The sequence below is a fragment of the Castanea sativa genome, chromosome 6, assembly GCF_040712315.1.
Source record: "Castanea sativa cultivar Marrone di Chiusa Pesio chromosome 6, ASM4071231v1".
Taxonomy (NCBI): Eukaryota; Viridiplantae; Streptophyta; class Magnoliopsida; order Fagales; family Fagaceae; genus Castanea; species Castanea sativa.
In genome coordinates this window covers 50,922,733-50,983,095 of record NC_134018.1, presented here as the reverse complement: position 1 = coordinate 50,983,095, position 60,363 = coordinate 50,922,733, and the positions used below count along the sequence as shown (strand labels likewise).

At 36.2% G+C, this 60,363-nt stretch overlaps 8 protein-coding genes across 10 annotated transcripts; 1 reads left to right on the top strand and 7 right to left on the bottom strand.

Annotated features, from left to right (window-relative positions):
• Positions 1-6,764: 6,764 nt before the first annotated feature.
• Positions 6,765-7,698, bottom strand: LOC142638997 (dehydration-responsive element-binding protein 1B-like). The gene has a single exon (XM_075813081.1). It carries the CDS (start codon positions 7,610-7,612, stop codon positions 6,929-6,931), a length of 684 nt encoding a protein of 227 aa, XP_075669196.1. The 5' UTR covers positions 7,613-7,698; the 3' UTR covers positions 6,765-6,928.
• Positions 7,699-18,161: 10,463 nt separating this feature from the next.
• LOC142638228 (GDP-mannose transporter GONST3) lies at positions 18,162-22,987 on the bottom strand. Of its 3 annotated transcripts, none has more exons than XM_075812247.1 (2): positions 22,825-22,987; positions 18,162-19,785 (listed from the first exon to the last, which is right to left on the bottom strand). In XM_075812247.1, the coding sequence occupies exon 2, from the start codon at positions 19,783-19,785 to the stop codon at positions 18,646-18,648; it is 1,140 nt and encodes a 379-aa protein (XP_075668362.1). In that variant the 5' UTR covers positions 22,825-22,987; the 3' UTR covers positions 18,162-18,645. The 3 variants fall into 3 exon arrangements, with proteins under 3 accessions (XP_075668362.1, XP_075668363.1, XP_075668364.1); XM_075812248.1 differs by lacking the exon at positions 22,825-22,987 and adding an exon at positions 22,537-22,723; XM_075812249.1 differs by lacking the exon at positions 22,825-22,987 and adding an exon at positions 21,115-21,188.
• An 8,039-nt stretch (positions 22,988-31,026) lies between these two features.
• LOC142641241 (dehydration-responsive element-binding protein 1A-like) lies at positions 31,027-31,878 on the bottom strand. Its single transcript, XM_075815641.1, has one exon. It carries the CDS (start codon positions 31,813-31,815, stop codon positions 31,168-31,170), a length of 648 nt encoding a protein of 215 aa, XP_075671756.1. The 5' UTR covers positions 31,816-31,878; the 3' UTR covers positions 31,027-31,167.
• Positions 31,879-35,379: 3,501 nt separating this feature from the next.
• LOC142641125 (dehydration-responsive element-binding protein 1D-like) lies at positions 35,380-36,570 on the bottom strand. The gene has a single exon (XM_075815517.1). It carries the CDS (start codon positions 36,457-36,459, stop codon positions 35,833-35,835), a length of 627 nt encoding a protein of 208 aa, XP_075671632.1. The 5' UTR covers positions 36,460-36,570; the 3' UTR covers positions 35,380-35,832.
• A 2,548-nt stretch (positions 36,571-39,118) lies between these two features.
• Positions 39,119-40,299, bottom strand: LOC142641136 (dehydration-responsive element-binding protein 1D-like). The gene has a single exon (XM_075815528.1). The coding sequence runs from the start codon at positions 40,199-40,201 to the stop codon at positions 39,575-39,577; it is 627 nt and encodes a 208-aa protein (XP_075671643.1). The 5' UTR covers positions 40,202-40,299; the 3' UTR covers positions 39,119-39,574.
• Positions 40,300-44,137: 3,838 nt separating this feature from the next.
• Positions 44,138-45,492, bottom strand: LOC142641011 (dehydration-responsive element-binding protein 1B-like). Its single transcript, XM_075815363.1, has one exon. It carries the CDS (start codon positions 45,393-45,395, stop codon positions 44,697-44,699), a length of 699 nt encoding a protein of 232 aa, XP_075671478.1. The 5' UTR covers positions 45,396-45,492; the 3' UTR covers positions 44,138-44,696.
• A 3,010-nt stretch (positions 45,493-48,502) lies between these two features.
• Positions 48,503-49,084, top strand: LOC142640143 (uncharacterized). Its single transcript, XM_075814235.1, has one exon. The coding sequence runs from the start codon at positions 48,503-48,505 to the stop codon at positions 49,082-49,084; it is 582 nt and encodes a 193-aa protein (XP_075670350.1).
• Positions 49,085-50,463: 1,379 nt separating this feature from the next.
• Positions 50,464-55,954, bottom strand: LOC142638688 (BTB/POZ domain-containing protein At5g03250-like). The gene is made up of 4 exons (XM_075812745.1): positions 55,754-55,954; positions 53,842-53,911; positions 51,863-53,080; positions 50,464-51,213 (listed from the first exon to the last, which is right to left on the bottom strand). The coding sequence occupies exons 1-4, from the start codon at positions 55,810-55,812 to the stop codon at positions 50,686-50,688; spliced, it is 1,875 nt and encodes a 624-aa protein (XP_075668860.1). The 5' UTR covers positions 55,813-55,954; the 3' UTR covers positions 50,464-50,685.
• Between the last annotated feature and the right edge of the window lie 4,409 nt (positions 55,955-60,363).

Below are 60,363 nucleotides of genomic sequence, written 5' to 3'. Positions count from 1 at the left end.
TCTTAACCCAACCAATTTGAATATTTGGGTTAAATGGGAAAAGACCCATTAGGTTATTTAATTATATGGGTTTTAATGGATAAACCCGCTAATACCCACTAAAACCCATCTAAAATTTAAATAAACAACATAAAATCTAAATTTCTAAAAAAATGACCGAAATACCTCCAAAATTTAAAAAAATTACCAATAATACCCATAAAACTTAAAAATGACCAAAATACCCCCAAAACTTAAAAAAAAAAGACCAAAATACTCTTAAAACCTAAAAATTACCAAAGTACCCCCCTAAACCTAAAAATGACTGAAATACCCCTAAAACTTATAAAATGACCAAAATACCCCCTGAAACCTTAAAATTACCAAAATACCCCCTAAACTTAAAAAATGAACAAAATACTCTCAAAACCTATAAAGTGACCAAAATACCCTTGAAATCTAAAAATGACCAAAATGCACCATAAACCTAAAAAATGATTGAAATACCACTAAAACTTAAAAATTACCAAAATACACCATAAACCTAAAAAATGACTGAAATACCCCCCAAAACCTAAAAATTACCAAAATACCCCCTAAACTTAAAAAATGACCAAAATACCTCTACAATTGAAAAATTACCAATTTGATTGAAATACCCCTGAAACCTAAAAATGTCCGAAATACCCCCAAAACCTTAAAAAAATGAACAAAATATACCCAAAACCTAAAAATTACCGAAATACCCTACAAACCTAAAAAATGACCAAAATACCCTGAAACCTAAAAAGTTATTGAAATACCCCCTAAATCTAAAAGATGATTGAAATATCTCCGAAATATATAAAATGGTCAATATATCCCTGAAACCTTAAAATTACCAAAATACCCCATAAACCTAAAAAATGACCAAAATACCTCCAAAACCTAAAAAAGACCAAAAAACCCCCCTAAACCTAAAAAATGACCAAAATATCCCTAAACATGTAAGATGACTGAAATACACTTGAAACATCTAAAATTACCAAAATAGAGGTTTGGGGGTATTCTGGATTTTTTCGAGTATATTTTCAACAATTAAAGGTTCTAAGAGAATTTTTGTCATTTTATAGTTTTCGAGGGGATTTCGGTAATTTTTTAGGTTTCAGGGTTATTTTAGTCATTTTCTAGATTCTAAGGGTATTTCAGTTATTTTTTAGGTTATGAGGGCATTTTTGTCGTCTTTTAGGTTTTAGGGGTATTTTAGTAATTTTTAGATTTTTGGATTATTTCAGTAATTTCAATCATTTTTTAGGTTTTAGGGTATTTTGGTCATTTTTTAGGTTTAGGGGGTATTTTAGTAATTTTATAGGTTTCGAGGGGTATTTCGATCATTTTTTATGTTATCGGATAATTTGGTAATTTTTTTAAGTTTCGAGGGTATTTTGGTAATTTTAAGGTTTCGAGGGTATTTCGGTTATTTTTAGATTTAGGGGGGTATTTTGGTCATTTTTAGGTTTTGGGGGTATTTTGCTAATTTTTTAGGTTTTGGGATATTTTGGACATTTGAGAGGTTTTGGGGGTATCTTGGTAGTTTTTTAGGTTTTGGGGGTATTTTGTTAATTTTAGTGGTTTTTGAACATATTTGGTGATTTTAGAGGTATTAGGGGTATTTTGGTCATTTTAGAGGTTTTATGGGTATTTTGCTAATTTTAGAGATTCTGGGGATATTTTGGTCATTTTAGTAGTTTTTGAGCATATTGAGTAATTTTAGAGATATCAGGGGTATTTTGATTATTTTAGAGGTTTCATGGGTATTTTGCTCATTTTAGAGATTTTGGCGATATTTTGCTCATTTCATATATTTTGGGGATAATTTTGGAAGTGTTGGGGTATTTGGATCATTTTAGGTATTTAAGGGTATGTTGGTAATTTTGAATGTCAAGAGAGTATTCAAGTAGTTTTAGAGGTATTTGGGTCATATTAAGTTAAATGGGTTACTAATTAATTAAATGGGTTTGGTTGGCAATGGATACTTAATTTATTTATAAACGGGTCATAAATAGATAAATAAATAATTACACATCCAACCCATTTATGACCCAACCCGCTTATTTGACACCCCTACCTCTTATCAAGGTATATCTATTACGGTAGATTATGGATTTTAAACCTTTTAATTAGGTAAAATTGAAACGTTAAACCTGAAAAGACAATGTATTGTTTTACCATTGATTCTATAGCATTGAGAGTAGCTTTTATGATTAAGATTATGCAACGATGTTCTAGAATCCTTGAATAGAAGGGCTATATCCTAAAAATGAAAAGGCTTAATGGTGACTTTGAGACCTTTTGTTGCTAGGCACAGAAAGATCATATCAGCACCAATTGTTCCTATTTGATTCTGAAATATTTCAATATTTTTTTTTCTTATATGCGGCACTGTATGTTGCAGCCTGCTGATGGTTAAATTTTTATTTTTCAGGCAACATATGATAGGCTGGCCAACAATCTCAATTAACTTTATTTTTGTGCACCTAATACCAGCCTTGATACCATAGTAATGTGTCATTATTTTTAATGTCTTTTTTTTTTTTTTTATAAAATCTTTATTAGTTAGGAAAAATGATGTTGAATGAAGCAGCAGAGATTACAATCTCCATGAAATGAAGCAAGCGGCTGATGTAGCTTGTTTTTCCTCTATAGAATCTTTAGAATTTATTATTAGTTAGGAAGGAAGATGTTTAATCAAACAACTGGTTATGATTGTTTAATGGAATTAATATTAATGAAATTAAAAGTTTGAGATGAAGGTGACCCAAAATGCCCAACTCCATCCCACTTTATGGTGAAGTGGTTTTCAGTTTTCCTCACCACGAAAGTGTGGAGCACCATCATGTTATAAGCAATGGCTTTTTGTCTCCCTCACTAAATAAAGAAAGTCACGTATGTTTAGTTGATGTTATGAATGCTGGTTTGGTGTTTGTTTCAGTTTGTCTATTAAAATGAAATATTTTGATACCGAATTATTTCATCATACAGTTTTAGGATTACCATTAAATATATATATAAATATATATATATATATATATATATATATATATATATATATATATATATATATATCATAATGACTATTAAGCCAAATGAAATAAATTGTTGATAATTTTAAAAACAATAAATTGTTGAATTTGATATAGTGCTTTACAAAATAAAATGATAATAAAGTGATTAGATTGGTTAGTTAGAAAAAAAAAAGATATTCAAATTTGGGGGTTTTATTAGAAAAAAAAAAAAAATATGTTAGCTATTTACAAATAAGGAAGCTTCCAAGGAGCTCCACTAACCCATATGCCAGCATTGCCTTTTCTAATATTACTCGTGTTGGCTGCATGTGCTGCCATAGTAGTGAGAAAATTAATATAGATTTTGTGGGTGAAACTGTGAATTTTGGCTCACTCAATTTGATTATATTAAAAAAGAAGTCTAAGAATACAAAAAAATATCACAATATTTTCACAATATCTTCATTTTTAGAATCCGAATATATATATTTTTTAATTTTTATTTGAGAGAAATGCTACATTCATAACATTTTTAGAACAAATTCTAAATGACAAGTTATTATTGGTTTTAAACTGATAACATTGATATTTTTATTCTCAAAACATTTATTTTCAGTTGTGGTTGGTCACAGTCTTATATTTTATTATTTTATTTTGACTTGTAAGAAATTGATACTTCAATATTTGTAAAAATATTGTGAAATTTGTTGTGTTAGTATAACAATATATATGCCAACTTACATAAATATTTAAAGGAAAAAAAACACAAACCGATTACTGGGAAAAAAAAAAAACTTTAGGCAAGGTAGAAATTAATGTTAAAATGTTGTGGACTTAGCATTTTTTTATTTGATCTATAAGAAATTGAGATTTCAACAATTGTGAAAATATTGTGATAATAATAAGTGTTGTAACATTTTCTTGAAACATTTATTTTCAGTTGTAGTTAGTCACAGTCTCATATTTTATTATTTTATTTTGACTTGTAAGAAATTGACACGTCAATAATTATGTATATATTGTGAAATTTGTTGTGTCAATATAACAATATATATGCCAGCTTACATAAATATTTCAAAGAAAAAAAAAACACAAACCAATTACTATATAAAAAAAAACTTCCAGTTGAATAAACCAAAAGTACAGTAGCTCCAGTGCTATCCATCAATAATAGCTTACCTATGAATTGATGTGAAATTAATGTTAAAACGTTGTGGATTTAACAATTTTTTATTTGATATATAAGAAACTGAGATCTTAACAATTGTGAAAATATTGCGATAACAATAAGTGTTGTAACATTTTCTCAAAACATTTATTTTCAATTGGGGTTGGTCACAGTCTCATTTTATTATTTTTTTATTTGGACTTGTAAGAAATTGAAACCTCAATAATTGTAAAAATATTGTGAAATTTGTTGTGTCAGTATAACAATATATACGCCAATTTATTTAAATATTTAAAAGAAAAAAAAAACACAAACCGATTATTGGGAAAAAAAAATTTAGGCACGGTAGAAATTAATGTTAAAATATTGTGGACTTAGCTTTTTTTATTTTTTTATTTGATCTATAAGAAACTAAGATCTCAACAATTGTGAAAATATTGTGATAACAACAAATGTTGTAAATTTTTTTAAAACATTTATTTTCAGTTGTAGTTTGCTACAGTCTCATATTTTATTTCGACTTGTAAGAAATTTGCATGTAATAATTGTGAAAATATTGTGAAAAATGTTGTGTCAGTATAAAAATATAAATATCAGCTTACATCAATATTTAAAAGAAAAAAAAAACACAAACCGATTATTGAAAAAAAAAAAAGTGACTAACTAAACCAAAGCACTATTCTAGCTACAATGCTACAGTGTATTGTAATAACAATAAGTGTTGTAACATTTTTTTTTAAATACTTATTTTCAGTTGTGAAATTTATTGTGTATCATCTCATTATTGAGTGTCCATTTGGCAATAAAAGGTCTATTTGATAAGAGATTTTTAGTAACATTATTTAAGTGTTGTGAAAATATGTGTAGGTGAAAAAATATTGTAAAAATAAGTGTACTGTTATTTAAACAACGAAAACTATTGTTTAAACAACAACACAAAACAAGCCTAGAGCTTTTTGCTAAATATAAGATAAAAAAAAAATTATAATTTCTATATTAAATATGTGACAACAAACTTACACTTATTTTATTTTTTAAATTGAGACAATAAGAAAAAGTAAATAAGCAAACATGAAAAAGTTTCGAATGGGAACTGATTTTTATTTTATTATTTTATTTTGACTTGTAAGGTTGACAAGTCAATAATTGTGAAAACTAAACCAAAGCACTGTTGTAGCTACAGTGCTACAGTATATTGTGATAACGATAAGTATTGTAACATTTTTTTAAAACATTTATTTTCAGTTGTGGTTGACTACAGTCTCATATTTCATTATTTTATTTCGACTTATAAGAAATTGACACGTCAATAATTGTGAAAATATTGTGAAATTAGTTGTGTCAGTATAACAATATAAATGTCTGCTTACATCAATATTTAAAAGAAAAAAAACACAAACCGATTACTGAAAAAAAAAAAAAAAAAAACTTTAGGCACTGTAGCTACAATTCCAGTTGAATAAACGGGAAAAAAAAAGACTCGCTAAATCAAAGCGCTGTTGTAGCTATAGTGCTGCACAGTGCAAAAACACTAGATGTACAATGCCAAGATACTGTAGCAGCATAGCCACTTTTTATACAGTTAATAGACATTATGCCTTTTTATTTGAATTTGATTCAACTTTTTGAAATTGTATTTTTTTGTAAAAGTTGTGGTTTTAAAAAGTACAAGATGAAATAAAAAGTTAACCGTTTTGTAAAAGCTATCAACTTGTCACAAAGTCCAAAATAATGGTGCAAAAGATGATAAAATACGTACCAATTCATAGCGTATTTATGATTGAGTTTTATTGTCTTTAAGACATACATTAATAACTCATTTAAAAAAAAATTATGAAAAAAAAGTAAAATTAGATTTAAAAATAAAATCAAATAATGCTATAACAATATTTTCATAATAAATTTTAGATAACAAAGCTATGAATGATAAATAAGAAGTAGCGTAATTCAAATGAGAACCAAGAACAATTTGTTACCTAATTTGTCCATATAAAAATATTATGGACATATCATTATTCTATGGTGAAACTAACAAACCTTATCAAAAAAAAATCTATTCCACCAATAAGCAAGTTTCATGTTTTATCTTATTGAGTACTTTGAGAGTATACTTCTTTTTCACGGGTTGGATTCCAATTATTATGGCCCACCTCGGAGTAAGAGTGCACTCCCCAATAATTTTCTTTTTGTCCCGTCCCAATTCCCATCAGCTTCTTTCTGTGTCTTCTTTTACGGACTTCTTCCCTAGCCATATGGCCGAATGCTTCCGTGAACAACCCGCCACTGCCCTGATTCTTTTCTCTCTTTCTAGTTTCAAAAACCCACACTCACGTGAAGAAAGGACGAGAGTTTCAGATGGAAGCACTTGAGCTCTGTCCACTACGTCTCCACGTCTTCTTCTTCTTCTTCTGCAGAACATTTTATTTTATGGCAATGTGTTCACACTTTTATCTCAAATGGGAGATTTCCTTTATTTTTTTTTTCTTTTATCTTTTTATAATCAACTTCTTATTTTCACTCGTCAAACACAAAACCCAATTACTTTATTAGATTATTAGCAATGGACTACTACATCCAGTTCAACTAAAGTTTGATATAGCTAAAACCCAGAACGGATTATAATTATGTTGGTGCAAACAAATGTTACAACAAATGGTTTTGTCCAATATGACATCGCCATCTCCAACTTTCCCTCACATCACACTGCAGCATTAAGCTATAATATTACTAATAACAATCAAACTGAATAACTCCACAATGAAACCTCACTGTCAGTTTCCATGTTATCTCCACCATAACAATGAGGTGGTGGAGGCAACAACATCCCCTCTGCCATATTTGTCAACAACCCAGGCATGCCGAAACCCGCCTCCTCATCCATAAAAAACGCATCTTCGGGCTCTATCTCTGCCTCCGCAGCCACTGCCACTGTATCTGCATTTTCTGAACTCTGCGCCAAGTCATCCCAAGAAACACCGACCAACTCTGCCGGCCGAAATGCCTCAGCCGCCTCCAATGCCGTCTGCTGAATATCCTTCGCCGCTTTTGATGCTGGAACCGGAAGCCTCCACAACGAGTCGGCGAAATTGAGACATGCGTAACGGCCGCGGAGTGCAATTGTCGCCACATCATGTGCACGCGCTGCCATTTCTGCAGTGGGAAAAGTCCCAAGCCAGATCCTTGACTTCTTATTCGGCTCACGCACTTCACTAACCCATTTATGTGGGTCCTTACTCCTCACTCCACGGTACACTGGGTGCCTTGTCTCCTTAAACTTCTTTCTCCCATCTCGTTTTTTAGGATTCCTCGAAGCCAACATAACATCCCCGTCCGATGAGTTCACTGTGCCAGCCTTGTCACTCTCTAACCCGTCGGACCCCACTAGATATTGCGGGTCTGAGAAATGTCTTAAAACATCCATGTATGTCTTAAAACTCTCTGTTTCTCACTACTTAATAGTTTTTTATTTAATGTCTTGCAGTAAGAGTAAGAACTAAGACGAGTAAGAGTTGGACATATATATAGAAAGAAGTTGGAGTGTGAGAAGTTGCCACTCTTTAGTGTGATAAGTAGCCAGGCTGTGTAGTGAACTAGTGATGTTCCCCACTATTACAACAACTTGGATATTTGTAAGAAAGTGTACCAATTTTTATTTAATTTTTGTCACAATTTGTCATATTAAGAGTTATAAGTAGCAAAGAAAAAAGTGATAGTGTTTATATTTCTTTATACTACTTTTATTCTAACGCTCCTAACTTGACAAGTGATGAATTAAATCAGCTAAAAAGTTGTGTAAATTTTGATGGAACTAACAATTTTTTGTTTTTGTGGCGGCTCGTTTTCCTTCCATTTTTAGCCAAGTGAATTTGGGGGGGGGGGGGGGGGGGGGGGTACTGGTGACACGTGGAGAACTTGTGTTAAGTGTGAAAATGAATGGCCATAGTTTTTCCGGGGCTGAAACGTAGTGTGTGTGTGTCAGTGTGTTTCTCCGCTCACTAGTGAATGAATATTTGGTTGTATTTATCTCTCTTTTTTTTTTTTTTTTTCTTTTTGCTGAGTATTTGGTTGTATTATCAATTTTAGCATAATATAGTCAAGATATTATCAACTTTTTGTACCAATACGACAACAAAAATTATTTAACCTTTTTACTTTATTTTGTAATTGTGTGGGCTTTTTTTTTTTTTACAAATGTTGGACTGGACCACCTGCCGTTGCACTAGGTCTAAAAATTTCTGAATCAAGGAGTTGGGACCGGTCCAAGAGCAACCCTCCTTAGTCCGGCTTGTACGCAAACAATGCCCCTGTTAATCAGGCTTTGATCACAGGCCCATAACAGGCAGAACTGTTATATTAACTACGGCAGATAAATACAATAAGACAATAATGAAAATTCCTTTAGGATTCAGATAAAATAAATAGTGGGTTTTGATAAGGAGTGTCTGTTTTACAAAACAGCAACAAAATAGTAAGTATTGAATGAACAACAGCAAGCTTATTAAAAGAAATAAATGTCAGCCTGCCGCATTAAGTTACGCTACCAAGTCTAAGTCAAGAAGGGGAACCACCTCTTCAATGTGACTAATCTCTATAAAAGGGGAAATTAGCTGCTTTGAAGGGGCGGACCTAAATGGCTTGTATTTTACGAGATCCTTCTCCGTTATCAGAGAGCATGAGTTGGAAAGGGAGGGGGAGATTGACCCATTCGGTGCATGCCTACCACTCTGTTCTCTCTGTTTTCTTTTACTTCTTCTCTCTATTCCTTAGTTCTTTTCTCTCTTTCTTTTCTTGTTTTACTCTCCTTTCTCTTTTCTCTAATTCTTTCTCTCTTTTCCCTTAGTTTTTTTTTATACTCACTGCCTTTTTTGATTCTAGCGATTATACCCCAGAGGTTGTCGTCCCCCTTTGTCGTGCACAATAAAGGCTCCTTATATAATGCCAGTCGTGCTTGGCTTTTACCATTTTAACTCTTAACCGTTTTTGTCTGGCGTGGGTGTCCTTACCGACCATCACTGACTGGTCAGTCACCCAGCCAGCGCCACTTACCTGCACTGGCCACGCCACTCCATCTCACCAGACAAAGAAGGCTATTTTGTTTGCTTGCTTACCGTGGCACTCTTACCTACTACAGTGTAAGCACTCTCCTTCTCTCCGTCCCTCACGGCATGCACTTAGCGGTTTCAACTCAACTTTGCCTCTTTTGGGTGGTATGTCATCCCAGCAGGACATTGCCTCCAAAAGAACTTGAGCAGGAAACACAAAAATGAGTTTTTCCCCCTCCCCACTGCCAAACCATGCCCTCTTACCTCTGACCCATGACCTCACCATTTCCTGTATTGGCTGGGTACAGGCTGGTGGTGCCTGAGCCTTACGTGTGCCTTACCTCCATGCTCATCCAAATTCTGCCCGCTGCTCATGTGTCTGCCGCGATCTGAAGGTCAATCTGTCCAGTCTGCCGTTCATCTTTGACTTCTTATGGCATGGGCTGTTTTCCCTGACATCTCATTTATGGCTTACTTCTTTTAGGGGGCTAGGCCTTGCCCAATTGTGGGCTGTTTCGTGCTTTTATTCCCAGCCCTTGTTATTTGTTTCCTGCCACACCATTCTGCTATGCCTGCTGTGAGGTTTGTTTGACCTAGGGGCGCTGGGCCTCTTCGGGCTTTTCTGCTCTTTGTTTCTTTGAAGGCCCAATAAACTCTTTGGGCCCTTTACTACTTGCGGGCTCCCTCGTCCCGCCTACTTTCTTTTGGGCATCCTTGGCTTGTTTACTTTCTTGGGGCATCCTTGGTGCTTTCCAATTCTATGCTTCCCATAGGCTTTTACTAATTCCTTGGGCTTCCTTGGCCCAAGTGCTTCTTACTTCATCCTTGGGGCTCATGGATTCTCCATTGCCCCTTACTTTCTTTACTTACTTTGCTTTGGGTCTGTCGTGACAGTCGTGACCCATTCTCACTTTTCTACATCTATACAGCCCATGAGTTTGTTATTTCTTTCTTTCTGGCCTTCTTAGGCCCATTTACTTCTTCAAGGTCCATTTGCTTGCTTTATGGACCCATGATCTATTATTCTTGCCACTTGGGCTTAATGACATTTTCTATCCTACTCTCTTCTGCCCACGTCTTTGGGTTTTTCCTCCTGCTGGGCTTCTAAAAAAAATGAGCATCTACAGTAACCTACTATTATTTTTTGCTTATATCCTCTTTCTCTCAACTAAGTTATAACTCGTGAGAATTTCTCGTCCTATGTTTCTCTCTAAGAGGCCAAAACGTAGAAATCCTATTATTTTCAGCCGAATGATACCTCCCTCCCTTTGCTAATCCGAACAAGCAGTAGTGCTTCTTTGGTTCTCTCTTACGGGTTGGGAAACTCCTTTGGCTTTTTTCTTCTCCATCACAATTCTTTTGTCTTTCTCAATAGAGGAAGTTCTCAACAATTGGAAGAAGCTTTCATTGACTGATGTAGAAGGCACAAAGGTTAGCTTATCGAAATCAAGAAACCGGTATAACAAAGAATATGTGCTTGCTGCCAGATTTTTCACAAGAAGAGCTCTCAATGTGGAAGCGATAGGGAGAACTTTTAAACCTCTTTAGAGATCACGAAAGGAGTTCACGGTAAGGGAAGCTTGTGATCACGTTCTCTTATTCGTCTTCGAACTTGAAACTGACGCTGAGTGAGTTCTAGTGAATGAACCATGGTCCTTTGATAAGCATGTAGTCCTCTTCCAAAGATTATGCTTCAGTACCAGCAAGAAGTCTGCAGTTTACCAAGATAAATTTCTGGGTACAAATCCATGGCCTGCCAATGCAAATGTTAGATCCCGAAACAACCTATGAACTGGGCGAAACTATTGGACCAGTCTCACCATCCGATAATGTCAAGGAATTGGTAGGAGGGGATTTCCTTCATGTTAAAGTGGAAGTAGACATATCAAGACCTCTCTGCTGAGGTCGCAAGGTTGTCCAAGAAGATAATAAGGAGATCTGGGTATCTTTCAAGTACGAGAAACTCCCTAACTTTTGTTATTGGTGCGGTATGGTGTCCCACGTCGACAAGGAAGGCAAGATCTAGCTAGCTGGTAAAGGTACAACCCCCTTAGCAAAACAAGAATATGGCGCATGGTTACGATCTTTGCCCTACAATCTGGGGAGAACTCCTTACATAACGGTTCTAGGAATGGGTGATGGTTTTGGAGGAACAAAAAAGAATGATCAGGTTTCACACTTAACACCTGTATCCAACAGGGCGACCACTCTGGTCGTCGATAGTGAGGTTTAGGTAGATCCTGAGGCGAGCGGCGATATGGACGTTCCTCATGCATCAAATATGGAAATAACGGATTCTAGGGAGGATTTTCTGTAGCCTATTGATATTATTAATATATCAAATCATGAGGAAATAGATGCGGCGCTTGGAAAATTCGACCACCAACACTCTGATCCAATTCCTAGGACAGCAAATATCCCGCATGTCTCGGCCTTTCCAGAAAAAGAGTTAGAGACCTCATTGAGCACACGTGATGCCACTTCTCAGGAACTCACCCCTCACGTGACAAATCCTAATAACCCCCCCACTTTAGAGTGCATTACTTTACGTAAATGGAAACAGATGGCCTGTGATATTCCCATGCAGAATGACCCATTATCTCTCAACACTGTTGCCAAGCGTGGAAAAAGCCCAGCCCGAGTTACCTACCAAAAAGCTTTAGGTTTCAAGGGTGGACGAACACAACTTATCTTTGGTGGAGATTGTACAGCAGCCCCGCCATCCACAATGGGTCTCCTAGTGTGGAACTGTCGTGGGCTTGGGAACTTGCGCATAGGAAAGGAGCTCGAGGTGTTAATTCGAGCCAAAGATCCCTCTGTCGTGTTCTTAGCCGAAACATGGGCGAATGAAGCTAGGCTAAAAGAAATTCAGAGGAAAATTAATTTTGAGAATCTATTTTTTGTGGAGAGAAATACCAGAGGGGGTGGGTTGGCCCTTTATTGGAAAAATTCTTTTGATCTACATGTTGAATCTTTTTCCAAGAACCATATAGACTCCATCATCAATAAGGGAAGGGATGAGGCTTGGAGATTCACTGGCTTCTATGGTGAACCAACCACAAATAGGAGGTTTGAAGCTTGGAATCATCTCTGCCAATTAAATAATAGTCTTTAGCTTCCTTGGCTATGTGCTGGGGATTTTAACGAATTGACCCGTGTGTCAGAAGAGGTTGGGGGGGGGGGGAGGGGGGTAGCAATAGAAGCCAAGCTCAAATGCAACTCTTCAGGGATGTCATTGATGAGTGTGGGTTCATCAACCTCAGTTTTGTAGGCTCACAGTTCACTTGGCGGAAGCATTTTGCCGACGGACACTCCATTTGGGAAAGACAGGATCGTGGGCTTGCCAACCATGATTGGTTCTTAAAGTTTTCGGGCTTAAAGGTCCATCATCTCCACTCCGACTCCTCTGACCACAGCCCATTATGGATCACACCCGAAGGTTTAGAAATCCCTTCTTTTGCTAAACCTTTTAGATTTGAAGAAATGTGGCCCTCGAACCGTGGTTGCTCTGATATTGTAGAGGCGGTTTGGTGCTCAATAGATGAGATGGCTGATCCGGCAATGAAGGTCACTCATAAAATTAAAAAAATGTGGCAAAGAGTTAACTTGGTGGATTCAAACCCACTTTGGGAATGCAAGACAAGTGTTAGTTAGGAAAAGAAAAGAACTTGTTGAAGCTGAATAGGTGGCCATGCGGTCTGGTTGCAATGCAAGAGTTCGATGCCTTAAACATGAAATTGCTACGTTGGTTGACAAAGAAAATAGATTGTGGTTTCACCGATCCAAAGTTTTATGGGCAAAATTTGGAGATAGAAATTCAAAGTTTTACCACTACCACACCTCACAAAGAAAACGAAAGAACTTGATCCATAAAATCTAAGACAACCATGGTGAATGGATATTAAACAAGGACAAAATAACTGATGTTTTAGTGCATTATTACCAAGACTTATTTACGTCAGCCAACACACTGCCTTGTGACTCAGCCACTAATACCATTCAGAAGGTTATAAGTGCCGAAATGAACTCCAAACTTTCTACAGCTTTCTCGGAATGGGAAGTGAAGCAGGCAATTAAGCAGATGGCTCCCCTTAAGGCACCAGGACCTGATGCTATGCCTCCTCTATTCTTTCAGCATTACTGGAATTCAATTGGTGATGATATCTCTCACTCTATTCTCCATTTTTTAAACATTGCATCTCTTCTTGAAAATCTTAATCATACTTTCATCACTCTCATTCCAAAGAAGAAGAATCTGGAATTAGCATCTGATTTTAGACCCTTCAATTTGTGCAATGTATTTTACAAAATTTTCTCAAAAGTCCTAGCTAATAGACTTAAGAGAATTTTACCAAATATTATTTTTGAACATTAGAGTGCTTTTACCAAAAGCCATCTTATATCTGATAACATTTTGGTAGCTTTTGAGTTTCTGCACAGCATGCAGAAACACAAGGGGATGGATGATTATATGGCAATAAAACTCGACATAAGCAAGGCATATGATATAGTGGAGTGACACTATCTAGAATCAGTCATGGTGAAGATGGGGTGCTCAAACCATTGGGTCAAATTGCTCATGCTCTATGTCAGATCAGTATCCTACTCGATCCTTGTTAATGGAGAACCAAAAGGCATGATCACACCTACCAAAGGCATTCGTCAGGGTGACCCTCTCTCCCTTTCTTTTCTTGCTTTGCACGGAAGGTCTTCATGGGCTTATCACTTAAGCCACAATCCAGGGAGATATCAAGGGGTACTCACTTTGCAGAAACGGCCCAAGACTAACTCATCTTTTATTTGCAGACGATAGTCTTTTGTTTTGCAGGGCCACTATCCAGGATTGCCAAAAAATTCTGGATATCCTAGAGGTCTTTGGAAGATGCTCAGGTCAACAAATTATCCAGAACAAAAATAATAATCTTCTTCAGCAAAGCTACTTGTAAGGATACTCGTAACTATATAAAGATGGCCTTGAGAGTTCCAGAAACTATTTAGTATGAGAAATATTTGGGGCTGCCCTCCCTTCTGGGAAGAAATAAAAAAGCCAGTTTCAACTATATCAAGGAAAAGGTATGGAAGAAAATCCAAGGGTTGAAGGAAAAGCTTTTGTCCCAGGCAGGAAGAAAAATTCTAATTAATGCGGTAGTTCAAGCAATCCCAAAATACACTATGAGTTGTTTCAAACTCCCATTGGGTCTTTGCATGGAAATTGAAAGTCTTATTTGGAGACTTTGGTGGGGTCAGAATGGTGAGCGAATGAAGATTCATTGGGTCAAGTGGGATACTCTTTGTCAACCCAAGAATGAAGGTGGTATGGGCTTTAAAGATCTAGCAAAATTTAATGATGCTTTATTGGCCAAGCAAGCATGGAGATTGTTGCATAATAAAAACTCTCTGTTTTATAAAGTTTTTAAGCTGAAGTTCTTTCTAGATTACTCTATATTGGAGGCCACAAATTCTATTTCTGGCTCGCATGCATGACAGAGTATACTCAAGGAAGGGATGTTTTATTGAGGGGTGCTAAATGGAGAGTTGGCTGTGGTGAGTCCATCAGCGTATGGAATGATGCCTGGCTGCCATCTCTGGACTGCCCCAGAATTCAATCACAGATTGTACCCGGTTTTGAGGAAGCCAAGGTCTCGGAGCTTATCAACCCGACCACTAGAAGATGGGATATCAATCTCCTTCGTGGTTTATTTCACCCAGCAGAGGTCGACATTATACTTAGTATCCCACTAAGTCCTTCTCCTGTAGAGGATAAGGTGATATGGCCCTTCAATCCCTCAGGCGTCTACTCTGTGAGATCAGGCTCAAAGTTCCTAGCCAAAGAATCTACTCTTTCAGCTCTACAGGTCAATCAGCACCAGCATGAAGATATTTGGAAAAGAATTTGGAGTCTCCTTGTTCCAAATAAAGTCCGAAACCTCCTATGGTGTGCATGCCATGATGCGATACCGGTCAAAAGAAATTTATGGAAGAGGAAAATTCTCACGGAGGATGTCTGCGACACTGCCTTTTAGCCCCTAAGACAATTTTCCACACTTTATGGGAGTGTCCTGAAGATCTCTGAAGTGTGGGAAGCTATTCCGAGTTGTGCGTTTCGGCAAATGCGTATCTTTTCATCTATTCGGGAATTGATTGACTTTGGATATTCGGAGGGTAAAAATATGGAGCTGATGGTCATGGTGATGTGGTCAATTTGGTATCGAAGGAATCAGATCAGAATGAGGCAGTAGGACTTCCCTGCCTCTCAGGTGGTTCCTCAAGCTACACAAGCTTTTTCTGAATTCAAACAGTTCAATATTTCACTCCCATCGCTGCAAGATGTTATTGGACAGTCACGGGTTTGGTCTCAATGGTCTCCACCTCCTATGGATTGCTTCAAAGTCAACTTTGATGGGGCCATGTTTCCTGAGCTGGGCAAGGCAGGGCTGGGCGTTGTGATCCGAAACTGGCAAGGTAATGTTGTGGCTTCACTCTCCGAACAAGCTCCACTTCCCTTCTCACCAGACATTGTAGTAGCTATGGCTGCTGCTAGGGCGATTTCTTTCGCCCAAGAGCTTGGTATCAGACCTTTCATCCTTGAAGGAGATTCGGAAGTAGTGATCAGTACCCTCATTTCTGCCGAAGACTCACTTTCTCCATTTGGTCACATCATTTCTTTGGCTAAATCCACTATCGATACCAATGCTTGTATTTCCTTTTCTCATGTTTATAGGATTGGGAACAAGGTTGCTGATAACCTAACTAAACATGCTAGATATGTTAAAGGTTTGTCAGTGTGGTTGTAGGATGCTCTCCCACCTTTATTATGTTCTTTTCACTGATTGCTAATAATAGTAGTTATCTCCCTTCTCAACAAAAAAAAAAAATTATAACTTTTGTTTATGTATTGAAATATTTAATAATAGTAATGATGAGTGATTGTTTTAGCTTTTGGTTTTTTTTTTTTTTTTTTTTTTTTTTTTTTTTTGATGAATAGCTTTTGGGTATTATATATAAGTCATTTGACATTAAAATTAAGAAAATTAAAATAGGTTCTTGAAGCAAATAAGACTATAATAAGAAGCTAATTTGGATTTTGATTGTGTTTTGACTTTAATATATTATTGATTTGGACAAAGTTTTGCTATAAATTTAGTTGTAGACTGCAACTACAACTTTCACTAAACAAATTAATATAGTTACATGTTTTGAAAATTTAACCGATTAATTGCATGCTCTTTATGTTTTTAAAACACATGTCAAATTTCATGCCAATTTGATATTATTTACTTTTCGATCTATAAAATTAATTTTTTTGTATAATTTTAAACTTCAAAAATTTAAAATTGAAACATTTAATTGATGACTAGCTATTGATATTTAATTTTATTAAAATTTTGCAAGAGCATTGAAGATATAATAAAAAAATGTAATTCAATGGTGAATTTGTCAAAATTTATGTTTAATAAAAAAAAAAAAAGTATTAAGTGAAGTTGTAACCTTACTCTACAACCAAATTTTTGTGGTCAAACTTTTTCCTATCAATTTTATCATACCGTATGCTCTCCAACACATAGTTCTAGTCTAATTGGGGTTTATATAAATAAAATATCTTTTTCCTAAGAGCCCGTTTTTATTTATTTCTCTTCTAAAGAAAAAAGTTGTTATTTATTTATTTATTTTTGTTTTGGGTCTGTAATCCGTGTATCATTAGGTATCGTATCGTATTCAGTCAGAGTCACAAGCATGCAGTATAAAACCCTACCTTACACAGGGAAAAAAAAAATTCTCTGCAGGGAAACCAAAAACCAAAAAAAAGTTCTCTGAGTTTTGTTTCATTCATGGATTCAGGTGTTTCATATAGAGACAGTGCATGTGAAGCTGAGAATACGAGTACAAAGCAATGTATCTCTTCTAAGAAGAATTATCAAATCATGGGGGATAGCTGTTTGGGTCAGATGACATGATTGACACCGGGGATGATGTGGATTTTATGTACAGAGAAGACTTAGAAGTCATGAGAAGGGAAAAGAAACCTAGTAGAAGACGCAAGAGTCTGTTCACGTTCACAAAGTGCTTCGAGTTTTTGAAGCTTTTCAAGTTGTGTTTGCTGTGTCCTTCTCAATGATAAAGCAAGAAAACTGTGTAAATTGTTTCCTAACTGTCAGTGTGAAATTCAGAAAAAGAAAAACATAAGGACAGATGTGCACGTAAGTGTAAACACTAAAATTCTTTTAGATAATAGAAGTTATATGTTGAATCACGAATGAATTATAGCAAGCAAAATTATTTTTATTACCTATGAGCATTGAGGATTTAATCTAATAATTCTTTCTGTTTGATGTTTCTTGTTCTCTGAATGATTTTTGTTCTCTAAAAAGAAATCATCCACCCGGTGGAATAGTTTAAGAAAGTTAAAATTGATCTATATATAGGCCTTTTTTTAATGTAAATCGATGATTTATTACTTTATTATGATTGTTTAATACTATCAAACTAAGACATCCTCTTTAGGCCAAGAGACCCAAGACACTAATAGGTTTCTTTTTCTTTTTTATGTGGTGGGAACCAAGTTCCTTATTAGAGGACTCTTCTAGATGATTGTTTTTTGACTATCAAACTAAAAAAAAATCAAAACGTTTCTTTTTTATTTGGGTTGAGAATTTAAAAAAAGAAAAAAAAGAAGCTAAACTAGAACCCGCGGTACATGTGTTACCGTTAGGTCAAATTTACAACGTTTTTACCTTAATTAGTAGGTGTTGTATGTTTGCATTGGCTGGGTTTTGGGAATGTCTCTGGGCTGTACTGGAAGATTTAACCAAATAACTTAAAAGGATTGAAGTTATTTCCTCTCATGGCAGCAGGCAAAACATAAATGAGGAGAGAATTGGGCAGATTAGTAACAACTTAAGTCCACATATAAGTCAAGTCCAACTGGCATACTTGGGAGACCCACAATAATGAATAATCAATTGTTGATTAATTGGTCTTTCAGATCCATGAGAAATTTACCAATCACTAATCTGATGGATACATTGCGGAAATCATCATTATCAACATCCAAGGCACTACTACTGGGACCATTTGGATCATTGAAAGTTTTAACAAGATTACAACAAAAGAATGCAAATGTTACATCTAAATGTATATTTTCTATGTCAAATTGGTGCTACTGTAGAGGTCCACTGAAAGAATTAGTTTCAGTGAAAATGAGATGGGATCAAACAAAGAGCCAATTCAATCCTATCGGTCGTGTCTGAACCTCCGCTTAACCCTCATTTTTTACTGGTATTCTTTTCATAAATGAAGTGTCTAGGCTGTTCAAATAACAAGTTGTGGACCAAAGAATTTGCCAATCCGAAAAGCTGAACCCAAGAAATGAATTTTATAGCAATATGATGGATTTAGCTTTACATAAGCCCTTTCATTTTCCCACTTCTGATTCAGCAGCTTCCTTCTGGTTGCCGTTGCTTTCATTGTTGCATTGCATTTCAAGTAACTTCTGTTGTTCTTCATCAGTCTCTTGTGTTTTTACTTCCTTTACATCTTTAGGCTTTTTGCTTGTAGACTGCTGATACAAAACCCCACCAAGCATACAAATCAAAAGCCCCAATGTTCCCACAAATGTCGAATGCTTGTCCCAGATAACCAAATTAATCACAACAGTCAATAGCTTGTTCACTATACCAAGAACAGTAAATCCTGTGGCAGATATTGCCCTCCGGCAAGAAAACCCAAAGAAAGAGATGGATAAACCAAACAAACATGATAACCCCACTGGCAAAACCACCTGAAAAGAGTACCAATCCGTCTCATCTGTGATTTCATGCTTTATCTTCTTCAATTCACCCATTATAAGCAGCTCCAAAGGAAACAGTAGGAGAGCCTCAAGATTGTTGTACAGTACAAGACCCCATGTATTCAAACCGATAGTCATGACTACATGCTTTATGTAAACAAAATCTATGGTCATGCTTACCAGGTATGCTAGAGCCCAGCTATAAGCCATGAATGTGAACTGGTAATCTGTTAGCACATAAAGTACACTTCCTCCAAAGATAGTAGCAAGTGACATCCATGTTCTAATTGATGGCCATGGCTGGTGCAAGAAGAGGGTCTCTCCCACTGCAACAAAGATGGGAACGGCTGAACGGAAGACAATGAAGGTGTCAACATTGGCATGTAGAAGGAGCTCACTGTTGGTGAAGAGAGAAAGATAGAATATAATAGCTGCAGGGAGGAAGCGCCACATGGTCAAAAGGTCAAGCCTGTCATACTCAATTAACTTAAGCCAGCCACAAATGAAGACCCCAGCTGCACTTGTGAAGTATTGTAGAGCAGTCAATGCTCCAGGATAAGGAAATTTCATGACAGCCCATTTATTTATGATAGATAGCAAGGATGCAGATATGCAGTACCCAGCAGCTATACCATAGACTGAGACTTGCTGGAGTAAGCTACTGTACCAGTTTGTTTGAATTTCACCTGAGGGAGTAGGAGCTTCTGGACTTTTCTGGATGTCACTAACTTTAGGATTCTCCGCATCATTATTATTATTAGACATCTAAAAGAGAACCAGAAATTCTAGTTAGTCAATGTAGCAGAGATAATATTCCAATCATGGGTTCTAAATTCCAGAATACTAGACTCCATATATCATGCAACAAAAAAATAAAATAATTGCTAGCCAACCTCCTACCAATGATTTCATATCTAAGAACTATTCAGTTGTACCTAGGAAATAGAAAGCCGGTAGTTGAGTTGTCTATAAGTAATTCCAATGACAAAAGGCAACCAAAATTGGAGAAGGCAATATCACTTAACCAGAAAAGTTTTAATGCTTCATAAAATATGCAACAGCTCAACAAAACATGATTAAAAAAGCCACAATTAGACATAATCAAATTTGTTATCATCATTATATGGAATATTTAGATAGTTGATATCTATGTTGGATAATTTTTTTAAATTATTGATGACATCTAACTCCCTCAGTCTGTGTGTTAAGGGTCTGTTTGGATAGAACTTATTGCTGAAAACTGAAAACACTGTAGCAAAATAATTTTTAAATGTGTGAATAGTGATACGGGACCCATTTTTAATAAAAAAATTGATAAAAAAGTATGTGAACAGTGCGCGCACAATACGCGCACAGTGCGCGCACTGTGCAAATGTCCCCCGCAGCTGCAGCAGAAACCAAAAAAAAAAAAAAAAAAAAAGCAAAACGTGAACGCAGCAAATATAATCTGAATCCAAACGCCCTCTAAGGGTCAAATATTTTGTACACATCTGGTTCCAAGCCTAGAAAAAGGAGGAGGGTTTCAATAAGTTGACAGCCAGCATAAAATTTAGTCTTTTAATTATGAATAGATCCACTACAGATACAAGTTGACGCATCCCTACAAGCAATATGTTGCATTGGATCCTAGATGCAGTGAAAAGTAGGCAAGGACATATCCAAAAAAAAGTAGGCAAGGGTTTGCCAGGGTGTATACATGTGGCCACTCGTTTCTGAGGTGAGGAGACGGGAGGGTATGGAGGAGTAAGATAAATGGTTGGAGATCTGCCAGAGGAGGCAGCGCTTGAGGAAGAGAGACTCAAAGAGGGAGAGAGAGGAAATGGGGTTTTGGCTTTTTGAGAGGGCAGCTGAAATTGCACCACATGTGGCCACTCTTGATTACTCTGTTGGGAATCCATATTTTACCACCAAAAGCTTTGGGATTAAGGCTTGGTTGTTGTTTGATTGGTGATATCCATGTCTTAAGAGTTCAATGCTTCATACCTGTTGCAATTTTAAATCTTTTGGCATAGTATAATATATCTATCCCCCTACTGCAGTTGGAATGAAAAGAATCTAACAAAATTATCAAGACTGAGCATTCCTCAAACTAACCTAGAAGAATCCTATGGCTCGGACTTTTGATGCATGACTATTAGCTGCTGGTAAAGACTCAAGCCTCACACGCAAAAGAATAACCTGACCAGTACATTTTCATATTAAAGTCTCTACATTGAGGAACAATACAACCAGACCAGTACTTCATAATAACTATTTCTAACAGGGCTAATCCTGCTCTAAAAGATAATTTGTACATACTAAGCAAGGAATGGCAAACACACAAACATGTGCTTTGAATTTAACCAGTGATTGTTCTGAATTTACTAACCATTTATGAGCATTGTTGTTAAAGGTTTTGAGTAAACTATGAAATTAAGTCTCGTTTGGAGAGGCATATGCAAGGCAGTTCTTAAGTGATCAAGTCTCTGTTTATGAGCACCACCAATCCTTCTAACCCAAAGGCAATACAAATCATTCCATAAGAATCTTACTCATATGGGTAAGTATGAATATATATATATACATTCACTTGATTCCAAAATCCACCATCAGATTTTATCCATGGACATGGACACATTCATAGCAAAAAGACATCTTGAAAGGAGAGTAAAGCCTAAAGGCATTTTTAAGGAAGGCATAGCTTTCCAATGAGCTCCAGATCGCATGGGATTTTCTCTTACCACAGTAATGGGGTGGAGGTGGAGGGTGAGTTGTGGATTCAAGATTAAGTAGGTATGTGTAATTTACCAAAAAGAAATAAAGGTAAGGTGGAGCTTTCAAACTAAAATTCAGTCAAAACAAAATTCTCGCATCACTCACCAGCAACCTTTAGGTCCTATTGTTTCCAACGGAGATGTTTAAGGTTCAAATCAAATTCCCCACCCCCCCCCCCCCCTCCCCCAATTTAAATTGCACCAAAAGAACATCACATCACTCATGACCACCAATACACACAACAACTACAATCGCAGAAAGGCCAAATGAAAATCTTTTAGAGCTGCATAATGAAGTTATATTAAACATACACATCATCTAAACTACATAACTAATCCGTATCTCAGGAAACTCTATTTACAATTATCAAGTTATGAGAGATGATCTAACTTAAAAATAAAAAAAATAAAAAAACTTTACAAAAGCCGACGATCGTGATTATGACCAATCAATATCACAATACTCCCATCCATTTACATTAAAGCCGAAAAACAACCACAATCCAACCTTTTGCCACAAGCAACCAATCACATTCAAAACCTCCAAACCCAATTGCCCATAAACAACAGAGGCATATTCAAATTCACTAAACCTTCTACCCTCAGTTTGGTACTCTGTATGGCATAGAATTTGATCCAAAATTCAACATATATATATGTGGAATTGCAACAAAAAGTAAAAATACAAGGGGTAAAAAAAAAAACACCCACAATCAACAATTGGCTTTGACGATAAAGAATTCGATAGACACCCACCACTCACCCTCTGTTTGGTAGCATAAAAACGTCAAGAAAGTGAAAGAAAATGAAGCATTGAAAGGCAATAAGTATGCCACATTTTTTATGGCTCGAAAACTGTTAAAAACTCAAACTCAACTCAATAGAACTATATATGCTTGGATTAGACTTTTAGAAATCCAAGTTCCTATTTTTATTTTCCTACGCTTTCTCGGCAACCAAACAGATACGAGAGAACATAAAAATATAAGAATGCACAAGCATTTTCAGATCAGAAAATGAGGGATAATGAAAACTTAAAGAGAGAGATTACCTGGGGGTAGAGATTTTGTGGGAGATCTGAAGTCGGCTCTGCCGGCCGTCGATTCGGTCGATCACACAGATTTGTAGTGGCCTGATTCTAAAGCTTAAGAGCTGTAAACAGTAAAGGAAGCTTAAGATTAAGATTGACGGTGGGGTGCTATCTGCATTGTTTACTTATAATTAGGTTGGTTATTGCATGAATTCATATTTTGGGGTGTAAAGTGCAAAAAATTCTCATATTTTTTGGCTGGATTCCCACTTTTACAATACTCTTTTCTTCTTCTTTTTTGATTGTTGGGTTAAGATTTTTTTTTTGATGTAATTGGGTTAAGACTCTTTTTTTTTTCTAAAAAAAAAAAATTTGATATCGGTTGGTTTAAGACTTAAAACTTAAAAAAGGTTCCCAAGGTAAAAAAAAGAAAGGTTGAAGAATTCTAAAATGTTTTTTTTTTAAATAAAAATTAATTCTAGGGGGACTTTGTATCTTGCTTGTGATTAATGTTTCCCAATTTTACCATAAAAATATAAGAACTTATTACGAGTAGATCTTGTATTGACTTGCACCTATTTTTAGTGATCAATCCATTAATTTAGGAGTGTAACAAATTAAATCATATATTCCAAGGATAACAAATTCAAAGGGAAATTTTATTTTAAATATAATGTATATATAATAGACTAATGTTTGATTTTGCTACTTTTTGAAATATCATGATTTAATTTATTATTTTTTAACATTTCAATGTTTATTTTATTACTTTTGAAATCATGTGTTTTAATTTTTTACACCCCTAAATTATAGGTATAGGGTTTTAATCTTAGTTGTTAACATATGATAATAAGTTATTTAATATATTTAAAAAAAAATAAAAACAAAAGTTATATTTCAATAAATAAACAAATAAGCCAATATAGCCTAATACAAATGTCCCAAGCAAAAATTAGTGGCCCAATACTGCAAACAACTGGCCCAAATGAACCCAAGACTATTATCCTTATCTTTTTCTATGTCTATGTGTTTGAAGCAGTCATGTCATGCAAGCCATTTGGGGGAATTTAGGGAGATTTGGTTGAAGGGTGAAATAGAGATTTCCTCCATACCCCTCTGGGCTTAAAAAAAAAATGTAAATGGGCTTGCAAGACTGTGAGCCCAAGAATAATGTTCCGTGCAAACCAAGCGCACGTTGAGAACTAGCAAAAGCTGCTAAAAACGGCCAAAAAACACAACCCAGTATAAATGCTTGCCCATTTCCCCATTAATGACAATTGAGATATAACTTCAAATTTAGTAGTTTCAAGGTGTCAATCCTTTCGGTAACAAACTAAGACTACAATACTCTTGGTGTGATGATTACTCCACAAATACAAAGAATTCTCTCTCCCTTCCTCATTACACTGCCCCAAACTTACTCCGATTTTTTTCCAAACTATTTTGTTCAAGTCTTAATTTTGCTTTCATTGGCCATTTTATCCCCCTACAAGAATCCATATCCAATTATGCATTAAACATCACTAAAAAACTATTTTGTCTATTTTATATAATTACATAATTACTTTAATAGTATATCTTGCACATGTGTATAGGACAAAACTTAGGTACAATACATTAGATGATATTCCTTAAGTTCCCCACTTAAAATTGAGTCATGTGGCTATTTAACTAAAAAATATGCTTCCATCTCATGAGAAAAAATCAACGTGACAAAATTTTAAGAGAAGAACTTAAAAAACAACTCCTAAGTACTGTACTTAAATCTTGCCCATATATATATGTGTGTGTGTGTATCCCCCCCCCCCCTTCTCTCTCTCTCTCTCTCTCTCTCTCTCTCTCTAAATTTCTAATAATATATAATTGGCAATTACAATTAACAAGTAGAAAAATGATAAAAAATGGTGTAGATTTTGGGAATGATGTTGGGGAGGGCGAGAAATGCTTCAAAACATTAAACAAAATATTATCAAAGAAAAGGCTTAGTTGTTGTTTCATTTTTTGAATTTGGTATCAAAAAAAGGACAATTCTACACTCTTTAGGGCTAAAAAAAAAGGACAAAATTCATTAGCTTATGTATATTGTGTATGAGTGAGTCATTAATTTCGTGTATTACTGTTGAGCAAACTTATTTATGAGCATCTACCAAACTAAATTTGTATCACCTCTGATCAAGGTATTCCTCTTACAATAGATTTTGGATTTTAAACCTTTTTATTACGTACAATTGAAACTTTAATCCTGAGATTAGTTTTTATGATTAAGATTATGCAATGAAGTTCTAGAACCCTAGAATAGAAGGGCTATATCCTGAAAATGAAAAGGTTTATATAGCATTGAGACCGTTTTATCGCCAAGCACAGCAAGATCATATCAACATCAATTGTCATTTGATTCTCAAATATTATTTTAATATTTTTATTCTTATACACAGCATTGTATGTTGCAGCCTGTTGATGGTTTTTTTTTTTTTTTTTCGTACTAGCCTTGTTGCCATATTAAATGTGTCATTATATTTTGGTATTCTTGAACATTTCATTCTGGCCTTGTTACCATATTAAATGTGTAATATTTTGGTATTCTTGAACATTTCATACTAGCCTTGTTCCCATATTAAATGTGTCATTATTTTTAATGTTTTGTTTATAAAATCTTTATGAGCAAAGATTTGCTGCAAACATGTGCATAGGAGTTGCTATGCAAACAAGATTAGGTGACAACTTATGAAGTGTTGATGCCTATTTTGGCAAAAAGGCTCAATGACAGAAGAAGCCCAACAATGTAAAAATGGTGAAAAAAGAAGAAATAGCAAAGTAAGAAAAATCATTAAGCTCGAATGGCAGGAATAATGATACACAGGACCACAAAATAGTAAAAGGGCCTTAAAGAAAGCAAATGGGTCCAAGGGAGCCCCAAAGAAAGGAAGTAGTAAGTCCATGGGAATCATAAGAAGTAGAAAGTACGCAAAAAATGGGCCGGAGGATCCCAAATAAAGGGATTAGTAAATGGGATTGGTCCAAAGGTCAATAAACACAAAAGTTAAGGACAATTGGGCCGGGGAAGCCCAAAAGATTAAGCTAAAAGCCCATGAGAATGTAATAAGTAGAAAAGAATGAAATGGGTCGAGGATGCCCAAGGGAATAAAATGGGCCAAGGATGCCCAAGGAATAGACTGGGTTGAGGAAGCCCAAAATGATATGAGAATTGACCTAGCAAGAATATTGGGCAATGTAAACTAAGGGGAAAAGTAATACATGGGACTGGCATGACAGGCCCAAAGAAGGCACAACAAACATAAGTTAAACAATATCATGGTAGAAATGATGCAGTGGTGTGGCAAGAATATCAGTTAGCCCACAAAGCGGACGTAAAAGGAGACAGTGGTTGAATTAAAGAAGAAAAGGCTCATACCCAAGCGATACCCAGTCTAAAGAAGAAACGAGATGTAAAGAATGAAGACCCAATGACTTATCCACACCACAAAGAGTTAAACGAGCAACAGAACGCGCAGTAGGAATAGACAAACCCGCAAGCAATGGCAAATGCGTGAACACCAGATAAGCCATGGACTCATATGGGAGTGGAGCACGCACAAGGCTCAGGCACCACCCACTTGTACCCAGCCAATGCAAGGGTGATGGGCTATAGGTCAAAAATAAGAGAGGGTATAGTCTGACGGTGGGAAGAAGGGGGGAAGCTTATTCTAGGATTCCCACTAAGAATAATGATCCATAGGCCCATAAAATAGTAAAAGGGCCTCAAGGAAAGGAAAACAGGCCCAAAGGAGCCTGAAGAAAGAAGTAGTGAACCCATGGGTATTATGAGAAATGAAAAGCAAGCAAAAATGGGCTAGAGGAGCCCAAAGGAAGGAACTAAGTAAATGGGAATGGTGGAAAAGCCTATAAACCCCAAAGTAGAGAATATGGAAATTTGGGCTGGGGAAGCCCAAAAGACTTAGCAAAAGCCCATGGGAAGGAAGGATTGGAATGGGCCTGGGATGCTTAAGGAAATGAAACGGGCCAAGGACACCCAAAGGAATAAAACGGGCCGAGGGCGCTCAAAGAAATAAAATTGGGCTAAGGAAGCCTTAAAGGAATGGAATAGGCTAACGAAGCCCAAAACAACCTTAGCACAAGCCCAACAATAGTGTTGGGCTACTAGAACCAGATAAAGGAAAAGTATACAGCAGGCACAAGTCAAATGACAGCATGACAGAAACAATGAGGCGGTGTGGCAAAGGTGCCAGCCGACCCACACAGAAAATAAAAGTTGAAATGAAGAAGGAAAGGCCCATGCCCCAAGCAAGACCCAACCCAGGGAGGAAGTAAGGTATAAAGAAAGGAAGCCTAATGACTCATTCACGTCATAAGAAGTCAAGAATGAATAGCAGAACGCACAGCAAAGGCCAGACAAACCACCAGGTCGTGGCAAACGCATGAGTGGCAGACAAGCCATGGACGCACATGAAAGTGGAGCACACACAGGGCTCAGGCACCACCAACTTGTACCAAAATGTCCTGCTGGGATGACATACCACCCAAAAGAGGGAAAGATGAGCTGGAATCACTGGGTCAATGCCATAGGGTTAGTAAGAGAGAATGTCTACCCTTATTCGAATGAGAATGCCACGGAGAGCAAGAAAACAAAATAAAACTCTTTTGTCTAGGAATGGAATGGGGCACGGCCAGCACAGGTAAGTAGTGATGGCTGGGCAGCTAACAAATCAGTGGGTGGTCTGGGAAGGACGCCCATACCAAGACAAAAGCAGTTAAGGGGTAAAATAGTAAAAATTTGTCACGGTGGGCAGTATAAAAAGGGCCTTTGTTGTGCACGATGGGGGGGAATGGGTGGAAGAATAGAAGTAACGAAGGAAAAAATAGAGAAAAAGAAATAAAAACAGAGAAGAAAAAGGGAGAAAGAACATAGAGTGTGTTAGTAGGCTTGGACCAATAGGCTATTTTCTTCTCTCCCTCTAATAGCCTGCTCTCTCTCTCTCTCCCTCTAGTAAGGATTAAGGAATTTGAGGATAAAGTCATCTAGGCTCATTCTCTCAAAGTGGGTAATTTCTGCAGAAGAACTTTCTTATGAGGTTGCCCACATTGAAGAGTGGTTCCCTTCTTGGACTTGACTCCATTGAGAAACCAAGCACGGCAGACTAATCATTTTCCTTTTTTTTTTATTGATTAAGTATTAATATGATTTCCTTGTCTTTTATTGTTGTTATTAACTCTTTTCTGTCATATTTATATCACTACGTTACCCCTTTTTTTATGCATTTGGTTTAGTTTTTTTTTTTTTACAGTAAGCATATTCTTCTTATTTTTGCTATATTGCATTTGTCTGCCATAACTCTTTTATAATAGCATCCTCTGCCGTGGGTATGCGTCCAAGGTCACAGCAAAAGGGTCTTAGCTTGTGCACAAGTTGGGCTGGGGTGTGTTGCAGCCAAGCCAAGCCAATCTCGACTCCCTTACCCAAAATTAGTGGGCCATGATGTGGCAAGAGATAGCCTAGCCTAAAAGTTACAAAAAGGCCCACCATAGTCTCAAAAACGACGTCACCTGGGATTTTCACTAGACATGCGTGAGTAAAACGATGCTATTTCTCATTTAGTGAAATGCCATCGTTTCAAGCTCTTTTGAACCAAAGTAACCGTTGCTCTTGTGACCGTTGGAACAGTGACCATCTTGCTTCTTCTCTGAATATGTGGTACCACTTTCATTAACATGCTTGGCATTCTTATCAAACTCAAAGGCTAGCACATTTGAGTTAATTATTTAGCTTTGATTCGTTCTAAATCTCTAAATCTTGGGGCTTTGCAAATTTAAAAAAAATAAAATGGTCTTGTTTTTTACTGTGAGGCATGGTGAGCATAGTTGACCGAGGTATTGCCATCAAGGGACAGCAATGGCAACAAACGGTGGTGGAGAGAGACGAGTGCTGGAATGACAAAGTGAAAGATGAAGGTGACCTAAATGCCAATCTCCATCCCACTTTATGGTGAAGTGGTTTTTAGTTTTCCTCACCAAGCTATAATAGTGACATTCTGCCCCCCTCACTAAATAAAAAAATTCACGTTTGTTTAGCATAATGTTATAAATTGGTGTCTGTTTTAGTTTTTCCATTAAAAACTTAATGAAATATTTTAATATCGACTTATTTTAGCTATTTATAATTAAAAGAAAGCTTGCAGGAATCTCCATTCTAAGTCCCACAACTTATTCCAAAAAAAAAAAAAATCCCACCACTTACCCACATCCACATGTTGTCATTGCCTTTTCTAATAGAGATTAAATTGGGTCAGGAGCTGGCGTAAAAGGGGTGGTTTACGCCAGCCAATCCTGACCTGACACGTCAGCAAATAATCAAAAACACATTTTTTCTCTCCCTCTCTCCTCTTCCCATCTCCCTCACTTTCCAAAAAAATTGAAGGCCTGAGACAACGTTGAAGGAGCCACAACCTCTCTTCTTCATATCTCCCTCTCGTCTGCAAAATCCTCGGAAAGCCTGCAAATTTTATAAAAAAAATATTAGCAGTTTCAACTAGCAATTTTACTTCAAGAAAAATAGAAGACATACAAACAAGAAATCACAGAAGGAAAAAATAGAAGACATAACCATGAGTGAAGCCTCAAGCAAATGGGTCCTCCATAGAACCTGATCCATTGGTGACATGGTTCCAAGCTTTGCACCCTTGTTCAGGATCTTAACCATGCTCATAAGGCTTGATAGTTGAATCACAGACATGGTATCAGCTATAGTTTTCACAGCGGCAGGACCTTTCCCAATCTTCAGTTGATCCAAACTCTTTATCACAAGCTCTCTCAAAGGCCCAATCTTGACCAATAGAAGAAATGCCAAAACACCCTCAACAAACAAAACCAAGAACAACAACTGAATCATTTCTCTCCTTCAACAAAGCAAGCCTTGATTTTTCTTTCTCTCCAATGCCAATTAATATTCACAAAAATTTATAAAAACCCACTTCACTAAAACAAGTTTTAAGCTTAAAAAAATGAGGTTTTTTCCAATCCATAGATTTACAGACCCATCCATTAGCAAAAAGCAAGAAACTTTCTTGCAGAGACCCATTTGCTCTTTCTAATTGGAACAAGAAAAACACACACCAGAACCATATCAGCAGTAAACAAATGCAAAAGCCTTAATTTTCCTAAAATGGGTTGAGGAAATAAAGGAAACCCACTTCAAAAAACCTGGTTTTACCTCAAAACAATGAGGGTTTAATGCCACAGATATGTGCATTTAGTCATATGTAGAAAGAAAGAAAGAAAGAAAGAGCAGAGACCCATTTGTTCTTTTAATGGCTTTTTTGTTAAAATTGATTTGGTAATTTTGGCTTGGGGAGTAACGGGGTTGTATATAAGCCAATTGGTTTTTTCTCATTTGCTTTTTTTAGGCCAAAAGGTATTAAAGGGGCCAAATGAAAAGAACGTAGAAATTACTGGGTTGATTTTTTTTTTGGGTGGATCTGAGTTTGTGGCATGGGTTTCTCACTGTATTTTTTTGTGAGTTCCATTGATGGTTGGTTTGGGTGCGTGAAGAGCTCCTTTGCTGGGATTTTTTAATAAAATTTGCAGGCTTTCAGAAGATTTTGCAGAAGAGAGGGAAATATGAAGAAAAGAGAGGCAGTTGCTCCTTCAACATTGTTTCATGCCTTCAATGTTTCTGGAAAAGTAAGGGAGATGGGAAGAGGAGAGAGGGAGAGGAAAAATGTTTTTTTATTATTTGCTGACGTGTCAGGTCAGGATTGGCTAGCATAAAACATACCTTTTACACCGGCTTCTGACCCAATTTAATCTCTTTCTAATATCACGTTCCAATGCAGTGCCTTTTTATTTCCAAGTCTCAGTCATCAAACTTTATCTGCTTGAAGTAGAGACGCTTGATTTGAATAATCAAGATGAGAGTTTCAGATGGCAGCACTGGAGCTTCGTCTACAATATCTCCACGTCTTCTTTTTATCCTTCAAAACATTTTATTTTACGGTAATGTGTTCACACTTTGTTACACGTGGGCTTGGAAACCGTCTATTTGTTAAAATTAAGAATTTATTACTAAAAACACAATAACAAAATATTTTTTAACGAGTAAAACACTATTTACGAATACTACTCACTCACTTTTGTGTTTTGATGAGTCCATAAACAGACAAACAGTACCAGTGACCAGCCAAAAAATGCAAACGGAATTTCAACGCCCAAAACTCATCTCAAAAACGCATGCTTTATCTCAAATAGGAGATTTCTTTTATTTTCATGCTACAACAAATTCTTTTGTAAAGTATGACATCGCCACTCCAACTTTTCCTCACATCACACTGCAGCACTAAGCTTTGATAACAATCAAATTGAATAACTCCACAATGAAACCTCACTGTCAGTTCCCATGTTATCTCTATCACACCAATGAGGCGGTGGAGGCAACAACATCCCCTCTGCCATATTTCTCAACAACCACGGCATGTTAAAAATCGCCTCCTCATCCATAAAAACTACACTTTCCGGCTCTATCTCTGCCTTCGCAGCCACTGTCACTGCTGTTTCCGCCACTGTCACTGCTGCAGCTGTATTTTCTAACCTCCGCCTCAAGTCATCCCCAGAAACACCGTCCAACTCTACTGGCCGAAATGCCTCAGCCGCCTCCAATGCAGCCCGCTGAATATCCTTTGCCGCTGCTGAAGCTGGAACCGGGAGCCTCCACACCGAGTCAGCAAAATTGAGACAGGCATACCGGCTGCGGAGCGCAAGTGCTGCCACATCATGTGCACGCGCCGCCATTTCTGCGGTGGGGAAAGTCCCAAGCCAAATCCTTGACTTCTTATTTGGCTCACGTACTTCACAAACCCATTTTCTTGAGTTCTTCCTTCTTACTCCGCGGTACACTTGGTGTCTTGTTTCCTTGAACTTCTTTCTCCCATTTCGTTTTTTAGGATTCTTCGAAGCCAACATGACGTCCTTACATGACAAGTTCACCATAAGAGCATTGTCCATATGTCTTAAGACTCCTTGTTTCTCAGTACTTTGAGTTTAGTTAGCTTGTATATTGAAGTAGTAGCAGTAGATAAATGTAAGCAAAGGATGGTGTTTGTGTTTGTGTTTGTGTTTGTGTTTGTTGAAGGGAGTAAGAACTAAGAAGAATGAGAGTTGGACATCTAATAGACGTTAGGACTTGTACAATACGCTATGGAAAGAACTAGAGTGTGATAAGTACACGCGCTTATAGTGATACGTAAACACGCTTATTGTGGTAAGTTGCCAGGCTGTGAAGTTATCTGGAATGGAAGATATTTGTCAGCAACGTCATACCATACGAAAATTCGCCACGTTACTCAAGTGAATGATTATAACAACTGTGTAAATTTTTGTGGTGTTAACGCTTCTTTCTAATAGGATATTTGTAACAGTTGGTTTTCTTTCTGAGCCAAGTGAATTGGGGGTATTGTATGGTGACACGTGGGAAATTTGTCCTGTTCAGGATTTTGAGTGAAAGTGCTTGGGCATAGTTTTGCCGTAGCAAAAACGTAGTATGTGTTGTGCGGGTGAGAGTGTGTTTCTACTCTCTATATTGAATGGAATATTTATTTGTATTTGCTGCACTATTTGATTTTATATTCCTGTTTTTTCTTTTTTCAATTAAGTTGTAACTTGTGCTTATGTGTGGAAACATTTAATAATAGTAATAATGAATTGTCATCTCAAGTTTCACATTAAGAATTATAAATAGTTCATTTGACACTAAAATTAAGAAAATTAAAATAGACTCTTAGAGCAAATAAAACTACAATTAGAAGTTAATTTTGATTTTGATTGTGTTTTGAATTTAATATATTATTGATTTGGACAAAATTTAGCTACAAATTTTGTTGTAACTTAAGATTACAACTCTCACTAAATAAATTAATATAGCTACATAAGTTGAAAATTTAACTGTAAAATTGCATGTTCTTTCTATTTTTAAAACATGTTAAATTCCATGTTAATCAGATGTTATTTATTATTCGATTCATAAACTTATTTTTTATGTATAATTTTAGACTACAAAAACTCGAAATTGAAACATTTGATTAATAAACGTAGTTTGTAATCTTTGATTTTGTTAAAATTTTGCAAAAATAAATGATATAATAAAAAAAATATAATCCAATGATGAATTTGTGAAAATTGACATCTAATAAAGAAAATATTAATTAGAGTTGTAGCTTTAGTCTACAGACTCTATAAAGCCAAGTTTGTTGCTAAACTTTCTTCTATCGCTTTTATCATATAATGTGCTTTGTTTTCAAATTTTTAGGGATTCACAAACTTGAGTGATGCATAGGAAATTTTGTATAATGGTAATACATCATCACACACATAAAAATGATCACCGCTCAAAAAAATTTAAACCTTGAAAACTCACACAACCACTAAGTTCCCGTAGAATATAAGGGCACTATCATGAAAATGAAAAGGTTTAATGGTGACTTTGAGACCCTTTTCTTGAGAGGCACAGCAAGATCATATCAGCATCAATTGTTCTTATTCGATTCTCAGATATTTTTTCAATATTTTTATTCTTATACACAGCATTGTATGTTGCAGCTTGTTGAAGGTTAAAGTTTTTTATTTTTCAGGCAACATGATAGGTTCCTGAAAACATCTAGCAGGAGAATGTTGCGAGGCTAGCCTCCCTCATGCTGGAAATTTTTGTCTCTTAAAGAAGCTAGCCAACATATTGAAGCTCAAGCCAACAAACACAATTAACCGTATCATTTTTTGGTATTCTTGAACATCTCCTACTATAGCCTTGTTACCATATTAAATGTGTCATTATTTTTAATGTTTTGTTTATAAAATCTTTATTAGTCAGGAAGAATGATGTTGAATGAAACAACAGAGATTACAAACTCCATACTTGGACTTTTTCTTTTTACTTTATCCTTTTAGGCTTTTGTCTAGCCAGATTTCTGATTATTGATACACCTCTTCTCTTTCCATTTATTACAACAAGAATCTATAATTTTTCTCCCTCTCTCTCTCTCTCTCTCTGCGAATTGGGTGCTTTGTGTGGCCTTTTTTTGCTCGATGACTTCCCTTTTCAGCTGAAATTGTATGCATGACAAAAATGTTTGGTTTTTTTTCTTTTTTTTTTCTTTTCTTTCTTAGAAATTTGGAAGAAAGAATTAAAAATAAAAATAAAACATTTGAGTAACTTCCTTTCTTAGATTTCTGTAAATGCCCCAAAGTTCAAACTTAGTTTGCAAAAATATCCAGTATTTATACATTATGGAAAATGGAATATAATTCTTTTGTATAATATGGCTTTCTCCATCTCCATACACTATAACTGCAGCATTTTTCTTGGGCTCCTTCAATTCAACACTAGTCATACTTGATTGTACCTTCATGGCATTTGCCACATAATATGATTTTCCCTAGCAGTACTCCACCCCCTCCCCCCCACCCAAACAGTTTCCCTGTAGGCTATAACACCTCACTTAATCAAAAACAATAAGCATGGAAAATAAAATTTCTCTTCCTAATAAGCAACTATTCTATATGCTAAATTAAGCCTTTTTTTTGGGGGGGGGGGGGGGAGAGAAGTTGCTAAATTAAGCACAATATTATTAAGCTTGTTTTTCCTCTATAGAATCCTTAGAATTTATTATTAATTAGAAAGGACAATGTTGAATCAAATAGCTGGTTATGATTTTTTAATGGAATTAATATTAATGAAATTAATTGTTCATTTTGATGACATGATTTGGGTATTTGAATTTGGATTTGAGTGAATAAAATTCAAATATCTTGTTTGAATAGTTTAAAAAATGTCAAGGATTTGGATTTGACAAATCTACCAAGTATTTTAAACCTTTAAAATGCTTGAATTTGAACTAACTTGGTAACTACTAAAAGCAATAGATTTGAAATCAAGGCATTTCAAATCTATTAATTTAAAATCTAAATCTAAATCCATTCAAACGCAACCTAAAAGCATGGTTTTAAAAATCAAATCAGGAGCAGAATTGAATTTGTCTCAAGTTCCCGGTTTCACCTGGTTTTAACCGATTATTAACTGGTTTTTAGGGTTTTTTCCTGACCAAACTAGTGGCTAGTTTTCGGTTCAACCGGTTGGACTAGCTAGTCCAATCTGGTTTTAAAACCATGCCTAAAAGTTTGAGATGAAGGTAACCTGAATACCCATCTTCATCCCACTTTATGGTAAAGTGGTTTTCAGTTTTCCTCACTACGAAAGTGTGGAGCTATAACAATGGCATTCTGCACCCCTCACTAAATAAAGAAAGTCGCATATGTTTAGTTGATGATATAAATACTGGTTTGAAGTCCATTTCAGTTAATCTACTAAAATAAAATATTTTGGTTCCAACTTATTTCGAAATATAGTTTTTGGATTACCGTTACATATATATTACATTAGGCTATTAAACTATATTTTAAAAATTGTCGATTTTTTTAGAAACTATAAATCTTTGGATTTAATAGTGTTTTTGTAAATAAAATCATAATAAAGTGATTAGATTGGTTAGTGAGAACAAAAGATTCAAATTTGGGGGTTTTATTATAAATTAAGAAATCTGTTGGCTATCCTATGTATAAACAAGGAAGCTTCCAAGAAGCTCCATTCCCTAGTCCCACCACTTATCCACATGCTGGCATTGCTTTGTCTACTATCGCATTCCAATGCAATGCTTTTTGATTTCCAGAGCACTCAGTCATCAAACTTTACCTGTTTGAAAGTTCCAGAGCAGAGACGCTTGATTTGAAGAACCAAGATGAGAGCTTCAGATGGCAGCACTTGAGCTTCGTTCACTACCTCTCCACATCTTCTTCTTCTTCTTCTTCCTCAGAACATTTTATTTTATGGTAATGTGCTCACACGTTATCTCAAATAGGAGATTTCATTTATTTTCATGCTACAACAAATTCTTTTGTACAGTATGACATCGCTATCTCCAACTTTCCCTCACATCACACTGCAGCATTAAGCTATAATATTACTAATAACAATCAAATTGAATAACTCCACAATGAAATCTCACTGTCAGTTTCCATGTTATCTCCACCATACCAATGAGGTGGTGGAGACAACAACATCCCCTCTGCCATATTTCTCAACAAACCAGGTATGTCGAAAACCGCCTCCTCATCAATAAAAGACACACTTTCCGGCTCTATCTCTGCCTCCGCAGCCACTGTCACTGCTGCAGCTGCATTTCCTAACTTCCGCGTCAAGTCATCCCCAGAAACATCGTCCAACTCTGCTGGCCGAAATGCCTCAGCAGCCTTTAATGCCGCACGCTGAATATCCTTTGCTGCTGCTGACGCCGGAACCGGAAGCCTCCATACCGAGTCGGCAAAATTGAGGCATGCGTTACGGCCTCGGAGCGCAATTGCCGCCACATCATGTGCACGCGCCGCCATTTCTACAGTGGGAAAAGTCCCAAGCCAAATCCTCGACTTTTTATTTGGCTCACGCACTTCACATACCCATTTTCTTGAGTTCTTCCTCCGCACTCCACGGTACACTGGATGTCTTGTTTCCTTGAACTTCTTTCTCCCATCACGTTTCTTAGGATTTTTTGAAGCCAACATGACCTCAACGTATGACAAGTTCACCATGCAAGCAATGTCCATATATTTCTTAAAACTCTTTGTTTCTCAGTACTTTGAGTTTAGTTAGCTTGTCTATTGTAGTAGTAGCAGTAGATATATGTAAGCAAAGGGTGGTGTTTGTGTTTGTGGTTGTGTTTGTTGAAGGGAGTAAGAACTAAGAATAATGAGAGTTGGACATATATATAGACGTTAGGATTTATACACAACGCTAAGGAAAGCTAAGGAAAGTACTAAGAGTGTAATAAGTGACGCGCTGATTGTGATAAGAAGACACGCTAATTGTGATAAGTACGCAGGCTGTAAAGTGTTGTAACAGTCGTAAAGTTATGAAAATTATTGTGGTATTAACGCTACTTTTTTTTTTTTAATAGGATATTTGTAACAGTTTTCATTTTGAGCCAGGTGAATTGGAGGGGGGGGTATTGTATGGTGACACGTGGAGAATTTGTCTTGTTCAGGATTTTGAGTGAAAGTTTTTTTTTTTTGAAAGTCGGATTTTGAGTGAAAGTGATAGGCAAAGTTTTGCCGTGGCAAAAACGTAGTATTTGTGGTGTGTGTGTTTCTACTCTCTCTGGTGAATGAATATTCGGTTGTATATATACGTATCAAATATTCAGCATAGCATAGTCAAGACAACAAGAATCTATAATTTTTCTCCCTCTCTCTCTCTCTCTCTCTCTGCGAATTGGGTGCTTTGTGGCCTTCTTTTGCTCGATGACTTCCCTTTTCAGCTGAAATTGTATGCATGACAAAAATGTTCGGTTTTTTTTTTTTCTTTTCGTTCTTAGAAATTTGGAAGAAAGAATTAAAAAATTAAAAATAAAACATTTGAGTAACTTCCTTTCTTAGATTTATGTAAATGCCCCAAAGTACAAACTTAGTTTGCAAAAATATCCAGTATTTATACATTATGGAAAATGGAATATAATTCTTTTGTATAATATGGCTTTCTCCATCTCCATTCACTATAACTGCAGCATTTTTCTTGGGCTCCTTCAATTCAACACTAGTCATACTTGATTGTACCTTCATGGCATTTGCCACAAAATATGATTTTCCCTAGCAGTACTCCACCCCTCCCCCCACCCAAACAGTTTCCCTCTAGGCTATAACACCTCACTTAATCAAAAACAAATAAGCATGGAAAATAAAAGTTCTCTTCCTAATAAGCAACTATTCTATATGCTAAATTAAGCTTTTTTGGGGGGGAGGGGGAGAAGTTGCTAAATTAAGCACAATATTATTAAGCTTGTTTTTCCTCTATAGAATCCTTAGAATTTATTATTAATTAGGAAGGACGATGTTGAATCAAATAGCTGGTTATGATTTTTTTTAGAAACTATAAATTGTTGGATTTAATAGAGTGTTTTTATAAATAAAATCATAATAAAGTGATTAGATCGGTTAGTTAGAGCATTTCCAGTAGGTTTTTCAAATTTTTGTACTGTTTGAAGAGTGAACACTTTATTTTACTTTTCGCCTACCTACTTTTTCAAATACACTTTCTAACAGACTCTCTATCATTTTCTCTATCCCATTTAAATATTATTTCTTCATTCTTTCTTTAATATTTCTTTTCAATCTTTTTTCATTCATCTAATTTTAATGAGAAGTGCTACGTTCTTAACATTTTACCATATTTGCACAATAAATCATATGTGGTAAGTTATTACTGATTTTAATTTGAACACATCGCAATAAATATTTTTCAAATTCCAAACAACATTAACAATTATATTTTTTTTAATGAGAAATGTTGTGTCTATGACATTTTTTCGCAATACTTTCACAACAAAATCTTATATGGTAAGTTGTTACTTGTTCTAATTTGAACCCACCATTTAAATTATTTTTTTACTCACCAATATCAACTAATAACAATCTGTTACTTAAAATTTATTATGAAAATATTGTAAAAATATCGTAGTAATGTTAATCAATTTTGATTTCTTATTCCTTATATTATTTTTCCTTTTTTTCTTTAGTTTTTTTTCTCATCCATTCATTTTTTTTCTTTTTTTTTCCTTGTATTTTCTCCTCCACACACGTTCACCTACCCCCATATCTATCTTCACTCTTTGTTTGACTTTTTGTTTTTCAAGTTACCTCCAGAACATATCTCCCCTTCTCCCTCTCTCTTTCGTTCTCTTTCTCTTTCACACACACACACACACACACACACACAAATTTCTCTCCCTCAATCTCACACAAACAAATTCTCTCTCATACACACGTACATCACCAGCAGAGAACAAAGATTAGAGTCCTCCCCACTTCTAAGAACATGCAGCTTAATCACCATATTGGTCAGATTAGCGTTCTACATGTTTTTTTTTTCTGGTTTGATTAATTTTATTTTATTGTTCAGATTTCATTTAGTTTATGAGAAAAATTGTTTTTGTGTTTCAAATCTTTCGATTGGGTTTTTGTTTTGATTGTGGTATGTTTTAGATTGTAACAGTTGAGATAGAGAAGCACGAGAGAGTGAAGAACGAAAGAGAAAAGGGATGAGAGAGAAAGAATTATTTTTTTATTTAACTGGGTATTATTTTAAGCTTGAATATTGTTTAGATGTGCTATAGTACTCTCCATCTAAAAAAAAAATTTGAAGATAGAGAGGCTGTTGGAGAGGTTTTTTTGGTGGGTTTGCTCTTAGAACAAAAGATTCAAATTTGGGGGTTTTATTATAAATTAAGAAATCTGTTGGCTACCCTATTTATAAACAAGGAAGCTTCCAAGAAGCTCCATTCCCTAGTCCCACCACTTATCCACATGCTGGCATTGCTTTGTCTGCTATCGCATTCCAATGCAATGCTTTTTGATTTCCAGAGCACTCAGTCATCGAACTTTACCTGTTTGAAAGTTCCAGAGCAGAGACGCTTGATTTGAAGAACCAAGATGAGAGCTTCAGATGGCAGCACTTGAGCATCGTTCACTACCTCTCCACGTCTTCTTCTTCTTCTTCTTCTTCTTCAGAACATTTTATTTTATGGTAATGTGCTCACACGTTATCTCAAATAGGAGATTTCATTTATTTTCATGCTACAACAAATTCTTTTGTACAGTATGACATCGCTATCTCCAACTTTCCCTCACATCACACTGCAGCATTAAGCTATAATATTACTAATAACAATCAAATTGAATAACTCCACAATGAAATCTCACTGTCAGTTTCCATGTTATCTCCACCATACCAATGAGGTGGTGGAGACAACAACATCCCCTCTGCCATATTTCTCAACAAACCAGGTATGTCGAAAACCGCCTCCTCATCAATAAAAGACACACTTTCCGGCTCTATCTCTACCTCCGCAGCCACTGTCACTGCTGCAGCTGCATTTCCTAACCCCCGCGTCAAGTCATCCCCAGAAACATCGTCCAACTCTGCTGGCCGAAATGCCTCAGCAGCCTTTAATGCCGCACGCTGAATATCCTTTGCTGCTGCTGACGCCGGAACCGGAAGCCTCCATACCGAGTCGGCAAAATTGAGGCATGCGTTACGGCCTCGGAGCGCAATTGCCGCCACATCATGTGCACGCGCTGCCATTTCTACAGTGGGAAAAGTCCCAAGCCAAATCCTCGACTTTTTATTTGGCTCACGCACTTCACATACCCATTTTCTTGAGTTCTTCCTCCTCACTCCACGGTATACTGGGTGTCTTGTTTCCTTGAACTTCTTTCTCCCATCTCGTTTCTTAGGATTCTTTGAAGCCAACATGAGCTCACCGAATGACAAGTTCACCATGCAAGCAATGTCCATATTTCTTAAAATTCTTTGTTTCTCAGTACTTTGAGTTTAGTTAGCTTGTATATTGAAGTAGTAGCAGTAGATATATGTAAGCAAAGGGTGGTGTTTGAGTTTGTGTTGAAGGTGTAAGAACTAAGAAGAGTGAGAGTTGGACGTATATATAGACGTTAGGACTTGTACACAACGCTAAGGAAAGTACTAGGAGCGTAATAAGTAGACGCGCTGGTGATAAGTAGACACGCTAATTGTGATAAGTACACGCAGGCTGTAAAGTGTTGTTCTACTTCTACCACTCATAATCTGACAAAGCGATGAATAGTCATAATGTAGTGAAAATGATTGTGGTATTAACGCTACTCTTTAATTGGATATTTGTATATAACAGTCTTCATTTTGACCCAAGTGAATTGGGGGTATAGTATGGTGACACGTGGAGAATTTGTCTTGTTCAGGATTTTGAGTGAAAGTGATTAGGCATAGTTTTGCCGTGGCAAAAACGTAGTATTTGTGGCGTGTGTTTCTACTCTCTCTCGTGAATGAATATTCGGTTGTATATACAGGTATCAAACTTGTACCAATACTTATCCATTTTACTTTATTTTGCAACCTACTATTATTCTTAATGTCTATTTTGCAGCATATATTTGATTATATTCTTTGTCTCTTCTTTCTCTAGATTAGGGAAACATTTAATAATAATAATAATAATAATAATAATAATTGCTATCTCAATTTTCACATTTGAGTTATTATAAATAGGTCATTTGACAAAAAATTTAAGAAAATTAAAATGGACTCTGGGAGCAAATAAGACTACAATAAGAAGCTAATTTGGATTTTGATTGTGTTTTGACTTTAATATATTATTGATTTGAACAAAGTTTAGCTACAAACTTTGTTGTAGTGTTACAACTCTCACTAAACAAATTAATATGGTTACATTTTTTGAAAATTTAACTATTGAATTGCATGTTCTTTATGTTTTTAAAAGACATGTCACGTTTCATACCTATCAGATCTTATTTACTATTTGATCCATAACTTATTTTTTATGTATAATTTTATATTACAAAAACTCGAAATTGAAACATTTAATTAATAATGTAGCTATTGATTTTTAATTTTATTGAAATTTTGCAAGTATGTAGGATATAATAAGAAAATGTAATTCAATAATGGATTTATCAAAATTTACATTTAATAAAAATAAATTAAGTAGACTTGTAGCCTTAGTTTACAGCCAAGTTTGTTGTCAAACTTTGTTCTATCGATTTTATCATATAGTGTGCTTTGTTCTCAATTTTCTAGGAATTGTGGCAAACTTGAGTGATGCACAGGAAACTTTGTATAATGGTATAATAAATCATCACACATAAAAATGATCACCCCTCAAAAAAATTTAAACCTTGAAAACTCACTCAACCACTAAGTTCCCATAGAATATAAGGTCTATATCCTGAAAATGAAAAGGCTTAATGGTGACTTTGAGACTGTTTTATTGCCACGCATGGCAAGATCATATCAGTATCAATTGTTCTTATTCGATTCTCAAATATTATTTCAATATTTTTATTTGTTCTTATTCGATTTTCAAATATTATTTCAATATTTTTATTGTTGCGGCCTGTTGATGGTTAATTTTTTTGGGGGGGGGGGGGCAACATGATACTTGATAGGTTCCTGAACACATCCAGCAGGAGAATGTTGCGAAGCTAGCTAGCTTCCCTCATGCTGGAGATTGTCTCTTAAAGAAGCTAGCCAGCATATTGAAGCTCAAGCCAACTAACACAATTAACTGTATCATTTTTTTGGTATTCTTAAATTTTCCATACTGTTACCATATTAAATGTGTCATTATTCTTAATGTTTTGTTTATAAAATCTTTATTAGCCAGGAAGAATGATGTTGATGAAAAACAGTACAGACTCCATGCTTCGACTTTTTCTTTTAGGGTTATTTCTGATTATTGATACACCTCTTCTCTTTCTATTTACTACAACAAGAATCTATAATTTTTCTCCCTCTCTCTCTCTATGAATTGGGAGCTTTGTGGCCTAATTTTGTTTGATGACTTCCCTTTTCCGCTGAACTAGTATGCAAGACAAAAATGTGTGCTTTTTTTTTCTTTCTTTCTTAGAAATTTGAAAGAAAGAATAAAAAATTGAAAATAAAACATTTGAGTACTTTCTTTCTTAGATTTATGTAAATTCCCCAAAAAGGTAGACTAAATATTAAAGTACAAACTTATTTTGCAAATATATTTAGAATTTAGACATTATGGAAAACAAAATATAATTCTTTTGTACAGTATGGCTTTTGCCATATCCAAACACTAAAACTGCAACATTTTTTTGGGGCTCCTTCAATTCAACACTAATCATACTTGCTCATGCATTCATGGCATTAGCTCATAGCAGTACCCCCCCCCCCCCTTTAACATTTTCCCTATAACACCACACTTAATAAAAAACAATAAGCATGGAAAATAAAAATTCGTTTCCTAATAAGCAACTATTCTATATGCTAAATTAAGCTGCTTTATTTGTTTTTTATTTTTTGAGAAGTTGCTAAATTAAACTCAATACTATTAAGCCTGTTTTTCCTCTATTGATTCTTTAGAATTTATTATTAGTCTGAAAGGATGATGTTGAATCAAACAGCTGGTTATGATTGTTTGATGGAATTAATATTAATGAAATTAAAAGTTTGAGATGAAGGTGACCTGAATGCCCATTTCTATCCCACTTTATGGTGAAGTGGTTTTTAGTTTACCTCACCATGAAGTGTGGAGCTACAATAGTGGCATTCTGTGGTTCTGCTCCCTCGCTAAATAAAGAAATTCGCATACGTTTAGTTGATGTTATGAACACCAGTTTGGTGTTCATTTCGGTTACTCTATTAAAATAAAATATTTTGGTACTAACTTATTTTGTTATATAGCTTTGTGATTTACCATTATATATATATATATATATATATATATATATATATATATATGATAAGGGATATTTTGACCATAGAAAATGTTCTAACTCTTTTAACCCTTAGGCCCATTAAGATCCGTCGCGCTTGAATCCTCCATCGATGTAGGGATGTCCATTAAGCCTGAAGCCCATTTTGACCTAAGGACCACAAGGACACCTTCCATACCATCACCCCCATAGCCCGTTGGGCCTAAAAATAAACTGGCAAGATGACGAACATACTGACGAATTGGCAAGGACATCGACGGGGTGACAAACATATCGACAAGTAAGAACACTTGCCCCCCATGCTATTGGCATATTCTTCACTCATGCATCCCTATATCAAAAGGACTTGCACACCACGTCCAAAGACCCTATTACACATTCATATTGTCCCAATATGGAAAGTAAAAACCTTGAGATCTCGGAGTTTTAATTCCATATCTTCTCTACAAGGAAAGATCCTACATTCAATGGATCTTGGTCAACTCTACACCACTAATTAAACACCAAGTCCCCACCTTTTTAAGGTACGTGAAATTTCTTAACTCTTACATTTTTGAGTTTTTGGAGATTCTTCTATCACTGACTTAACATTCAGGAGGGTTTTTAGCTAGCACCCCACTGGTGCTCTCTTTAAGTTTTTTGTTCTATTGTTCTTCAAGTACCCTAATTGGCACGCGTATGAACAATCAACTCACTGACGATTTTGTGCATCATCAATAAATAAAATATATATATATATATATATATATATATATATATATATATATATATATTATAGATGGAAGCGTTTCAATAAAAAAAAAAGGCTATATATTAAGCCCAATGATATAAATTGTTGATTATTTTAGATACTATAAATTGTTGGAATTAATAGAGTGTTTTACAAAATAAAATCATAATAAAGTGGTTATATCAATTAGTTAGAAAAAAAAATTCAAATTTGAGAATTTTATTATAAATTAAGGAATATGTTGGCTATTTATAAATAAGGAAGCTTCCAACCAGCTCCATTCCCAAGTCCCGCCAATTATCTTATCCACATGCTGACATTGCTTTTTCTACTATCACATTCCAATGCAATGCTTTTTTATTTCCAGAGCACTCCGTCATCAAACTTTAGCTGTTTGAAAGTTCCAGAGCAGAGACGCTTGATTTGAAGAACCGAGATGAGAGCTTCAGATGGCAGCACTTGAGCTTCGTCCACTACCTCGCCACTTCTTCTTCTTCAGAACATTTTATTTTATGGTAATGTGTTCACACTTTATCTCAAATAGGAGTTCTCCTTTAATTTTTTTATAATCACCTCCTTATTTTCACTCATCAAACACAAAATCCAATTACTTTATTAGAGTATTAGCAATGGACTAGTCACCCAGTTCAACTAAAGTTTGATACAGCTAAAACCCAAAACGGATTATTATTCTGTTGGTGTAAACAAATGCTACGAAAAATTCTTTTGTACAGTATTACATCGCCATCTCCAACTTTCCCTCACATCACACTGCAGCACTAAGTTATAATATTACTAATAACAATCAAATTGAATAACTCCACAATGAAACCTCACTGTCAGTTTCCATGTTATCTCCACCATACCAATGAGGCGGTGGAGGCAACAACATCCCCTCTGCCATATTTCTCAACAACCCGGGCATGTCGAAAACCACCTCCTCATCCATGAAAAACACACCTTCTGGCTCTATCTCAGCCTCCGCAGCCACTGTCACTGCCGCAGCTGCATTTTCTAACCTCCGCGTCAAGTCATCCCCAGAAACACCGTCCAACCCTGCTGGCCGAAATGCCTCAGCCGCCTCCAATGCTGCACGCTGAATATCCTTTGCTGCTACTGACGCCGGAACCGGAAGCCTCCATACCGAGTCAGCAAAATTGAGACACGCGTTACGGCCGCGGAGCGCAATTGCTGCCACATCATGTGCACGCGCCGCCATTTCTGCTGTGGGGAAAGTCCCAAGCCAAATCCTTGACTTCTTATTTGGCTCACGCACTTCGCAAACCCATTTCCTTGATTTCTTCTTCCTCACTCCACGGTATACTGGGTGTCTTGTTTCCTTGAATTTCTTTCTCCCAGCTCGTTTCTTAGGATTTTTCGAAGCTAACATGACCTTCTCGTAGGACAAGTTCACCATGCGAGTATTGTCACTCTCTGACCCCGAGGACGAAATATCAGACCCCATTAGATATTGTGGATCTGAGAAATGTCTTAAAGCATCCATGTATGTCTTAAAACTTTTTGTTTCTCGGTACTTTGAGTTTAGTTAGCTTGTATTGAAGTAGTAGCAGTAGATATAAGTAGGCAAAGGGTGGTGTTTGTGTTTGTGTTTGTGTTTGTGTTTGTTGAAGGAGTAAGAACTAAGAAGAGTGAGAGTTGGACATATATATAGGCGTTGGTACTTTATCCAAAGCGCTAAGGAAAGAACTAAGAGTGTCATAAGTAGACACGCTAAGTGCGATAAGTAGACACGCTGTGAAGTGATGTTCCCCACTGTTTCGACGATTTGGAATATGGAAGATATTTGTAAGCCAAGGTAGACCATAAAGTTTTACGCAACTTTTTTCATAATTTGTCAAATTAAATATTACAAGTGATAGAGAAAAAATAATGAGTCGATATGAGTTCATGTTACTTATGTTATTCATAACATGTTATCATAACTTAACATGTTATGAATTATAAAAATGTTATCATAACTTAACATGTTATGAATTATAAAAATGATAAAAATTGTGTAAATTTTTGTAATCCAAACTTTTTTTTTAATATGATAATTGTAACAGTTGATTTCTTTTTTAGCCAAGTGAATTGGGGGTATTGTATTGTGACACGTGGGAAATTTGTTCTGTTCAGGATTTTGAGTGAAAGTGATTGGACATAGTTTTGCCGTGGCAAAAACGTAGCATGTGTGGTGTGTGTGAAAGTGTGTTTTTTTTTTTTCTTTTTTGCGGGAAAGTGTGTTTCCACTCTCTCTAGTGAATGAATATTGGTATCAAATTTTTCGCATCATCTGTCTAACTCCACAAAAGGTTTCTGTTGACCCGATCAATATTGTCAAACAACTTCGTAAGGAGCGTCGTGCATTGCATGACATAAGCAGGTACAGTGGAGGTGGATGCTTATATGAGGACAACCCGTCCCACCAAGGACAAAAGACACCAAATAATACCTATAAAATTGAAAAAATGACATAAACTGCGCGCACAAAAAAAAAAAAAAATCAAAAAAAAAATTGTCAAAAAAAAGTAAAAAATATTGTAGTTAATGGACACCACTCGTTAACACAACCCTTATTTTTAATGTCTAATTTGCAGCTTTACTTAATTTTACATTTCTTGTCCCTTCTTTGTCTCAATTATGTTGTAACTCGTGCTTACGTGCAGAAATATTTAATAATAGTAATGGTGAATTGTCATTTTGCATTGAGTATTATAAATGGGTTATATAACATTAAAATTAAGAAAATTAAAATAAACTCTTGGAGCAAATAAGACTACGATTAGAAGTTAATTAATTTGAATTTTGATTGTGTTTTGACTTTAATATATTATCGATTTAGACAAAGTTTAGCTACATTTTAGTTGTAGCCTAAGATTCTTTCACTAAACAAATTAACATGATTACATATTTTGGCATTTTAATCGTTAAATAGCATGTTCTTTATATTTTTAAAACATATGTCGAAATTCATGCCAATAAGATATTATTTATTATTCGATCCATAAACTTATTTTTTATGTATAATTTTAGACTACAAAACTTGAAATTGAAACATTTGATTGACAGTGTAGCTATTGATATCTTAAGTTTTATTGAAATTTTACAAACACGAAGGATATAATAAGAAAATTTAATTCAATAATGGATTTGTCAAAATTCACATATAATAAAATAAATATTAAGTAGAGTTGTAACCTCAGTCTACAAACAAATTTGTCACTTTGTTGCCAAACTTTGTTCAATTGATTTTAGTATAAAGTGTGTGTTAGGACATATGTGATTCATGTTAGGAACATATGTCAACATTTTATGTAATTGGCTAATCCTTTGACAAAACGCATTTTACTTGTAATTGAGTAGATTTAGGATGTGTTTAATGCTTCAAGAAATAAGGTTTCAAGTTCAAGTGTTAAAACCATGCAAGTCTGTCCAAAAAACAAGTGAAGAAGTGTTGTTCATTGAAGCTCAACAGCTAGCTCGACAGCTAGTATCTATCGAGGCTTAAAAAGCTGGTTCAACTCGAGGCTCGACAGCTGCTCGATAGATTGGGTATATGTCGAGGTTTATGAAAAACTGATTTTCAATTCTGATTTTTATCCAATCCGTGAATGTATGTTTGGTCTTTATTTTCTCACAATCCTAAACATATATAAGGATTATTTTAAGGGCCGTCACAGATGGCACAAGAGCACAATTGCACAAGTGTGAAGAAAAGTGTTGTTCATGCAAATCGTGATCAGAAACCTAGTTTGCCCTAGTTCATCTTGAAGAAGCTGCTATGTTTGTACACCGTAGGATTTTGTGACCAAGCAACTTTGTGATCTTCATCGTGTGATGAACTGAAGAACTTTGCAGCTAACATCCTTTTCAAGTTGGTGATAAAGTTGCGTATTAGGATCCGCGCGTCTATTGGTTAGTCACGTACTGAGAGTCGTGCAATACAAGAAGAGATTGTCACTACAGAACAAGTCCAATTGAGTATTGGGGTAAGGGTTTAACTGTAGGTTGGTATAAGGTGCTGAGATTCTTTTAATTGTAACCGCTTGTTATGATAATAGTGAATTCTCGGGAGTAATGACCTTAAAGTCACCAGGTAGGGTTTTTGCCTCGGAGGTTTTCCTCATTCGTAAACAAATCACCGTGTCAACTTTATTTTCCGCTGCATTATACTTTGGTTGGTGATTTGTTTGTGCTACCATGTACATTTCATGTTAATTTGATTAATTAATAAACTTGGGTAATTAATCAATTAATTTATCACAAAGAGTCAATACATTCTTAGCCTATTAGTGTGCTTTGTTCTCAATTTTCTAGGGATTGTTGCAAATATGAGTAATGCACAGGAAATTTTCTGTAGTGGTATAAAATACATCATCAAACACGTAAAAATGATCACCACTCAAATTTTTTTTTTTTTTTTTTTTTGAGAATCCACTCAAAAATATTTAAATCTTGAAAACTCACTCAACCACTAAGTTCCCGTAGAATTTTGGGGTTCATAATAAGAATCAGAAAAACTTACCCCATTTCATGCAGTATGGTAGTCAAATGCATTACCATTACAAAAAGTTCTAATATTGTTTGGCACTCTTTTTGTTTTTGTTGAGAATGAATTACCTTACAGAATCAGCTTATTGTGACATTATATGTTACGAGACTCAGCTTTTTGCATTGAAAGACAATGGTACAGTTGAAGTATGGGACTTTGACTTGCCTACTCTTTTTCCCACAAATATCATGAGCTTTAGGCCAGTTATTATAGATTTTGATGGCAAAGAATTCCCAAGTGACAAATTTTCAACTCAATGTTACTTGGCGGAATCAATGGGAGATCTTTTGCTTGTCAATCGGTTAATTGGGAACTTTGTTAATTCAGAGGGGTTCGCAGTTGATGAGAGTGACCTTGGTATTGAGGATACACAACCTTTGGTTTGTCCTTACAGAACAAAGGGATTACATGTTTATAAGCTAGTTTCGATTCGGAACACATGGGAGATTGTGGAAAGTTTAGGTAATGTGGTCATATTTTGGGTGAAAATCACTCTATGTCATTGTCCATTAAGGATCTTCAAGGGTGTGAATCCAATTTACTACACTGATGATAATTGGGACCAGATGAATGAAGATTACTTGTATGGCGGTCATGATTGCGGCGTGTTCAACCTGACAGATGGAAGTTCGAAGACATAATATCAATGTGATTTTGGGAGGATAGATCCACCACCCTTTTGGATAATTGCTACTAGATGCTGAGATGTGATTCATATGAAATCTTTGGTGCATGCTTAGTATAGTTTTTTCCTACTATGTTCTAGAGTTAGAAAACTTGATTTTTATTTCTATGATTACCTGTCTATTAAATTGAATTTTGTGGTTTATGAAATTTTTTGTTGTTGATAATTGTGGTTTATGAAAAGTTATATTCATGTGGTTTACTACATTTGATTTTGTTTCTTCTAAAATAAGGACAATCCATGCAATGTATGAAGAAAGTATAAAGAAAGGGAAAATATTAGGACCACATAAAATTTCACAATTTTTGCCACAACTCGCCTTGTGGTGAATTGTGAATAGTAGAGATGTGGTGGTGCCAGCTCGTCACATGGCAAATTGTGGCAAACGTTGTGGAAAAAGATGTGGTCCTAACATTACTCGTAAAGAAAGTTTTTTCTAAGTTGAATTTTATTTTTTTATATTTTATAATAGGGATAGAAGACCGGTGGGACTTGTATCCCATTGTCCAAGCACTAGGTATCGCTCAAACCTCAATAGAAATCCAAGAATCTAGAGAATGGGGGAGCCATATTAGTCTCCCTATTTATGTGAGAAACATTCCAAAAGAACAAAACAAACTCCCATTGTATTGACCCCTGACCCAATTTGGAACATTGAATTGGCCATAGAAAATTTATCCATCCTATTTCTGCAAAAAGACATAAGAAATACTCCACGTTTGAAGAATTACAGAAAGGGAAGGTTACATTTTCAAGATAATATCAAGTGCCAAGCATCATTTTCAAGAAGTTAACCTCTACAGGAACTTTTTTTAAACCTCTCACATATTGTTGCCTTCAAAAGCACCACCCCCCTGCCTACAATATCAATATGTACATATAAGAGGCACATTCTCAAGTTTGGTTTGACAATGAGACATTAAAACCTGACCACAGAATTTTGGGCTATTCTTTGTAGATTCAATCAACAACTTTACGAGTCTTTTGTTCATACTGCCAATAATATCGTAAGAGCGACAATTGTCTGCAACTGCTAAAATATAATGCAATGCACTGAAGTCAGCTCTTAACAACTGTACTTTAATCCTGAATTGTTGCTCCTAAGTACTAAATAGGAGATGTATAAAACTAAAAATAAATAACTAAAAACCCTACTAGAAATGAAGAAAAGATTGTAGAATAATCCTTGTTACTTGAAAGGAGAAGTGGTATAATTATAAAAGTTATTGAATCAAACTTGGGCTTCATTTACATTACCATACTACAAGAAGACTGGCAGACCATGCAAAAATTTAGTTTGACCTGGGAAAAGAAGCCAGTACGAGAAAACAGACATTGAAAGATGAAAACTAAAAAATCAAATATAACTAAGGAAGACAATGAGGATCAAAAGTTCGATGATCTAATGTCTAAATATAATTACAAGATTAACTAAACCAGAAACAAACAAATTGACTAGCTAGTTTTCAGAAGGGAGTAAAAAATAGATGAAACAAAAGCTTTTTTTTCTAATTTATTTTACATTTATTTCATTTTAGAGAATGAAATTCAATCTCCCTATCCACCATTTTCATGGTTTTCTCCTCCATTCACAACTGGTTCTGTTGATGGTGGTGGTGCTTTGGAATTATTGCAGTCTGATGCATTAGTATCGCAGGGCTTTGACTTTAGTTTGCCAGCAAACCTTTTTAAGACTGTGTTCCAACTCCCCTTTGTCTTTGCCAGCCTGTCGATCTCCTGTTTCATGCTAAAGCATTCTTTCTCAAGCTCGGACACCCGGTCCCTCATGTCATCAACCGTCACAAGGTGGTTCAATGAGTTGCCTGCTTGTATAGGGGCATCACTTCTAGCCAGAGCAAGATTCCCACTGTGATTTTGTGAGTTCTCAAGGTTGTCAGAGACAAAGAACCAACCAGCAACAGAGGTACGGAGCCGAAGTTGCTCAAAAAATAAAACTTGGACAATGACACGAAGAGGCAACCTCTCGTTCTGGGCTGCATGGGTGCTGGCTTCCAAGGAGAGCTTCTGGCAATTCATGAGCCTACAGATTTGTTCCTTTTCAGAGTCTGTTAGCCAGGGATGAGCCTGAAGTTGAGATACACATCAGTTTTCTTAGGCAAAGCAGGAAGAAATATAGTGTGCATTGGGAAGTAACCTCGAAGAAAAAGAAACTAGCTCTTCTAGTATATTATAATGTAACTGACTCCAATGAACTTGACAATGAAATGAGTTCTCAACACAAATCATATTGATATTGTAAGTCCACCATGAAAGCATTATGTCCACTTGTAAATAAATAAAATTTCTTGCTAAAGACAGAACAATATGCCCAAGCACCATATCTGCAATGCTGCTTATCCAAAACATGAACTAGATAATATATAGACATGGTAAGACTAAAGCAGTCATTTTTATGGTGATTAAAAAGTTGGTTCTCCTTTTGAACCATTTCCAAAAATATACCAAAATTGGGTATAGTGGTGTGAGTGAATGTGAAGACCAGCACTCCAAAATGAATACTTTTCAAACTTGCAAGCAGATCTAAGGAGAGATAAGTGAAAGTAAAATCATTCCAACACAAGAAAGGCAAAAATGCTCCATTATAAACTATGTTATCAGAAAACATTGAAACTATTTCGGAAACTTCTAGCCTTTAACCAAGATGACCAGAACCAAAAGAGTTTTTGCAAGGAAAATCATCAATGAGATGAAGCGAATGTGAACATTCATTTACCTTGAGGAATATATCAATTGCACGGTAGATTCCATCATCTATAGGCCTGGCATAATCAGGGATAGCAGCAGCAAGTGACTGAAATTTCAGTACCTTCAAGTTAACATCAGGTGCCACCTCAGCTAGATAACCATCCACCAGATTAGCCACCATTGTCATTGGGGTCAGTGAATGGGAACCTCCCATTAACTGCCCCTCATCTACAATAGAATTAGAATTAGGATCAACAGGCTCATGATCCGCCAGCATGAAGTGATCAAGAATTCGCTGAACACAGTCAATATCATAAAGGGTCTCCACTGAGTACCCCATATTTGGTATGAGAAGATCTTCAAGAGCTGCTTGATCCAACTGAGCACCAACCCTTTTCTCTAAATTCTCACGACATGATGGGCTAGCATGTAATATCATTGACGTTCGCAAAAGCCTAAGGAGGAAGTTGGTTGATATGACACCTTTTTCATTAGGTAGTATCTCCACAATATCTTCAAGGAGGTTTCTTTGATTTACATCATATGGGGCAGATATGGTTGAGCCTGCACGGTTCCCATTTTGGAAGCTTGATTGTCTACCCAACAAGGGAAGATGCCTCTTTGCATAGTAGACAAGGGACCCAGAAATTCTCTCCGGCTTCATGCCTCTCGATCCAACAGCAAGAATCAATCTTTTATAAAGAGGTAGTCTAAGAAAGGACACATCCTCATACCACCAATCTTCACTCACAGGATGAGGCTTAGTTGCTGTGCGTATTCCATTCCAAAATACAGTCTCATCTGGGCTTTGCACAGCACTCCGTCCTGACATTGGCCAACTAAACAAACTTGGATCTGCACAAGCTTTTATTGCCAAGGAATTAATGCATCTTGTAACAATATGAAGCTCTTCTGCAAGTGGTAGAACCTCTTCGCAAGTTTCAAGAGCTTTAATTGAGTCTGTCCAGTAACCAAAAATCTCATTAAAAAAATTTTCAGTTTGCAAGATGAGATTTCCCTCTCCATATTCTTCAGTCATCCGAAAATACTCAGCTGCACACCTGAGACTGACTACATTTAATGCAGTGAGCTCTATTTTTACACCATAACAGAACTTGGCTACAAGCAGAAAGGTTTTGGCTCCTCCAGGTATGTCATGGAGCTGCAAAGTACACTTCTTCTCATCCTCTCCAGAAAGCTCCCCGATAAGGTTTTCTAGAACTCCGCTTCTGGACAGCAAGGGAAACTGCCATATATTCCAAGAAAAGGAGGAAATGTTGTTTGGTGAGTAAACAAGAAATAAAAACTAATGTGTAGAAATGTCCCTGAATACATAAGATATGCACACTGTCTATGTCTCATACAAGATTTAGGAAGCAAGGTTGCTTTTCACTTCCTGAAAGGCAAGACTGAATTAAAAGGCAATAGTATCACTATTGAAAAAAATTATAAACATAATAGGAAAATAACAAGATAGAGAGCTCCATGTTCATATTTTTCATACATCCCGAATTACAAGAAGTCCAATATTAAGCTTCTATTTGGTGGGCATCACTTTAATAAATTCATCTAAATAAATCTAATGGATAAATCAATTTTTTTGTGATCATTTTCAAATTTCAGCTTTATCATCAACTTTTTTACAAATAAAGACTCCCAAACAGTTGCAAATTGTAGATGTACATAAATTCCCTCTTTATATCCATCAAAGAAATTCATGAATTAGTTATGAGCTAAGAGCTCTCTCTCTGTCTCTCTCTCAACTAATTTTGAATCACAAAGTAAAACAATTAAATGCGGACAAGATAAAATCTCAGTAATGAGAATCAGCTGCTTTTGATTGTTTCTAGTTGAACCTTACACTTGAGGGAATTTCAAGGCACAAAACAAGCAGCCAAAAGGAACAGAGACTTAAGGTTTTATAAACCATGGTGTCTAGACATGTAGATGGCATAAATAATGACAAATTAAGTCATGGGGCAGAAGGCTTGGCCAAGTAAAATACACCTTGTGGAGATGGAAGGTTGTCTCTCCAACTTCAATGATGATATCGCTAGGAAGCCCAGTCGAGCAAAGCCTGCAAAAGAGAAATTGGCTTAAAAGAAATCTGAAACAGAGCTGAACAAATATTACTCAAAGAGGTGACATCAACATAAAAATGATTAGAAAATCAGCATGCTGTAACAATTCAGAGCTAGGAACCACACTTGTAACATAGCAGCAAGGTAACTATAGATCACATGACATAATGATACAACCAATAATCAATTGGTAAAATATTATTTAATCTTTTTTCATTCTTGTAATAGCAGGAAACATTGTAATCACACATATCTTGTTACTATTTATTAATCAGGAATGAAAAGTTTTCTGTTAATCTTCTATGAAGAATTAAAGTTACTATCATCCAGTTCTGTTAGTTATGATTGTAGGAATCATTTCAAGCAAGTGTAGATTCAGTTGAAAAACATGAATGAACATATTCCTTTATCAACTCTCATTCTAGTTATTGAAGAATGACTATCAAATAATCACTTAAGAGTTAATCTTGTATGAAGACCAGGCGGGTAACTGGATGCAAATAGCTTTACAATTTTAACCATCAAATACTCTCTTCGTGATAAGCGATCGTAAATGCTTGAGAAACCAATATGCATTTCCAGAAACCTCCTTAAAAGTTCAAGTCAACAATCAAAGACTTCTTAAAAACCATAGCAGAATTAATTGCACACTCAAGTAGGTTACAAGACAATTCAGGATATATAGTACCCTTTTGGCATTACTGTAGGAAGTAGAGCTTTAACAGTATAGCTTTTGCAATATAGAGTTTTGAAAAGCTTTTTACCATTTTTGAGTTTTTGACAAAGATTAGTGTTTATTACACACTACTTGTTGCACACACTGAAGTCACGTTTTCAGTTCAATTTTTGCATGTGTAACAAGTATTTCCCTTTGAGAAATTATAGTGAATAGTGCTTTAAAGTTTTGAATATATAAAGCATGAATAATGTATAGTAAATTTTTTTCCTAAAAGCTCTAAATTTCAGCTTTAGTCTTAAAGCTGTTTTCAGCTTAAGGCTCTTAAAGCACGTTTTTGGTAGTGGGTTACTACCAGACACACCCATAATTTAGATCTGTTGCCAAATTTTCCTAGTCTGACCACACAAAATTAAAACCCATTAGAGGGGCAGTGCCACATTCCAATTATTTGAGGTCAAAAAGTGACATTATATAGTTTCAAAACCCACTCATACTTTTACCGTTGTCCATTAAAAGCAAAGAAATATAAATCTCTCCCCATGAGCCCAAGGTCCGTCCTTTACAGCTTCACTCATCCTTTGAAACCCTTAGACTAACAGAAACACACCTCTTCTCACCCATTCCATTTATCACTAGTGCTCTTCCTAATGTCTAAAGACTCTAAACCAACTTGATTTGCATATTTTATCACCTACTGGGTTACTATTAGAACAGCAGATAAGGCTTTCTAATTAATCTTACCAAATGTGTCCATAAAAAGACACAAAATCCAGTCCTAAAAGTGCAGTTTACACCCAATGTACATTACTGACAATTCAATGAGTTCATACATAGTTAACAATGGTGGTGACAAAACTGAGAGACTACAATCACTGAACTTAAATTACAGGTAAAATCAAAATTACCAACCATCCTATCCTCAATATTAGTAATGTAATTTATTGATTAATACATAGAACCTTTAAAGGGTTTCCTCGAATGAAACCCAATTGGACACATAAGCTATTAAGTTCATAAAGTTAAAGCAATCACAGTAACCATTCCCAGAAGTTTTTTATTTCATAATGCCAAACAAAACAAACCCATCACTTAATATCAAGTATTATCACAGAAACACAATTTTGAATTAAAATTATAACATAAAACATAAACGACTAACCAGGCTTGGCCTTCAAGGTGAAAGACTTCGGTTTTGGATCCCAGTCTAATGCACGCCATGTTATATTACTCAACTACAGTGTAGTTATCATGGAAAAGAGCGAGCTAGCTGCAGTGAATAAGAGAACAATGACACACACCACTGAGGATAATGATGAAATGGGCACAATGGCTTTTGTTTTTTGTTATTTTTCGTTTTTTGTTCTCTCTCTCTCTCTCTCTCTCTCTTTGGAGAACTAAGATGGTCCCGAGTCTAAAGGCAAATCTAGGAGAAAAATCAGTTGCTGCTGTTACATGAAAAAGGCAGTGTTTGGAGGGGTTTTGAGTTTTTAGCAATTAATATTTATCTTACGTTGGAAGTGTAACACAACTGTATCTGTGTGTATTTAATAATTGTATCCTAGGAAATTTAGACTTTGATCCAAGCCAATTTGTATATAATTACAGTTATAACTAAGGTTATCCATTTAAAGCACTTTGACCTGGTGAATGTGCTCGTGATAATAGGAACGGTCCAAGCTCACCTGATTTTTTTTCTCACAAATTGTAGGTTAAGAAAACATTATAGTCCATAGACTTAGAAAATTTTGCTTCTCGAAATAAAAAATAAAAAATTCTTTAACCAAAAGTATTCATAAGGTTTCCCAGAATACAAGTACAAAAATGGCACAGAGTCAAAAATTGGGTTCAAACTTCAAAGTCAAATAAAGTTTATGTTGTCAGAGGACCATTATAGACCTCCATGTTCGAAGGTTATAATTTTTTTAAATCACTCATTAATACTGTAACTTCTATTTTTGGGTAATAAAAGATGACATTAAAGATTGGGGACACCAATAGGTCCAGGACTCATGCAAAATAACAAAAGCTTTTTAGATTGGGAGCCACTGATTGTTGTCAGCATGCCTACAGATTTGTTAGTTTTTTAGTACGAGTGACAAAAAAAAAAAAACCTCAAAGCAATGAGAACCTGCAGTCATTTTTTGATGAACCTGCAGTCATTAATAATTGGATGCAGAGCCTTTAACATTAAGGCCACTACTTCCGTATCCAATTTAATCTCCAACAACTTCTTTTGATGAGTTAATCTCCAACAACTCTGCACCCATGTTAGATGACCATGTTAATATTGTAAATTTTTTTTTTTTCAATGTGAAGTTGTTCTTATAGTTGAGGATGGCCGGGAGAGATCTAGCTGTAATTCAATTGGCTGAGTAACCAATACAGATGACAAAAATGTCTTGTCATATCCCATTTTGTCTTGTGTGTGTGTTTGTTTCCCGTCTCAAATAGGTGACAAAAATGTTTTACACTTTTACTACTCCAAGTGTCAGCTCAAGGCCTACGCCTTACGCCCCTACTTATCCCAAAATTTTAAAAATGTTTAAAGGTCCCCGTTAAAGAAACAAAAGGTACCAAAATTGATTCTTCAAATAAAAAAGGTACCAAAATTGTTTATTTTTTATAATAAAACATTGTAGTTTGATAACTATTTTTTAAGGGAAAAAAAATACTTGGGTTTTACCTTCTTTCCCCATTTTAAAAAGTCTTTATTATGCGCATTTTTGGCGCAATAATCACTCTAAAAGTATAAATACTTATGAGATGTGAAAGATAAGGGTTAAGGTTCAAATCTTCAGAAGAAAATTTCACACACATATACACTTAAATTAAGTTTAAGTAGAATTTATATATTGTGGGGAGTGAAAGAACCTAAGTGGGTATTTGGGCATTGGGCTTTATCAATAGGCGATAGTTCGTTCTTGACTAAAGGCTTTTAGGGCTGCGAGTTGGCTCACAAGCCGAGGGCCCGAGGATTCAGCCGAGGGCCCGAGGATTCATCCGAGGTAGAGACTCTCCTCGGACAGACCCGTGATTACTTGGAGATTCACTAAAAAGATTAAGACAGAGTTCTGGAAAGACTGTAGGTTAAAGAGGGGATCCAAATACTTTCTAGACATGGCGGTGTAAGAGAAATATCTCAGAAAAAGGCTGCTGCCTCCACATTAAAGGCTCTGCATCTACCTCCCTGGCCGCATTAATGGGAGAAGTGACCCCTGAACAGTAAAATTCAGCCTTCTAGCTAGTATTTAAAGATTTCAAGAAGGTGGTGGAAGGGGATTTTGGGTGACACGTGGATAAAAGGAGAAGGAAAGGGAGTATTTAAGGAGAGAAGGGGGTAGCAGAGAAGGGGGGCCTTTTGGAAAAAGAACTTGAGAAGGACTAGGAGCTGTAACCTTTATAAGGAAAAAGAGAAATAATATACAAAGGGTCCTCGGCCTACGTCCAAGGAGGTTCATTTTGCCCTATTTGTCCATTGTTTATAAATATTGTAATATTCTGGCCCGTTTATGAAGTTTCGAGCACCATCGAATTAGATTGCGAACCCACACTCTACAAATTTAATTGTTTAAGGCTCATTGGGCCTGAGCCCACGTACGTTTTTGGGTCCAGGTGCAGTTGTGCACTTACAATTGGCGCCGTCTGTGGGGATCTAGTGTGGTAGAACTCGAACACCATGGCAAGCTTAGGCTCACACCATGCAGAATCTCAAGGATCGCAACCTGAGGATCTTTTCGAGCGTCTTGAGCGCCGGAGGGATCGAGAGGGTAGCGTTCACATCGAGTATCCTAGAACGAGTCATACTCACAGTGGAGGGGCCAGTACCGCCCATGAAGATGGTGCTAAAGCCATGCAGAAGGAGATTGATCACCTTAAGAAGAAGCTGCGTTGCGTCAGGCGGAGGCGTGCTTCACCCTCATCCAGTACCTCTTCCGGGAAATCCCGAGGAAGTAGTTACAGTTCGAGGTCATGGTCGCCCCCCAGCAGAACATCCTCTTGCGAAGAGGATGGCCTATCGGGTCATAGGAGCAGGAAGCTCCCCTCTAGGGGCTTAAGGAACGATGCCATGAGCCGGGCGTTGCACCAGCTCTCCAAATTGCCATTCTCACGCAGGATTGAGAATGGGAGGCTCCCCAGGAGGTTCACCCAACCCACCTTCACCATTTATAATGGCCAGACCGACCCGGTGGAACATGTGAGCCACTTTAACCAGAGAATGGCTGTACATTCTCACAATGAGACCTTGATGTGCAAAGTCTTCCCTTCTAGCTTGGGATGTTGCTATGAGGTGGTTTAACGGTCTCAAATCAGGGTCTATAAGTTCGTTCGAGGAACTGACTAGAGCATTCGCGTTACGGTTTATTACATGCAGCAGAGTTCCTCGACCGTTGGACTCACTGTTGTCTATGGCTATGAAGGAGGGCGAGACGTTGAAAGCATACTCCGACAGGTATTGGGAGATGTTTAATGAGATAGATGGTGATTTTGATGAGGTGGCGATCAATACTTTTAAAGTGGGCCTTCCAACTGATCATGACTTGAGGAAGTCCTTGACCAAAAAACCCGTACGGAGTGTACGTCACCTCATGGACCGTATTGACGAATATAAAAGGGTCAAGGAAGACCAACAGCAGGGGAAGGGTAAGGCAAAGGTTATCCCGCAAGAGAGAAGGGATTTCAGGTCGAACAGGTATCACAACAACAAGCTGAGAAGAGATTACTCCGAGCAGTCTGGCTCGGCGGCACCTCAGACAGTTAATACTGTATTCCGAGAGCCGGTGCACCAGCTACTGGAGAAGGTCCGTAAGGAACCCTACTTCAGATGGCCCAGTAAGTTGGCGGGGGATCCTGCCAAGAGGAATCAGAATCTCTTTTGTCAGTACCATTAAGACGTGGGTCATACTACCGAGAACTGTCGGACCCTCTAGAATCACTTAGAGCAGCTTGTTAGCGAAGGAAAGTTAAAGCAGCACCTGTACCAACCTAGCAGGCAAGGCAGTCAGTCTGGCTCGAATAATCAGAGGAATAACTCATCTCGGCCTCCTTTGGGAACGATCAATGTTATCTTCGCTGCGCCTGGCAGGACTGGCTCATGTCCTACTAGGGTGATGGCAGTTTCGCACTCCCAAGCTGAGGAGGGGGGCTCCAAGCTGAAGAGATTAAAGCTAAATGTGTCCGTATTGGGATTTTCAAAGGAAGACAAGGTTGGGACCATCCAACCCCATGACAATGTCCTAGTGGTTACTCTGAGGATAGGGAATTATGATGTGAGAAGGGTAATGATTGATCAAGGCAGCGGCGCGGATATCATGTATCCTGACTTATTTAAGGGGCTAAAGTTGAAATTAGAGGACCTCACCCCTTACGACTTGCTGTTAATAAATTTTGAAGGGAAAACCGTTATACCAAAGGGACAGATTCGGTTGCTCGTGCAATCTGGCTCCGAGACGGTCGAGGTGGATTTTATCGTGGTCGATGCATATTCCCTATACATAGCCATCCTTGCCTGGCCCTAGCTGCATGCTCTGGGAGCCGTTTCCTCCACCTTGCATGTTAAGGTTAAGTTCCCTTCGAGGGAGTACATTGAAGAGATTCTTGACATCCAATTGATGGCTCAGCAATGCATATCAGCTGCAGTGCTGCATCAAACCGAACTGCAGTCCTCGACCTCGGCTGTGAAAGACTTATAGCAATTAACGACTCTGGATGCGCTCGACGTGGTGACAGCAGAGGAGGTCATATATGAAGACCTTGAGAAGTTTTTGATAT

Excerpts from the sequence above, each read along its gene's own strand:
- LOC142638997 (XM_075813081.1), bottom strand. The coding sequence starts at position 7,612 with ATGGATGTTTTAAGACATTTCTCAGACCCGCAATATCTAGTGGGGTCC.
- LOC142638228 (XM_075812247.1), bottom strand. The coding sequence starts at position 19,785 with ATGTCTAATAATAATAATGATGCGGAGAATCCTAAAGTTAGTGACATC.
- LOC142641241 (XM_075815641.1), bottom strand. The coding sequence starts at position 31,815 with ATGGACAATGCTCTTATGGTGAACTTGTCATGTAAGGACGTCATGTTG.
- LOC142641125 (XM_075815517.1), bottom strand. The coding sequence starts at position 36,459 with ATGGACATTGCTTGCATGGTGAACTTGTCATACGTTGAGGTCATGTTG.
- LOC142641136 (XM_075815528.1), bottom strand. The coding sequence starts at position 40,201 with ATGGACATTGCTTGCATGGTGAACTTGTCATTCGGTGAGCTCATGTTG.
- LOC142641011 (XM_075815363.1), bottom strand. The coding sequence starts at position 45,395 with ATGGATGCTTTAAGACATTTCTCAGATCCACAATATCTAATGGGGTCT.
- LOC142640143 (XM_075814235.1), top strand. The coding sequence starts at position 48,503 with ATGAATTACCTTACAGAATCAGCTTATTGTGACATTATATGTTACGAG.
- LOC142638688 (XM_075812745.1), bottom strand. The coding sequence starts at position 55,812 with ATGGCGTGCATTAGACTGGGATCCAAAACCGAAGTCTTTCACCTTGAA. Across the intron at positions 53,912-55,753 it reads CACCTTGAAGGCCAAGCCTG|GCTTTGCTCGACTGGGCTTC; the intron begins GTTAGTCGTTTA and ends TCTCTTTTGCAG. Across the intron at positions 51,214-51,862 it reads CAATTGATATATTCCTCAAG|GCTCATCCCTGGCTAACAGA; the intron begins GTAAATGAATGT and ends TCTCAACTTCAG.